This window comes from Citrus sinensis, chromosome 9 (genome assembly GCF_022201045.2).
Source record: "Citrus sinensis cultivar Valencia sweet orange chromosome 9, DVS_A1.0, whole genome shotgun sequence".
NCBI lineage: Eukaryota > Viridiplantae > Streptophyta > Magnoliopsida > Sapindales > Rutaceae > Citrus > Citrus sinensis.
Window position 1 is genome coordinate 16,431,231 of NC_068564.1, and position 71,658 is coordinate 16,502,888.

At 33.5% G+C, this 71,658-nt stretch overlaps 6 protein-coding genes and 1 non-coding gene across 9 annotated transcripts; 4 read left to right on the forward strand and 3 right to left on the reverse strand.

The window, feature by feature from the left end:
• Positions 1–1,703: 1,703 nt before the first annotated feature.
• Positions 1,704–5,418, forward strand: LOC102624654 (protein ECERIFERUM 26-like). The gene is made up of 2 exons (XM_006489789.3): positions 1,704–2,262; positions 4,381–5,418. Exons 1-2 carry the CDS (start codon positions 1,840–1,842, stop codon positions 5,236–5,238), a joined length of 1,281 nt encoding a protein of 426 aa, XP_006489852.2. The 5' UTR covers positions 1,704–1,839; the 3' UTR covers positions 5,239–5,418.
• Positions 5,419–6,746: 1,328 nt separating this feature from the next.
• LOC102624939 (chaperone protein dnaJ 20, chloroplastic) lies at positions 6,747–8,464 on the reverse strand. The gene is made up of 2 exons (XM_006489790.4): positions 7,911–8,464; positions 6,747–7,162 (listed from the first exon to the last, which is right to left on the reverse strand). The coding sequence occupies exons 1-2, from the start codon at positions 8,382–8,384 to the stop codon at positions 7,013–7,015; spliced, it is 624 nt and encodes a 207-aa protein (XP_006489853.1). The 5' UTR covers positions 8,385–8,464; the 3' UTR covers positions 6,747–7,012.
• Positions 8,465–22,046: 13,582 nt separating this feature from the next.
• LOC102625218 (uncharacterized) lies at positions 22,047–39,951 on the forward strand. 2 transcript variants are annotated; one of them, XM_052433121.1, is made up of 32 exons: positions 22,047–22,290; positions 22,389–22,511; positions 22,622–22,779; positions 23,035–23,079; positions 24,210–24,288; positions 24,410–24,483; positions 25,565–25,671; positions 26,394–26,576; positions 27,033–27,230; positions 27,356–27,572; positions 27,660–27,734; positions 27,818–28,170; positions 28,523–28,715; positions 28,833–29,091; positions 29,182–29,521; positions 29,697–29,877; positions 29,982–30,122; positions 30,215–30,476; positions 30,631–31,089; positions 31,644–32,101; positions 33,010–33,146; positions 33,223–33,404; positions 33,499–33,882; positions 34,085–34,210; positions 34,594–34,659; positions 34,745–36,558; positions 36,657–36,936; positions 37,637–37,867; positions 38,439–38,969; positions 39,142–39,274; positions 39,473–39,735; positions 39,810–39,951. In XM_052433121.1, the coding sequence occupies exons 1-31, from the start codon at positions 22,222–22,224 to the stop codon at positions 39,727–39,729; spliced, it is 8,115 nt and encodes a 2,704-aa protein (XP_052289081.1). In that variant the 5' UTR covers positions 22,047–22,221; the 3' UTR covers positions 39,730–39,735; positions 39,810–39,951. The 2 variants fall into 2 exon arrangements, with proteins under 2 accessions (XP_052289081.1, XP_006489855.2); XM_006489792.4 differs by having other exon boundaries at positions 39,473–39,951.
• A 641-nt stretch (positions 39,952–40,592) lies between these two features.
• On the forward strand, positions 40,593–45,136 carry LOC102625861 (probable magnesium transporter NIPA2). Of its 2 annotated transcripts, none has more exons than XM_015533776.3 (9): positions 40,593–40,991; positions 41,084–41,312; positions 41,425–41,481; positions 42,439–42,529; positions 42,751–42,911; positions 43,053–43,180; positions 43,264–43,401; positions 44,412–44,504; positions 44,647–45,136. In XM_015533776.3, the coding sequence occupies exons 2-9, from the start codon at positions 41,186–41,188 to the stop codon at positions 44,812–44,814; spliced, it is 963 nt and encodes a 320-aa protein (XP_015389262.2). In that variant the 5' UTR covers positions 40,593–40,991; positions 41,084–41,185; the 3' UTR covers positions 44,815–45,136. The 2 variants fall into 2 exon arrangements, with proteins under 2 accessions (XP_015389262.2, XP_006489857.2); XM_006489794.4 differs by having other exon boundaries at positions 41,092–41,312.
• A 1,922-nt stretch (positions 45,137–47,058) lies between these two features.
• On the forward strand, positions 47,059–49,021 carry LOC102626145 (uncharacterized). Its single transcript, XM_006489795.4, has 2 exons — positions 47,059–47,220; positions 47,413–49,021. Exon 2 carries the CDS (start codon positions 47,431–47,433, stop codon positions 48,766–48,768), a length of 1,338 nt encoding a protein of 445 aa, XP_006489858.2. The 5' UTR covers positions 47,059–47,220; positions 47,413–47,430; the 3' UTR covers positions 48,769–49,021.
• Positions 49,022–53,182: 4,161 nt separating this feature from the next.
• Positions 53,183–54,428, reverse strand: LOC102629342 (F-box protein CPR1-like). The gene has a single exon (XM_006489808.4). It carries the CDS (start codon positions 54,401–54,403, stop codon positions 53,381–53,383), a length of 1,023 nt encoding a protein of 340 aa, XP_006489871.2. The 5' UTR covers positions 54,404–54,428; the 3' UTR covers positions 53,183–53,380.
• Positions 54,429–69,528: 15,100 nt separating this feature from the next.
• Positions 69,529–69,635, reverse strand: LOC127900080 (small nucleolar RNA R71). The gene has a single exon (XR_008052110.1). It is a non-coding gene; the product is annotated as a small nucleolar RNA R71 (small nucleolar RNA).
• Between the last annotated feature and the right edge of the window lie 2,023 nt (positions 69,636–71,658).

Genomic DNA, 71,658 nt, shown 5'->3' on the forward strand with positions numbered 1-71,658 from the left:
AGCCTTCTTGATTCCCAAGCATACACATAACGGCCCAAAAATCATAAAAATGTAAAAAGACGTGAAAGGTCTAAAAAGGGATAGCCAATAGCCAAAAAGGATACACCCCATGGCAGCTGAGGTACTTCATATATAAAGGTGTCTAGGTTCTATTCTCCATCATGTTCTCATTCACTCACACTCCACAAAATAAGCTTTCTTCAACCTTAAACATTGATTTACAGAGGGCTAGCAAGCTCTCTTTACAATTAAAAAGCTTGAGTTTACTAACTTGAGCGTCGAAGTGTGAACGACGGGGTACCCCGGCTTCACCTCTAACCTCTATTTCACTATTTTGCAGGCGTGAAGCTCATTTTGAAGGCCATTTTTCTTGGTTCAAGCCTTTCACCATTGTTACACTTCCCTCTTCCCTTCTTACCTCCTCCGAATTCATAAGCACCGCACACAACAAATCAGTGAGGTACCTCGTTTCTCCTAAAAATAAAAATTCATTGTTCTAGATAGATTTATCTTTTCCTACCCCCAAAATCTATCGAAAACAATAATAAAACCCCAACCTTCATATTAGACAAATATGACAAATTCGAGATGAATTGAATTTATAGTTATGTAATATTTTGGAGGGAAAAAAAAGAAGAAAAAGAAAAGGCTTAAGGAGAGTTTAAAATATAAGAAGAGAACAAACTTTAAGAAGAGTAGTTTTTAGCATATACCTAAATTAGATTAGACATATATACACGCATCAAGTTTTCCAACTTTATATATACTATTGATAATTGATAGACAAATAAGTAGTTATGCATGTTGTAGAAGTTATTACATTCACATAACTTCATCAGTTGGAGCCCATAAAGTAGCCTGGACGAATTGCTAGAAAAAGAAACGTATGTTAAAAGCAGACTAGGTATGGACGTTGCATTTAATTTAAAGAGAAAGTTCATGTTTTGTTTATTGATACAGATAGCCCATCCAGCAATACTTCTGAAGTATCTCAAATCGTATTCATTGCTGCAATGGGTAGAAATAGAATTTATAACTAAAAGGATATTACTGGATAATGTCATTTCATTACACAAGCTTCATATTGATCAAAATCAGTTTGCTTGTGCAGTCACTAATGGCGAGTAATGGTGTGATAAATCACTTTAACTGTTTCGTCTCTAACCCACTCATGAGCAAGTTCAATAACCATGCAAATATATCGTAAAAGCAGCTTTCTTTTTCTTTTTCTAATTTTTTTTAAATTATTTGGTGAACATTAATTAATGAAAATACAGTAATTGTTCTGTAAATCTAGCTAATATCAGAGATACTATACCCAATTAATGCATGCATGATATTGTTAGTTTTAGTATAATTATTGTATACTTAATACGATATTAATTTATTATATTGGACAAAATCAGTTTGCTTGGCAATCACTAGCACAGTGATAAATCACTTCATTATTTTCATCTTTCTCTTGAAAGTATTAATTCATAACATGTTCCAGAACCAAGCACATGTGGTTAAAGAGATTTTTTTTTCTTTTTTATTAATCAGTTATTTAGAGACAAATATGGTGTCTCAATAAGACTGGTCGAAACAGTTGCATCCATGAAAGCTCAAGTTTGGTGAACATTAATGCAACGCCCTCAAAGCCCAGAACCCTAACTGATCCATAATTCTAGCCAATGAGAAGATTACACACAGCTGGTCTCTATTAATTCTTCCATCTGCTTGATTGCTCCATTTCTTAATATAAATGCATACAAGCGTCAGATCAATTTTTTTCCCATGCACACCCATCAACTCGATCAAATTCTTCGTCAATAATCTCTCTCTCTCAAAACCTCAGCCATGGTCAACGACTTACTAATTCACAGCATCCGGCTCTCATCGGTCGGGCCGGGGAAGGCGACCGGGTCCGACGTGGTTCATGAGCTGAGCGGCATGGACTTAGCCATGAAGCTTCATTATCTCAAAGGTTTCTACATTTTTAGAAGCCATGCCGTACAAGGGCTAAGCATCAAGCTCATCAAGGAATCAACTTTCTATTTGTTCAACAATTATTACTGGACTTGCGGCCGGCTTAGACGATCGGATTCCGGCAGGCCCTACTTGAAGTGCAACGATTGCGGCGCCAGGTTTGTTGAGGCTCAGTGTGACAAAACTGTTGACGAACTGCTGGAAATGGGAGACTATTCTTCTTTCCCGAATCTGCTTGTTTATCACCAACCTATTGGTCCTGATCTAGCGTTTTCCCCTCCAATTTACTTACAGGTAAGGCTAGCTGCGTCGTTTACTTTCTTGGGAAAAAAAAAAACTTATTGAAAAAGAATCACATGAGTTTGGTAAAATGGTCATGGAAATTTTTTATTTAAAAAAATAGGAGTATGTCTACGATTGAGACACATATTTTATTTAAAAAATACTTGTTGTAAAGAAAGATTGAGAAAAAAAAGAAAAAAAAAAGAATAAATGAGTAAAAGGAAAAGATAAATATATTTTATCTTTTCTCTCTTCTTTCTCTGTGCCTACCACTATTCATTTTATTCTGGTGTTCAAAAATAAATGTGGAAGCTATAGTGTAACAGAAGCGTGTCTCAAAAGTCGAAAGGGGTATCTATGACCATTGCGTCAAAAAATCACCGGGTGTTACTATCACTTTTCTCAATTACGATCATAACACTTTCCAATGCTATAATTATTTTAACGAAAATCATCAAAGCTTGTTTGTTAAAAGTAATAATTTCCTCCATATTTTAAAATCCTTTTCGCCATAAAAATAATTATGTTAACTTTCAACTCTTTTGTGTCTTATATACAATCTAGGCGCCATAAAAAATTTTATTGATCAACTTACTAAAATAACAGTGGGTTTTGAACATTTTATCATTTAATAATTATATAAACACAAGTAGAAGTATAAAAAAAAATAGCACGCAATCAACTAGAAGATAAAAAGATTAACTATAAAATTGGGGAAAAAAAAGTTCACAGCAGAAAAAGAATTTTTTTTTATCTTTTATGATTTTTGTACTAAATTTTATTCTATTTTCAGTGCATATATTATTTTTCTTTACTTATTTTTTAGCTTTGAAACAAATTGAATAGTTAGCTCCGAGGTTGGTTGTTTCCAGAACTGTAAAATCATAAATGCGTCGGTGAAATGCTCGTGCGATTGGTGTCTTCACATGTTTTTTTGTTGATTCAATCGATCTTTTTTTAAAAACAAAATAATAATAATAATCCTGGAACAAATTAAATACTTTATAAAAGAATAAACCTGCTGGACCACTATTCTATCTTGAATTTTCTAAGTGCACATTTTACTAATTGACATCAATTGAAAGATTGTGATTAATTTCAATAAAATTTACTAATTATCATTATTAATTATCTCATTAACTTGTGAAGTAGATTATTATTTTTTATTTTTTTATTTTCTTCAAATTAGAATTATTTATCTTTACAATTTTTTTATGATTATTTTTCATATACATTATAAACTACAACAAAATCAATTGATATGTCCGAATTTAGAATATTAAATGGTTGTATTCACTTTAAGATTATTATTTTATGATTAAATGCTACTTATTTGTATTCGTTGAGATATTTATTATTTATTTAGTATTTAAAATTTGTAAGGGTACAAATCCAAAAGTACTAATTTTTAAGCTTTTAAGTTCAAAAAAATAATTTAATATTTTATCAGAGATTAAGTAATATATATATCATTCAAATTCAGACGTTTAGCTCCCTTTAAAATTCAACCAATTTAAATTTATTCAGACTTCAGACCAAAAAAAAAAAAAAGTAGTCATCTCAACATTATTTATCTTATCATATTTCTTTCTCGCATGTACATAATTATATAAGAGTCATGTGTATACAATATTATACAATATTAACTAATTATCTTTTGATAGGTGACCCATGTTGAGCATGTAAATAGTTGGTAATACTAGTTAGTTCAACTCGTAATCTTTGTTGAAGTGGTATGGGCAACAAGGGATTCGTACCTTGTATGCATAACGGGGATAGGGATTTGGTTTCCATTCATAAAATGTTTTTTCAAAAATTGGTTTTTTTTTTTGTTGGGGGGGGGGGGGGGGGGGGCCGATGAGGGGATTTGGATAGAGATTAATAAGACAGTTAGTTTGGCCTTGTAAATACGCTCAGATTTACTGCGTTTTAATATTTGGGGTGTTGCTCCCTTACAACTTATGTAAAGTACATAAGTGACTGGAGATGGACAGATGAGCCAGTTACACCATTTTATTAGGGCTGTGCCTTACAGAATCCTTAAGCTAGCAAGCCCCGTTTGTTTGTGTTATATGCATGATCCCCTTTATCTTCTCTTTCTTATAATTCTCCCTCCATCTGACGCGACAGGTTACATGGTTCAAATGTGGAGGAATGTCACTTGGCATGAGCTGGGCCCATATTGTTGGAGATGCATTTTCAGCTTGTGAGTTCATAAATACGATGGGCCAAATTCTCACCGCGATTAAAGCCAATGGACCACCCACTTGTGCAAAGTCAATTTCACCCGGCAAGATAGTGAAATTAGAAATGTCATCATCATTTTTCAAACCCAAAGACCCAATTTCCATAACATGGGTCGACCCGGTTGGAGACCATTGGGTAACTGCCAATAACTGTAAGATGGACACATTCTCATTCCACTTAACAGACTCCCGAATTTCCCATTTACAATCAAATTTCAGGAATCATCATCAGATTCCAGTTTTTGAGTCTCTTTGTGCCATTATTTGGCAATACGTAGCCAAAATCAGAGATGGGTTTGGACCAAACAATGTGACAATTTGCAGAAAGGGTTCTCATATACGGGAAAATGGGAACTTAAGCAATGGTCAAATTATAAGTGCTTTCCAGGCAGATTTTTCTGTCATGGAAGCTGATTTGGAGAAGTTGGCAAGAGTGCTTTGCGATGCTGTTGAGGATGAGAGAAGCCTGATTGAAGAAACAATGGAGAAGGGCAATGGAGTGGCAGATTATATTTTTTATGGAGCAAATTTGACATTTGTGAATTGGGAAGATGCTGATGTTTATGGATTGGAATTGAATGGAGAAAAAGCAGATTTTGCTAGCTTCAGTATTCAAGGTGTTGGCGATGAAGGAGCCGTTTTGGTGCTTCCAGGTGGAAAAGGAAGAATTTTGATGATAATTCTGCCAGAAGATCAAATCCTGAAGCTAAAAACAGAGCTAAAAATGAACGGAGTGTTGTGAGTATTACTAAGTTCAGTTGATAAAAATAGACGGTGGAAACAAGAGATCTGATGTTCAAGCTGTAAAATTACTAGCTATATTATGTTTAATCTTTTAAAAATAATAGTTTGATTTATCTAGTGCTTGTAAAAAGTTTATTTTGGAGAAGTTCTTAATTAAAATATACATTGCTTTAGTACTTATAGGGTTGCAGGCGAGACTGAAATAATCTCAGTTATTCGAGAATTTACTCACCAATTATGTTTGAGTTGTCAAATTAATTTTATTAAATATATTGATTTGAGTTGTTCATTTTGACCCAATACACTATCAATCATCAAATAAGAGATTACCAAACATTATAATTTTGGAATAGATCCTCAAATAATAATCCCCAAATAAGTCTACCACACCCAAAACATAACTCTACTCGTGAAAGATACCAAGGATATATTTATTACTTTTTAAAACACCTTATGAAAGTTAATTTCTTTCAACCAACAGAGGTTTAATCTTTCTAGAGCTCGATTACGTACACCTTTTTCTTTTTTTTCTTTTTTTCTTTTTTTCCCATCATTCAAAGTAATTGTGGAGCACCAAAACTTCAAATCTAGGATTTTCTTCCTTGGAACCTCAAAAGAAGTCATCAAATCGAGTTGATTTTAAGGATTTCTTTGGGACCCAATACACTAGCAATCATCAAATAAGTAATTATTAAACGTAAATTGGGAAAAAAAATTCTCAAATAAGTGATTATTTATTGAGAATCCAAGTAATCTCAAACGTGTATATCCAAAATAAATAAATAAAAGGATAATCTCAAACGCGCACTAAGTCAACAGTGCCTCAGCCACCTTGTACTATTCATGGAAATTTTCATTATTTGTTGGATTAGCCATGCTTCTACATGACCACTCTTTTTCAAGCCTCACTTCTCACGTCACATCAAGCCAATGCTTGTTGGCCTGTCGATATGAGGGCTTAAAGGCTGAAGCCTTGCTCTCCGCAAAAATCTACGAACGATATAGCAGTTGAATTTTCTTTAATTTTTGTCATTTACTTTGAAACCAATCAAATAGGGACATCAACGTCGGTAGCCTCTTCTCCACAATTAAACCTTTTTTGGAAATTTTTCAAAAAACAAAAAACGTTTTTTAGGATAAGCTTGAAACCTACACAAACTTACAAATAGAGTAAAAAGAGATAATGAAAGCACGAATAATTTGAGTGAATACAACAAAACTTCCCACCACTTGCAGCCATAGAGAAAAGTATACATGGTAGCTCACAGAAACTCTTATTAGTGGGCAGAAATTAAAAATGTCCATTTCGAAAAAGGAAATTCTAATTTCACAAACAATTTGTGTTAAACGTAAAATATGCTCTGCATGTATTTCAGAAACAATTTCTCATTAGGCCTCCCTAGCCTTGCTAAACATACCGCTTCCATAATTACATGTTCCATAACCTGGTTGAGTTCAATTTTCTTGAACAACCACACAGTCATTGCAACTCATAAACACAAAATAGAACAAAACTAAACTTTGTTATATAGAATATGTCACTAAATTTATATGTACATATATTATCACAATTATGTTGACACAGCCAAAAAGAAAACTATACAATTTCGGTTTTGATAACTGCTAATTCCATTAGAAAATACTTTTATCATTCTTCCAAGCAATTCAAAAACCCCCATAGCACTTTCATTTCCTCTTCCTAAGAAAAACCGACAAAACCTATCTACAAGGTAGAAATAAAGATTTATATAAGCTATAAAATAAAAACATATCTATAGCTCCTGTGATAATCCATCCCTCTTCCTGCGCATTCGAGCTGCCCATGAAATGTTTCCTCCTGCATCCTTGTTCATGCTTCTTCTCTTCAGCTCAGACAGCTGAGATTGCCAACGATTCCTCCACTCGCTTCTTACTTGAAAGTCCTGATTGCAAAGAGAACTCAAATGAGTGAAAGGTCATTTATCGAACAAAACCAGATATGAGCAAAACCTAACATAAAATTAAAAAAAAAAAGGATGAAAGCATATCTATCACCAGTTGTCTCTTTGTCAAAGATTCAAAGCCTAACAATAAAAAGCAGTCTAATTCCTCTCTCCCCCCCCCCCCCCCCCCCCAAAAAAAAAATCTCAGAGAAAATGAAGCGAGTAATCATAAATACAAAAACTGTCTGACTTATATAGAGCAGAGAGATTCAATTTACATCAAGAAACAATCGGATATTTTTAGAGTGAAATGCCAAAAGTATAAGGGTGTAAACAACACAAAACACAGTAAAAGCTCGACAAATTAACACGCAAATCAATTTATGCCTTGATTAGATATTGTTTCTTGCTAGTCCTGACTTAATGGGTTGTAAGAAACACAAAACACAGTAAAAGCTCAACAAATTAATACTCAAAATGAATTTATGCCTCGATTAAATATTGTTTCTTGCTAATCCTGACTTAGGACCAACGTGCTTAATTATAATCCGATTAACTAATATTTTACTTCATTAATACAATTTTTCCTGAGCCAAAATACTACAGAAAGTCTAATGCCCTAATAATCCAAAAATTCTCGAAAACCCAAATCAATCAAATCCCGTAACCATTTGAGTTTAATATAATTCTAATTTTTGGAAAATTTTATTCAACAGAAACAAGAATGAAGCGAATAAATAAACAATACCACGTCGTTTTGCTGGCGTCTTCGGGCGGAGAAAGCTAGGTGAAGGCCCATGGACAAGTCGCGATCGTAGAGAGCACGCAATCCGGGATCCGACAGCGTTTCATAGGCCTCCTGGACCCGAATAAACCGCTGGGTGTATTCCTCGACTCGATCCGGCGGCGATACGTCAGGATGGTACTTGCGGGCCATCTGCTTATACGCCTGCTTTATCTCCACCAAGCTCACGGACTCCGGTATGCCCAAGAGATCGTAGAAGCTCAGCTCCTTCGATTCGTCGACTACAGCAGTAGCAGTAGCCGTACCGCCGGCGGCGTCGTTTAATTTCGCCTTCACTTTCAACGACCCGAATGATACGCTGGTCGGGTAAATCCGGGGAAACCGGTCAGGTTTTTTGTTGGTGGTTGGGGTAGTGGTGGTGGTCAGGAAGCGGGATTCGCTTCCGGGAATTATCAATCCATAGCTGCTGCAACGCATCTCTCTCTCTCTCTCTCTTTCTCACACTCAACTCCCTCTGTTTGCGGTGCTCTGATCTTATTCTGTTGCTGGTTTTATTTTCTTTTATTTTTGGCTTTAGTTTTAAAATAATAAAGTATAAGTCCCTAATCTAGTACTTTTTTCTCGTATAAGCATCAACTTTCTCCAATTGTATCTGATATGTCCCCACTCTTAAATAGGGTTAGCAAAATTCCTTGAATCCTCCCCGAAATTCGGGATTTCGGCCCATTTGAATGAGATTAGTATAAAATTTTATCTAGATTTATTTTTTAGGTCAAGATTTGAGACTCAAATCTATCTTAATTCACTGTTCATGACAAGATTTAGAATGTTTAAGAATCTCGATCAAGATTCTAAATGTCCCGAAATTTGATTTTTTAAAAATGTAAGATAAGTTGGCTTGATGAAACACATAGATCTTATATGTCGGTTATATATGTATGGTAATTCATCTTGATAAATAATATATATAATACATCAATTATAAACATACAACATGTTGGTCATACCATATGAAATTCATTTATGATAGAATCTGCAGTATATGAAAAAATTTCATGTCATTCTAGACAATTTAAATCTTATTGTGTCAAGATAAAAATTTATTTTTGTCTCAATTTACAATTAAGAATGGGACACATATCTGCAAATCCCAACCCTTCCCTTTCTGTTGCCTAACCTTGCCAATCTACTCTTCTCAAATGACCAACGAATCCTTATATTTTGCCTTCAAAAGTGCGTGTGGCAGGCCGGGGGGGAAGGGGGTATTACAGGCATTTCAAAAAGTGATTGACCTCTTGCCTATTGAGGAAAAATTGAGAAAATGTAAAACATTAAGGATTCACATGTTATTTACTATAATTTTTTTTATTATTATTTTAAACTTATGGTATCGGTTAACCTTCGCTTTCACCTTTGCAATTCTTTAATAAAGTTCAAAGATAAGAGTCATGTGAGATGGAGATGAGAAGGACGATATTTTTGCATTGCCCTTCTTGGGAATATAATTAAATACAAATTAACTTGAGAGTAATAATTATATTTTATTTTGGATGAATTTACACTCCTCTGTATTATTAATATTTATATTGTGTTGCACTTTACACAAATATAATATTTGTTACGTTAGGGAGCATTTTGTAGAACGTGTTATTTATTATTTATGTTAGGATGGGTTTTGCACGACGTATTATTTAATACAAAGTTATACATAAAACTAAATGTTTGACAATTTTATCGGTTAAAATTAGGAATGGCAATTTTTGGGAATATAATTAAATACAAATTTTTGAAAATATTATTTTATTTTGGATGCATTTACGCTGCTTCGTATTATTATTATTAATGTTATGATGCATTTTACATAAGGTATTGTTTATTATGTATTATGTTAGGTGCATTTTGTACGATGTGTTATTTAATACAAAGATATACATACTAGGGATGGTAATGCGGCAGATATGGGTTGGATCTACTCTGCTCCAGATCCAGATCCATAATAAAAATCAAGATCCGTATCTGCTCCAGATCCAGATCCATAATAAAAATCAAGATCCGTATCTGCTCCAGATCCGTTATAAATCCATATTTTTTGCTTCATATCCAGATCCAAAATATATATATATATATATCTACTCCAAATCTGAAAAAAAAAAATCCAAATATACTCTAGATCTGTCATGAATTCTAAAACTCAGCAATAAAAAAATAATAATTTTTTAGAATGAAAATTGAAGGCTAAAGTGTTTTGATAACAAATAAATTATATAATTTATCTCAAAATATAATAAATATTGTAGTTTATACTTTTATACCAAAACAACAAATAAGAAATATAATAAAATATCCTTCAAAAGTAATTGCAGGAGTAAGATCAATCTAATATTTTATTGTCTCCTTCACCATTCTAATATCCACACACACCCACCCTCATTCTTACAACATTAGATAATGACATATAAATTAAATATGATTTATATTCAATGTTTTATTATTTTTATTATGGTCATATTTGACTAAATATACGAATAACTATATTCCTTAAAAATTATTTGGCCAATATAGTAAAATAAATTGTCAAGTTGTATTACTTGGCTTGCAATTTGAATATTGCATGTACATGCTTTGGGGTTAGCTGACCTTTAAATTTACAAAACTAACCTTTAAGTTTTAAGAGTTTAAATGCATGGTAAATACCACTAATATGCTATGAATAAAATTTATTATCATTATAATTCTACAATTGTTAAGAGACTTTTAAAATAAATTAAATTAAAAGATGAGTAGATATGGATATGGATTTAGACATTATGATAGATCCAGACCTGCTCCAGATCCATGTTAAATCCGCACATCAATATCCAAATCCGATCCAATTGGATTTGGATCACGTGGATCTTGGATCAGATCCAATCCATTGCCATCCCTAATACATACAACTAAATGTTTGACAATTCAGTCAGTTCCCAAATAATAATTAAAAAAAAAAGAACCTAGAAGGGGATTAATTAATTAAAGTTGGACTATATTATCATCCCTTTAAAATTCTTTTGAAATCAATATTGGTTTAATAACAATATAAGCTCAATTATTTGTCTAGTATTAAGATTAATTACAGTTGAGCTTAATATGATAAAATTTATTTGTATAATTGAAAATAATATCATGAATTAGTTTATCTAAGGATGCATACAAAATTTTTAATTATTGTCACTCTATTACAAAACTTAGAATTTTATTATGGGAATATTTTAATATAATAAAATTCTAATGATTGAAATCAAGAAAACAAGAAAAAAAAGTTCGGATGTCTAGAGAAAAGAAAAATATCTTTAACATAACTAGGAAAATAGAAAAATAACTTAAGTTTGAAATTTATCAGATACTCTTGTACATTTGGTAATTTTTTAATACGATTATAGTTCTAGTAACAAAATAAAAAAAGTTGAAATATTAAATAGTAAAATATAGTTATTAAAAAAAATTAGTGGTGAAATAATATCTTAAAGAAACTTTTTTGCTAGATATTTAATAATATTCCAAAATAAAATCTTGGCTTTACACCTGCTCGAGAGCCACTTTGCGACTTTTTTGCCGGTTGACTACTCAGAACGTTCCTACTTTTGTATAGCCTGCTGACACTTAATCAAGGCGGGCATTCGCTTCCGCAAAAGTGCATCTTGCAAAAAGGGCCATCCTTCACATCAAGTAACAGAGAACAAAAGACATAAAAGAATTTTTTGGAAAATTTATCGGAGATAAATCAATTATTATAGCTGCTACAGGGTAAGTAAAATGACAAATCCTAAAGACTGGAGTTATTTACGATAATGGTGATGCTATCTGCACTCTAAATTTTATTTTGACACTTATAGTTTAATGAAATTTTATATTATTAAAATAATCTTAATGTAATTTACATTTTTTTTAAAAGACAAGATGATTTTAATTAATATAGTATTAACACTTTTTACACCTACTATCTTTATCTCTTTAACCCTAAAATTTCCTTTGAAATGCTAGGTCCAATCTGCCATTAAAATATCATTCACTTTTAATTAATATTCATTCATGGAAAATTAAAGCAAATGTTTCAATAAAAGTATTAATTAAGACTAATACAGAAAACATACTGTTTCAGCTTTTTTTTTTATTTAATAAAGAGAAAGCGTATTATTACTTCAAAATAGAAGAATAAGAAGAAGATCGAAGGCTCTGAACAAATCACACTTGCACCAATCAAAATTTGTTATAAGAATTTCATTTTTTTCTTGTTAATCGTCTTTCATTCGTGGATATGGTAAACAAAAATAATTATAGCACTATAGTCACCCATACAAGTAATGATAGATATCTTAATTTTTTTTATTTTAAAATTTTATCTTAAATGATGTATTATTTATTGATTAATTAGTAATCTTTTACCATATCCACTTGAATAAATTATATTATTTCACCTTAGCATTACTCCACCCATACATATGAGGAGAAGAACTAGACAAATTAAATAATAATTAATAATGAAGAAAACGATAATGGAAAAAGAAGGGAGCAAACACATTGCAGATTTATTGGATTAATTATGTGTGTGTAAAAAGAAACAAAGTAATTAATGGAATGAATTGATTAAAAGAGTTGATTTGGCAACTGAAATAGTGTTCCAAATAAATTTTGATTTTTAAATTTTGTTAGTGAGTGTTCAAAATGTTTTTTAGAGTTAAGGTTACAATAAATATTCAAAGGCAATTATTACGGTGAAACTGCTCTACCGTAGAACACTGATAATGACCGTCAGATTATAATACTTTATTGTAGAGTAATTCCAACGTAAACCCACCCACATGCAAATACAAATAGCAGTAAGATTATGCTAATAATCAATTTCTGGGCCACGCCGCACAATTTCTCAATAAGATTATTTCTGTTTTTCACTTGGTTACTCAAAGTTGGTATGTTCCCCGTGAACGACTGCTAGCCAACTGACAGACTAACAACAACTACTAGCCAACTGACAGACTAACAATGATAAATGAAATGTATTAAAATGTAAAGTTTCATAAAAATATATTAATTAAATTAAAAAATATTTACGCCCAATAGTTTCTGTCGCAATTTATTATTTCACAATTTTTTAAGTGGTCAAACGATAATAATTACGCCAATACAGAAAATTATATAATTGAAACAACAATGGGGATTACATATGCGAATAAAAAGCACGCGGGCACTTTCGTTAGCATCGCATTAAATTAAATTATCATGAAGATTAGCCATGATGTTTGAAGATTATATTTGATCTTATTGTAAATTGAATATTAATGAAAAATTTGAGATATTTTTTAGATATTACCATTTTACTAACTAATATTTTATGATATATTATTTTACTATTAAAATTTTCTGATAATTATTTTTTACTTAATATTTTTTTATCATTTTAGCATCAAATCATTAAATTTAACAAAAATTTTAACATAAATTATTGTAAAAATTTATTTTATCCTTAAATTGTGTAAGTACAATTTAATACTCTAAAATAAAAAAATACAAAATTAATTATATGCAAAAAATAATATTTTTATCAATTGATTAATTTCTATATCCAAAATAATTAATTTATAAAATTGTAAATATTATGCATGTGAAATTCTTAAAATACTCAATATATTGAAATTCTTCAAGTATCCCATGACATCAATAATTTATTAATGGAGTGAAAAAATAATTATTAGAAAACCTTAGGAATAATAAAGTAATAAGTCAAAAAACACTAGATGATATAATGATAATATCTTTTATTATTTTATTATTATTATTATTATTTATGCATAATGCACAAATTTCATGCGTAATCATAGGGCAAACAGGTTTGATCTATATCGAAAATTGTTCTTTAGGTGAATCCATAAGCCACCACAAACACAATATATAATTAAAGATATTGATAAACTATGTCATAGTGTCATTTCCTATGCGCCAATGAGACACTAACAACTTGAAATTAAAATAGACTTTGAAGTCATTTTTTTTTAATGAGAAAAATACTAGGCATATTTTGTCTTGTGATTGCGACCAATTCTACATAATTTTGTTGAATTTGATGTGGCTATAGCTCTTCCATGAATGAAAATTATATTTCTCTCTCTCTCGCTCTTTTTTTTTTTTTAATGTAAATTCTAAAAAAGAAAGAAGTTATAACAAAAACATTATTAAACTCTACTATGATCGAGTAAAGCCATTTAGTTGTGGTTCAACTTGTAACTCATAGTTAGAAGCATAATCGTAAGAAAATTTTGTAGGTAGTTCATGTGCTATTCAATTTTTGGCTTTAGGAGTTTTTATTGTTCAGCATCTTTCTTGTAAGTCAAATTGTATGGCTCATGAGTAAGCAAAGTATGCTTTGCAAATAGATCAATGATATTTGACTCTCTCAATTTATCTCTTCAGTCTTCATTTCTTAATGATTATCATTTATTAACAGAATTACCCTTACTTATTATTTTTTATGAGCTCTATTCAATTTTAAAATTAAATATGTGATTATTTTAGTTGATCTCTGTTGAAAAGAATTTCTAGGATACTTCTAATATATTGCAACCAATTGATGTATGCACGACATGTGCAATTAAATTTAATATAACATTGGGTTCAGCTACCTTGGAGCAGCTCCAAGGTAGTGCATCCCTCAGAACTGTTGGATGCACGTTATTATAATTATTTCAAGTTTTGGTACAATCATCAAACGGTTCTAAAGATTGCTCTAACTTGGAGGTGATCTAAGGTAGCAGATGTCTATAACATCACTTATATGATAACTTTTCAAAATAAATACACACATATCATAATATTATTTGCTTGTTATATAATTGACATGGTACATCTAATATATTCTAAAATTTCTCTTATTTAAAAATGATCGAAAAAATATGAACTCATATAATTAAGTCTATTAAAGGAAATCATCATTGTCTAATTAAATTACTTGGAAACAAAAACTGACACTTCAAAATGTTGAAGCTCCATTGGTAATTACGGTCACTACCACCACTAGTGGCAGTAGCAGGAGTACCTACTGCTACGGTGCACCACCAAATCCAACATTCAAGATCAATATTCAAGATCAATTAGCTTGGAGAACAAATTCAGCTAGTAAGAGTCAATATTCAAATTTGTACCTTGAGCCCTTGATCAGAGTTATAATTTTCTCAAGATTGATGATGATTCCGTTGTCATGGAGAATAGAGAGCCAACTCTTCAATATGACATTCTTTTCGTAAAAAATACTTAATAAATGTCAAAGATGAGAGTGAAAGCTATGACATTTGTACAAATTTTGATGTTAAGGGTAATTTAGGAAATAAATGTAAGACAAGTTTTTGTGTCCTTAAGTGGCCCATTTATAATTGTTATCGTTATTATATTTATTATATTTATTAAATTTCAAAATTTAATACATGAGTATTTTAAAGAAAAGTTATATAACTTCCACATCTCCTAATATCTCTCTATGTGTTACGGTGGTTAACTAAAATTAAGGGATTATGGCCCATCTGAAAAAATTTATTCACGAGAATAGTGGTGTTGGATAGACTGAAAAAATTCTAATGTAATTATAAAACACAGTTTGGTGTCTAAGAGAATGTGATGGCTATGGCGCCTAAGCTTCCGATTTTATTTTAATGAAACCAAAATATTCCATCATTTTGGTATTAGAGCATGTACCTTTAAGTCTGGCTTTCTATTCTTTGAATATGCTAGAAATGCTATTGTTAATATTAGTGGCATGCCTAATATTAGACAACAATATTACATTTAAATTCATCTATGTCTGTGATAGATATATATGGCAGTGTTGCTTGCATGTGATTGCATACACGATTATCTCAAACGTGTGGCTCATATAAGTGATTATTATGCCACTAGATAATTGAATAATCATGCTACAGTGATATGTTAACTTGCCATGTATATAATTTACATGAATTAGAATACCTAAATGCTATTATGTGACAAATTTCGATTTTATATGGAAACTGGAATACCATTCCTTTTCGTTTACTGTGCATTATTTATGCATTATTGTTAATTGATTTTTTATGTCAATTTTAATGTTGATTACATTTGAGTAAATGAGGGATAGCCACAACACCTTAAAATTATAAAAATGGAATAATTAGGACACATTACATTTAATGACATTAAAATTTATAATTAAACATTAGAATATCATAATATGTCGCCACATGGAAAATTATAATATTTGTGTTTAAGTAGAATGGGATAGTAATTATTTATTCTTTTACTTAAAAAGAAATGGATTGCCCATAGAGATGGCAAAAAAGCACAGGCCTGGCTGGCCTGTAAAAGGGCCATGCATGCCCACAAGCTTTAGGCCCGGCTCGCTGCGAATGGGTCTAGTCATGGGCTGAAAATTTAAATGCTCATAGTAGATGGGCCTGAATATAGGCTCATGGGAAAAACCCTTTATAATTTATAAATTATTTTATATTATGAGCTTTATATTTTATATTTTTTGTATTTGATTATTAGTCTATTATATATTGTATAATCAATTAATCATTTTTAATTAAAAGTTCCTTTATTTTTTCCTATTTTAAACTCTATTAAAAATTCATTTAAAAAAATTTATTAAAGCCCAGGCCAGGCCTAGTGGGCTTCAAGCTCAAGCCCGGCCTAGTCAAGCTCAAGCCCAAGCCCTTAAATTGCCATCCCTGGTTGTCCACATGCCTAATAAATTTTGGTAAAACAATAAGTAAGAAGTTAGTTCCATTATACAAAATTAATCTATGTGCGTTACAATTTTTGCCCACATGACACATAGATTTATTTGGAATCATTTACATGAGAAAATTTTCTATATTTTATGCTTCATTTATTTGTTTTGTAGTTCAATTTTTATCTGTTGCATCCCGCATCCCTTTTCTAAGTGGTGACAATTTTAAGGAATGGAAGGAGAAAAGTCTCCTTACATTAGAGTGCATAGACCTCAACTTAGTATTTCGTGTGTGGATGAACCACCAGTGCTTACGGAATTTAGTACCGAATAAGAGAAACCATTATGTGATCGTTGGGAGCGGTCCAACTGCTTAATCACGATGCTTATCAAGGCTCATGTTGAGAAAAGCATTCGCGGGTCTATTCTTGATTGTGCTAATGTGAAAAATTATCTCAATGCCATTGAGCAACAATTTTAGACATCTGACAAGGAATTAACAAGAACTTTAATGAGCAAATTGTCATCCATGAAGTTCAAAGGCACTAGAGCCATGTGTGAGCACATTATAGATATAATTGCTCAACTTAGGTCCTTGGAAATTGACATTTCTGAGTCTTTTTTGGTCTACTTTATCCTCAATTCACTCCCATTTGAATATGGACCTTTCAAAATCTTCTATAACACACATAAAGAAAAGTGGTCCATAATGAACTTTTGACTTTGTCTATACATTGACTCATGGAAAGAAAAATAACAAGAAGAGGAAGGAAAAAGAAAGGCATGTCTTAATCAAGTCAATAAGGATGTTGTTAAGTGCTTTTTCTGTAAGAAGAAAGGACATATGAAGAAGGTTTACCTCAAATACAAGACTTGGCTTGAAAAGAAAGGTAATACTATATCTCTAGTTTGTTACAAATCTAATATGGTTCAAGTTTCTCAAAACACTTGGTGGGTTGACTTTCGTTCTATAATCCATGTTGTCTATACCATGCTGGGCTTCTTAAACTAAAGGAAAACAATGAACAATGAATGTGCAATCTATTCAAGGGTGGGAGATGTGGGGACCTATAGACTTGTCCTTAATTCTGGCTTTGTCTTAGACCTTGATCAAACCTTTTATATTCCATCATTTTCTAGAAACCTTATTTCTATCTTAGGACTTTTACCTTTTGGTTTTAGTTTTAATTTCACTAGGACATCTTTTCATTTGTTTAAAGACTTTGTTATTATTGGTGATGGAATTTTAGATGATGATTTGTTTAAACTTTGTTTGAATCCTATTTTTGATTATAACCTTATGACTTTGTATGGTAATATTGGTAGAAAGAGTGGTATTTTAAATGAAAAATCCTCCACATTATGGCGTAGGAGATTAGGTCACATTTTTATTGAATGAATCAAAAGATTAGTAAAGGATGACATCCTTAAACTTTTGACTTTACTGAATTTGGTACTTATGTGGACTGCATTAAAGGAAAGCACACCAACAAGACCAAGAAAGGTGTTAGGAGGAGTTCTGACATATTAGAAATTATACATACTAATATTTGTGGCCCATTTCCAGAAGTGAGCTTAAATGGCCAGAAATACTTCATCTTGTTTGTTGATGATTATTTGCGTTATATGTATCTCTACCTTCTTTATGATAAAGGTGAAGCACTAGATGCTTTTAAAGTCTATAAAGTAGGAGTAGAGAAACAATTAAGAAAACAAATTAAAATTGTTAGATCAAATAAAAGTGGAGAATATTATGGTCGGTACATGAGATCGGGGTAAAGTCCAGGTCCATTTGCTAGGTTTCTAGAGGAACAAGGCATTGTTGCTCAATGGTGTAGCAAAAAGACGAAATTGAACATTAATGGACATGTAGAGCACATGAGACTCAGTTTTGTTATGTAATTTTATGTAATTGAGATACCATGTTTTATATATATCTATATTTACTTTTACGTTTTTATTATTTAAAATTGATGATTTGGGAGTTTTCAGAGTTGTTGATAAATTATAAATCTTGTCTTCAGATTAGATTGTGGTTGTTGAGTACTGGAGAATGCACATTTATAAAAGGTAAAATTTTCATTTTGCGCTTTAAGTCTCACTAACATTTCTACTTTTATATGTTTATGTCCTTTAAATTTGATTGTGTGTGTTTTTCTATAATTTGAATATTTTATGTATCGGGGTATTTTGATCATTCCATGATTAACGAGAAGTCGCATAAAATTATTTTTGAACTTAGAACATTTGAAAACCTTAAGAAGGACATAAAGGATAAAATTGTAATGTTAGAATTTTAGTGGACTCAACTAACGTGCCATTGCCCAGTTGATGTGGCATTGATTAATAACATGGCAGCATCTAATTGGACTCAACATAAAGGATAAAATTGTAATGTTAGAATTTTGGTGGACTCAACTAACGTGGTATTGCCCAGCTGATGTGGCATTGATTACTAACATGGCAGCATCCAATTGGACTAAAAAATGTGGATGTGGCATTGATCGATGATATGACATTGACCGGCAACATACCAGTATCATATTAGATTGAAATTACTGATGTAGTATTGACCAATGATGTAACATATTATTGGACCTGATGATGTGTTCCAGTCAATTAGATCTTGCCACGAGGTGTAATCTTGAGTGTTTGAATAGTTTTCATCTGATGACTATAATTTACGGCTATAATTTACTCATTGTATTTATAAATGGGGGCTCCCTCTAATTTGACAGCTCTAAATCTAAAATTGAGCTCCATTTTCTATAATTCTCACTCTATCTTGTTTTTCTACGTATTTAAATAAAATTATCATTTTACTTCTAGTTTAATTATGAGTGAGAAATTTAATTTCAAGTTTGGGGTTAAAGGTGAAACCTCAACATGATCCATTAGCTTAATTTGATAAGTTTATTTTTTTTCCTTTTTGATTTATGCAATTATTTTGACTCGTTGTTGACAGACAATATATCTTATTTAAATTTTGTGCAGTATAACAACTCTCTAGTGAAAGATTGTTATTGTCTGGCATAATGAGTATTTTACACCATATTTATTAGAAAGAGACTCCCCTAGTATTTTGTGGGTCGTCTTGACTTAGGGTACGTTTGGGATTGGGTGCTGTAACTTTTAACCTACAGCTGCTGTGGAAAAAGTTGTAACTATGAAATAAAAGTTAATAATATATAGTAAATATAAATTTTAAATAATAATTTTAATAAAATTATTAAAGATATAATAATTTCTCCATTATACAAGTGAAAAATCATTTCAACATAGCTTTCAAGGTACAGCAGCTGGTGTTTACCAAACACTTTACTGTTGTAACTTTTAAGTTACAGATGTCCAACCTCAATCCAAACACACTATTAGTGTTGAAAGAGAGTGCATATAAATTATTTAGTAGACGGTCCTGTCACCTTGTTGACAGAAAGATTATTATTGTCTAGCATAGCATGTACTTGACACCAAACTTAATGGAAAATCATTACCCTCTAGCACACTGGGTGCTTGATACTATATTTATTGGAGTGAAGCTTATGAAGGGTGAAAATACACCCTTATAAATTAATTGGAATTAAAAAGGAATGTTAAGCCCATAGTGAAATGTTGTGTGTGAATTTAGAGACTCAAGTGTTTTATTTGAATTATTTTCATCCTTAATTTGTTCCTGCCATTTTTATTTTAAATCTTAGTATTGCTAAAATATCATCTCTAACAAATTCACATACACACGTAGAAAATTAGCCCTATGCATAATTAAATATATCACTTTGTGGGATCGACACTTATCACCATAAATTTATACTACAACAATATTTTGAAGAAATATTGCAGTTTGAATATAAATATTAAATATCAGCCTCTTGTTATTTATTTGGGTTTTTTTATTATCTATATTTTAGATTTACAAATTTTATTTTTAAAGAAATCTATAGAATTTTGAAAAAATAATAATAAAATGAAAATGACAATAATATTTTCAATATTATTAATTGAAATAATACAATTTTCTAGCCAAAAGATTCAAAAAAATATTTTGAAAATTCAATTAAAATTAATTTTTTTACTAAATTGCTATGTGTCAGACTTGTGACCTATAAAAACTGTTACGAATTTCATGATAGGTTTTAAATTTATTATAAATGAGTAACAAGTATATAGATGATTAGTAAATTCTTTGTCGTCCACCCCTTTTATAACAGTTTTTTCTCGTAATTTATTATCAATTTTCTTATAATGAGAGCACAAAGAACAAAAACAATTTAGACAAGCAGTCATGGAACTTATAGTTCGTATCATGATGGTTCGTCTAAATGTTCATACAGTGATTCTTCAATTAGATACTCATGTAGGTGAGTAAGTTTAACATTTAGCAATTGCGTTCTTTTAGCTTTTAATCCAATATGAGTTTAATATGTTCATCTTGGCGAATTGTCTAGCCCCAGCTGACGATGGAGTGTACACTAATGTTGACAACCATAATGATTACACTCCCATATCATTGTACAATTTCTACGGGGGCTTAAGTTTGGACATCCTTATAGGCTCCGTATGTCTTTAACAGTTCTTAAAGAGCAAGGAATGTGAAGCCTCTACCCATGCTCGAAATAATGGACTGTGAGAACGACAAAAGAACGAGTGTGAACATAAATCCACTTAGAAGGTTGAAGGATCCAAGACTATTTGATGAGTTCGATCAGTGGTTTGTTAGCAAAATCACAATTGGTCATGCCATTCTCAACTCAAAGTAGAACTTTAAGAAATAATATAGTTTTATGAATGGAAAATGACAACATTTATAATGAAACCCACATCAATTTCAAACCTAAATCCTAAATACATTAAAAGTTTATATTGTGTAAGAACATACACTAACCTATTGATAATTATATTTTCAGTTATTTAATATTTGTTTGATAGAGTTTGGTAATTTTTTGAGAGTAATGAGATTTGATGATTTGTTGAGAGTATTGAGGTGTTAGGTTTTTTTTTTGGAATTTTATAAGAGTGACATTTGTTTATAAATTTGGTTGGTCCAAAAAATTAAAATTTAGCCATTTATTACAAGAAAAGTTAGAAGGGTCAAATTTAAAAACATAAAGTATTGTAGTTATTTTCGTAAGTTTCCCTAATTACTCTTTAAGGCAGCAAATTTGTTGTCAATATCGGTCATCTTTGGTTTTATAAGAATGAAAAGCGTTGCTCTCTTCCTCCTACACAATTATATCCCATTGGGACCCGGCCCATTTGCTAACCCCACTTGGTGAGGATGAATCCTGGGCCGGCCCCGTTTGTAGTAACATACTAAAAACGCTTTCTCGCGGATTCGGGATCTCTGAAACCCGGACAGGATCCGATTTTGCTATAGTCGGTTACTCGGTTAAGGAGCAAGAGGGACAGGGTGAGGAAACAGGGGTTTTGGGTTTAAAAGAGGGTTTTAAACAATGTTTCACTCCATTTTGCTAATAAGTTATTGTCGCATAAACCCAAACGAAACTTCAATTTTCTGATTTCATTCAAAAAGAATAGAAGCGGATACGAAAGTGATTCGGCTGCAAAAAAGAAAAATTAATTGAGATGGCGACGGCAGAACACGCTGCGGCCGTCAAGTCTCTCAACAAGTCCCCCGGCCGTCGCCGCTTCGTCGTAAGCTCCTCTATCTCTCTGGCCTTTATTTTATCGAACGCAAAAAAAAAAAGATTTTTATTTATTTAAATTGAGAAACTTTGGTGTGTGTGGTACAGTTTAAGAGTTTCTCTCAACAAATAGATGACATCGAAATCAATGTATTCAGAAGCCTTGATAAGGTTAAAGCCGAGCCATCGGAGGGCTCCTCATTTTTGCGCGATTGCCTCATTCAATGGAGAGTACGTTTTCATTACAATATTGTTGTTGTTGTTATTATTATTATTATTTTTTTCCGTACAAGCTTCTTTTTCCTTTTTTTTAATGTTTATTTTCCTGTTTCCTAATGCAGGAATTAAATACTGCAGAGGATTTTATTTCCTTTTACGAGGAAATTATGCCTTTTGTACAGACTCTGCCTTCAATAATATTGCACAAGGAATTAATATTCTCAAAACTTATTTCGAGATTACGTTTTGAAGCAAGACTATCACTTGAGCCTATTCTCAGGTATGTGATGTAAAAGTTGATAGTATGTGGTAAATATGGCTTTTGAATAATAATTTTATCGTTTTTTCATCTCATAGTGTGGGATGAAAGCAAATTAGTTTTCAAGCTACACTGGTAAGTGTTTACCCAAACACTTTAAGCTACAACTGACCAATGACAATACCAAACACACCCTTTAGTTTCTTTCTGTTTATCAAAAGTTTGTTCTGCATTAGGTCATTTTGTTTGGATCTTAAAATGGTTTTCCTTCGACAGGCTGATTGCAGCTTTATCAAGGGATCTCCTTAAGGATTTTTTACTGTGAGTTTTCTATTTCCTCAGATTTAATTGAACTTGTTGTTGTTGAGCATTTTATTTTGTCTGCTTTACCAATCTGTGCATTATCCTTATCTGGTTCTGGCTATTGATGATTTTTCGAATTTCGTATGTGTCCAAATTTCATGTGCTATTTGTTCCTTGCAGTAAATTCTCTGCCACCTTTGATAAGGATCCATTATCATATGCTAGGAATTAGGAATTGGTGTGTGAAACACAAACCATATTTGTTTGGTGTGCTTATAGATTTTGAGTTGATATTGCGACAGAATACCGCAAACTTTTACTGTATTATGCTGAACTTGAAAGGGTAAAATTCTAAAGGCTAAGATCATGAGGTTTTCAAGCAAAATCTTTTTAACTTGTATGTTTTAGTTTAGACATCTCTTTGGGTTGGTCCTTATGAAGCCATACAGTTGAATGCTGAACGATATCATGTCTAAATCTTTCTGAAGTCAGATACAAGCATCTGTTTGAATTGAGGATTTTCTGGATGTAGACCAGATTATTGTCCAAATATAATGTATTAGGCTATAAGTCATATTGAATAGATTTGGGTTTGAGAATATCTACAGTTTGTTGCATTCTTTGGTGGTGAATCCTCAGCTATATGCTCAGGGCCGTGTCATTTGAGGATGATGAAGTTAGAGATCTTTAAAGTTCCTATCCTTCTTTTTCTTTTGACGTATATTTAAAAGATACCTTTTGTACGGCAGCAATTTAGGGTGCGTTTGGGATTGAGGTGCTGTAACTACAGCTACTGTGGGAAAAAAACTGTAACTATAAAACAAAAGTTAGTAATACATAGTGAATGTAAATTTTAAATAATAATTTTGATAAAATTATTAAAGATATAATAGATTTTCCATTATACAAATGAAAAATCATATCAACATAGCTTCTAAGCTACAGCAGCTAGTGTTTATCAAACACTTTAGTGCTGTAACTTTTAAGCTACAGCTGCCCAACCTCAATTCCAAATGCACCCTTCGAGACCTTTAGATTTTGATATGCCTAGGCAACAAATTTAGATTGGCTTTAACCCATTCATTTAAATTTATTGTGGGTAAGTACGTGTTTATTTATTTCTGATTTGTATCATTCTTGTTTGGCAGTTTTTTGCCTAGGATTGCTGATTCTCTGGTTTCTCTCCTGGAAAGTGGTGCTGATAGGGAGCCAGATATTGTTGAGCAGGTGAAAGCTATGTTCTTTCCGGATTCTATATTTTAGTTGTTAAAATCAAATTTCATTTTTTTTTATTTGTCTGCATTTCTTCCTTGATATTGACTGTGTAAATTTGTGGTCTTCTTTGCAGATTTTTACTTCTTGGTCATTTATCATGATGTATTTGCAGAAATATCTTATTCAAGATATAATAAGTGTTCTCAAGTAAGTATCAGTTGATTTGCACCATAAGGATGTATAGGTACTATAGATTTTCATGGAGAGAACAACTTTCAGTTGTATCTTTTAGATAAATGAAGAATAGTGATATTCCATTCACCTGATGTAATAATTCATCAAATCTGCTAGCATCTAAAAGAGTCAGGTGCATCATGTGGATTGATTAAATAAAGCTTGACAACAATAGTTGTAGAGGGTGTAGGTCCCGCAGATTCTATTTCTAGGGCCAACATTGGGGAGAAATTGATGCCATGGCTATGTGATGGTTAGAGAAGATTGGTTCTTTTGTAAGCCTAGGGTTGTTACTATGAGCTCACACCTAAGAAACAAGGACTTGTGCAAAAGGGAAGTGCCTATGGTAGTTGAATAAGCCCTTTATGGTTCAATTGCAGTCTAGTTGTTATAGATGTATTATGTATCTACCTATTTATACTGGGAAACAAATGTCAAATTTTTATGGTTGGTACCAAAATGAGTCAGTATTCACAATTACTTGTTTATCATCGGTCCCTGATAATCAAAATATGTCCCATATTTGGAGGATTTGTGGTTTAAACTCTCTCCAGTAAAATGAGATTTTAGGATATGACTGACGGTTAGTCTTCACTACCAGAACAATGATATAATTTCAAAGTTATAAGATCTTCTATGTTTAATTAAATGTTTTGCTAAACCATGGTTTATGTAGTATCTGTGGAATCTCGACTGGAGGTTCAAGGTAAGTATTGAAATAAATTCTTAGCTTACAGGAAAGGATGAGAAGCTTAGGTTATGTGAAATATCCGTCTTCACACTACAGCAGTTAGTGGGCGACTTATGAGTTTCTTTGAAAATTCTATGAGTGAGGAAAAAGAGATGAAATCGATCATATGATTTCTTGAAGAAATACTAACACTGATCCACATATCAAAACCCAAAAGAAAAATAACCAAAATAAAGAAGCAAAAAGGAAAAGAATGGAAGATTGTTAAGAAACCCAGTCAGTAAATCCATCGTGCACACTATTCTTTCGTTGTTACGTACTCTTTATTTGTTTATAATTTTTCTGCATTTTTCCTTTTTGAAGGATCACGGTAAAACTAAGATATTACTCAAAGGATTATATCCAGGAATTTATGGCTGAGGCTACATCATTCTTGCTGAGGAATGCACCTTTTAAGAAGCTTAAAGCAGGTATCAAAATTCCGTATTGTTTTTAAGTTCTAAGCTTTCTTTTAGTTATGCATTTTAATGACTGAAAAAAGGTGGAAAAAGGCTAATCAATTTATTGAGAGTATAAAGCATGCTTTCAATGAAATTATTTTTTTCCATGCATGTTCAGAACATTATTTCAAGGTTCTGCATTTATTTTACTGGTAGTTGGTTGCATGTTAGTGTGCAATTGGAAATCCAAAAAGTTCCTTCAAATCAGTTAGGTTCATAAATAAGCCAGCCAATAAACTTTGGGGATATTTGGCAAAAGCTAATGTTGGAAGTTTTGTCTCTGAGGTTTGATCTTTATGAGTAAACTAACACATTTCTTGTCGTTATCTTTTCCTTTGGGAGCTATATTATATACTTATCGTCTATCATGCCTCTGCTGATTTTTTCTCATTAAACTTTGAACTATTTGCACAGAGGAAATTTGTTCCTTGGTTGAGATTTTCAAGGACTTCTAGATGCACAAATGGATTCATACTGAAGTTTGAGATGTTTTTTTGCGGTGTTAATAAGATCATTTTTCTTTGTTGCTCACATATTTTTGTCCTTTTAAGACCCTGGCAATAAAAGTTTTATTGTAGCAGCGGTTGGTTTAGGGCTGTGTGGTGTTGTGTTGAAAAGACTTTGTTAAGCTGGTGAAATTGACTTTGTGTTAAAGTGATTGATGTACACAGCTCATAACTGAATTGTAACAGGTATCCAAAAGATCATGTTAGAGGTTGTGAAGAAACAATCACCTGCCCGAAAATCTGGAGTCAGTGCTTTGCTTTATTATGTTATGAGAGGAACATCATCAGGGGTTCATTCAAGCGCAGAGCGAGTTTTGAAGTTATTGATTAGCCAGTCTGTATTTTCTATTGGTGATAAGTTCAATCAAGGCAAGCTCTTTTCTTCTGACAACATTTTGTATGAACAAATTAATGTGTGTTTACAATGCATTTCATTGTTAATTATAACTTAATCAAATCATTCCATTAGGATTCATTGAAACTAAACATGTGATTTTTTAATAATCATATTTTGATCGAATACCAGACTACTGTTTGCATTTAGAAAAGATTTGCTTACGATGAATGCATCAGCAATTTATTTTGGATCAGTGTCTCTTACTCTGAAACTAGAAACAAGAAAAGAAAAATTGGGTGTCTGGTGTAATCTGTACAAAGGGGCTTGTGCAATAGGGAATTTTTATAATCAAACTAATTGAATGAGTGATGTAGGACTTCCTGTGCTTCCCCTAGGTTAATGGCTGATCTTCCTGTTGAAAATATAATTTTGGATGTCTGGTAACTATGACCCTGACTTTGTTGTTGTTGTTGTTCTCTTTCTCACAGGTTCAGACACTATTGTTGAAGTTCTGATCACAGCTTTTCAGAGAATATGTTCTAATCTGGGATCAAAGGAGTTTATGTGGGAAAACTTATATCGAGAAATAATTGACTCTGTAGATAATAGATGCCTTTTTCATCTTGGTTGCCTTTTGTCACTGCTTATTGCTACGGTTGAAATTGATAATGGTCAAGGAGTTTCTGGTAAGCTAAAAACTAAATTTGATATTTTGATTTCTATCTTATCATGTTCATTGTTATTATACGGATATAATACACATATGTGTAACTCTTCTGCTTTCAATGGGAACTGCTTTTTGTGCGAACAGATTATCAACCAGTGCTTGAACTCGTGGATGTTCTTAAACGTGTGTTTATCACGCCTTCCAAGAATGTTAAGGATGTAGATCATTTATTTGAAGTTGTTGATAAGGTTCTGCAACTAATGCTGTGCATTCTCAATGGGCTTCATGGAGCAAATGATATGGACACTATCACAGACTGTTCTTCGCAATGGGCTCCTGCATTTGAGTTGAAGAATTCAAGGTAATGCCTTAAGTTGAGGAATTTGGATTTTGTGTCATCTCTTTTTAGCCTCAGTTTTTTTATAACTTATGCGTACATGGGTTTCAGTTCGTTGAAATTTATTGGAAAGCTACTACAATTGGACCCTTGCGTAGTCTATACATTTAGAGTGAATATATTAAGGTAATATCGACATGTCATATCGTTTAGCTTTTCTCTTTGTATCTGGTTACGTTCTTTTTTAACTCATGTTATTGTTTTTTCAGTGCAATAAATGATATGATAGAAAATTCACAGGACGAAGTTATTTGTCTACTGTTGTCCTTCTTTGACAAACTGCAAATGGAACCTGAGTGCTGTAACTTCTTAGATGGAGTATCAGAAGGACGAGTCTTGAGGATTCGCGGTTTCTTGCAGGAGGCTGTCTGCTCTTGGATCAGCGTGATAAATAATGTTGTTGCTCATGGAAATTCATCATCTATTGAAATTGATGAGGCTAAATTGGCTCTGCTTTGGGGAATTGTCAGATGCTGTCCTCGTATAATGGATGTGCAAGCAAACTCATCGTTGCTGATGGAGCTGATAGATGCACTTCATCGGCTTTCAATGGATGAAGCTGGTAAGACATCTTCTATTACTAAAAATTTGAGCATCACTTTGTCTGAGTTGGTGAACTTTATTTATAATCGGATTTATATTACACTTGCTTAACTGGAGTCATTCTTTGATGAAAATGCTAGAGAGAGCTTTCTAATTGAGGTTGATGGATTTATATGCATTGTAATTTCTGTGATCTCTTTTGTTGTGCTTGCTTTGCATATTTATTCTTTATCTGAATGTGCTTTTTAGTGTATCCTAATGGTTGGCACCAGTTTATTGAGTTGCTCTGTTGAGTGAAAGTGCATAATGGCACTTAGTTCTGGATTTCATTTTCTTTACATGTTCATTATTTATCACAGTTGTTCTTTCAGAACTTTTTGCAGGTGTTTCTAAGCACATATGGCAAAGCCTAATTGGAGCTTCTTTATCTTCCTATCATGAATTGCATTGTGCGAAGCAATCTGGACTTGAAGAAACAGGCAAAGTTCTTCATCTTGCTAAAACCTGCAAATCATCCTCACAAGTATTGTGTGCTGTTGCTGATTATTTAGATTATGTGCATAGGTAGGTCTTTGTGTCAATTGTTGATGTTTTCTGATCTGCATTTACAATGTTAGTATATTAAATCGTGCTGATCATTTTTTTTTTTTTTTTTACTGGAAATTTTGATACAAATATTAGAACTATATTGCCAGCAGACAATAGCCATGGAAAATACCACCCAGAGCTAGAAGCAGAAAAGGTTGAGGACGCAGTTGTCATATATGCAGATAATTTGTGCCACTCAGACAAGGCAATCCGTGTTTCAACTCTTAGAATCTTGTGTCACTACGAACCTTTAACTTATGAAGACTCTACGATGGATCAACCGCCTGAGAAGAAAATGAAAACTGAAACTGGTGTTCCTCATGCTTGCCCTGTGGATATTCATGGCTGTAATGTATGTATGGTTAGATTCTTGCCGTGGTTACAAAATTTGTAACTATTTTGTATTTAAGATACTATTCTCTGATTTCCCTCAAAATATCAGGTTATTCATCTGCTTCTCTCCATTGAGGCAACACCTCTTTCAATATCTACAAGCAGGAAGTTATCCCTACTCATCTCTAGAATACATATGGACCTAGGCGCTGGAAGGATATCTGAAACTTATATACCCCTTGTGTTGAATGGGGTTCTTGGTATCTTCCATAATCGTTTTAGCTATCTGTGGAATCCAGCATCTGAGTGCCTTGCAGTTCTGATTAGCAAGCATGTTGGATTTGTGTGGAATAAACTTGTTCGTTACTTTCAACATTGTCAATCCATTTTTCAGATATCTCAAGATGAACTTGACAAGCCGAGTTTTAAGTTGCCTGACAAGTCTGCTGGTATGTTAAAATTAATTTTTGCTATTATCTTGGTTTTATTTGAAGGATTCTTCTTATTCTTTATGCGGTACATGGGGATGTCAAATTTTTTAAAATTCAATTCAATCTAATTTTATCGAGGAATATAGAAATGTAACATTGGATGTTTAATGTTACTCTTGGTTTCATTGCTCAGATCTGGTCGAGTGTTTTAATTTGTTTGTTTCTCCGGCGTCTGATAGCACCCCACATGGAACAGTGTTGTCTCTGTTGCTTCAGTCCTTGCAAAAAGTTCCTTCTGTTGTTGAGGCTCAGTCTCGACAAGTTATACCTCTGTTCTTGGACTTTTTGGCCTACAATATTGACAATCTTGTAAGGTAGTTGTTCAATAAATTTTGTGCCTTTGATTGAATATCTGTTTTTGTGTGTTTTGCTACTTCTGAAAACCCAAATCATCATATTTAGATTTTTGACATTGCAGTGTGGGATCATTCAATTCAAGTATTTGCAAAGGCAAAGAGTGGAAGAGTGTCCTTAAAGAATGGCTGAACTTGTTGAAACTGATGCGAAACCCCAAGACTTTTTATAAAAGTCAATTTTTAAAGGATGTTCTACAAAATAGGTTGGTGCTAAGTTGGATGATGTTTGTAATTATTCATACTCTTCAATAACTTCCATGATTTTAGTTAATCGTTCATTGTTGTTCTCTAATAGGCTTCTGGATGAAAATGATGCTGAAATACAGATGAAGGTTCTTGATTGCCTTTTGGTGTGGAAAGATGATTTCTTAATCCCTTATCATCAGCATTTAAGAAACTTGATCAATTCAAAAAGTTTGAGAGAAGAACTGACAACATGGAGTTTATCTAGAGAATCACATCTAATTGAAGATGATCACAGATCTAATCTTCTGCCTTTGGTTATTCGTCTCTTGATGCCAAAAGTCAGAAAATTGAAGACGCTTGCCTCTCGAAAGGTAGGCCTTTGTCGAATATACTGTTTATTTTACTTCTGTCATATCAGCATTATGGGCTTTTGAACATGTATTGAATCATGTTTTTCCTTTAAACACTGCAGTAAATTTGCAATGCATTCTGTATTTCTCATTGTTATATTTTTTCCCATGTCAGCATGCAAGTATATATCATCGAAAGGCGGTTCTGTGTTTCGTAGCTCAACTAGATGTTGATGAACTCCCTCTCTTCTTTGCATTGTTAATAAAGTCCCTGGAAATTATTCCCAAGGGAGCTGATGATGGAGCATTTTGGGAAAAACCCTATTGCAATATGGAGGAATTTCAAGAATATAGTTTCTTGAAGTTTTTCACCATAGAAAACTTAGCATCTCTGTCGTGGAAAAAGAGTCATGGTTTTCTGCATGTAATTGAAGACGTTATTCGAGTTTTTGATGAATTACATGTTGGGCCTTTTCTTAATTTACTGATTGGATGTGTTGTTCGGGTATTGGCAAGCTGCACTTCAAGTCTTGAATTTTTAAAAGGTTGCGGATCTTCTGTAGTGGAAAATCATGCAAATACTGACTCAACTTTACTGGCGAAAGACAATCTTGCAGGAAAAAATCAGGGCCAGGTATTGTTCTTACTATATTGATAGCTTTGGAATGTCATTTGTTATTACACTCCTTCAAAGGTGTATTGAAATTGAGCCATTTTTGTATTAAGATTTGTGGCGTACATGAATGAATGCCAAGTAGTTGCTCATTATTTTATTTTTAATTTCAGTAATGCTGGTGAGCTAGAGGTTTTTTTTATTTGTTTTTTTTTTTTTTGTTTTCATTTTATCTTTTTCCTGGTTTTTTACTCACTTTTGATATATTTTCTCTTCGCCCTCTCTGTTTCTCTCTCTCTCTCCCTCTCTCTCTCTCTCTCTCTCTTGTTGATGTGTTGGCGCTTGTTTGCAGCCACTGATATTCTATGTTGGCTTTTTCCCTTTTGTTTTTGAAAACAATTCTTTTTTCTATTTTTTCCTCGTTCGCTTGCATGTGATGAAAGTCACAATGCTGTAGGAAGCAATCTGTGTTGTTTGTGAGGTTCCAGTAGTTCATTTTCATTTACATCATTGGAACTGAGTTGCATTTGATGAATGTGGTGGTTTTGAAATGAAATTGTATGATCTTTTTGCAGATCAGTTCAGCCATGAAGCAGCTCAAGGATATAAGATCTTTATGTCTGAGAATACTTTCCACTGTTCTTAATAAGTATGTGGATCATGATTATGATTGTGATTTCTGGGACCTGTTCTTTCAGTCGGTGAAACCTTTGATCGATGCTTTCAAGCAGGAGGGTTCTAGTAGTGAGAAACCAAGTTCACTGTTCTCTTGCTTTTTGGCCATGAGCAGAAGCCACAGGCTCATATCTCTATTAGAAAGGGAAGAAAATCTGATCCCTGATATATTTTCAATTTTAACTGTCATGACTGCCTCTGAAGCAATTGTATCAAGTGTTCTGAAGTTCATTGAGAACCTGTTGAATCTTGATAATGAGGTGGATGGTGAATACAGTGCTATTAAAAAAGTTCTACTGCCAAATGTTGCAACACTTATCAGCAGCTTGCATTTTCTCTTTCAGTGTGCAGCCAAGAGGTTTGAACAATGCTGGCTTGATAACTTTATCGATTATATTTTTCCGTGTTCTGAAAGGTGTCTTACAATTAATGAAACTTGATTGTGGGTTTACTGGAGGTTGATTCATGATCTGTGACTAAAGGTGCTTCGTTGTAGTTTAGTTTGATAACTTGTAGACTTATCCTGCCTCTGGAAAATTTAGACATGGCTTTGTTGATTTCCTAGGTAGTCAAATGATATAAATATCACAATTTTCAATTTTACTTACAGTATATTAGTCAGGTGTTCGGTTGCATTTATCTTCGATTCCAAATAAATTGATTCCTGGATCTCAGGCCACAAGTAGCATTTGAATTTTCAGAGGCTCAATATTTCTTGTCATATTAAGAAAGCATTTTAGGAAACTTATTTTGAAGCCCTTTTATGGCTTTACTGGAAAGTAATCAACTTCTGATGAAAGATCTCATTTCTTTTTTGTATCTGCCAAATTTGATCTCATAAAGAAAATATTCGAGGCTTCTCCTATCTGTCCTTACGTCTTTCCACTTGAAATTATTTGTTCATTTTCTTCTCTTCTTAAAAATTTTGTTTCATATGGAGTTCTCTTGGAGCCTTTCTTTATGCTGAGTGGCATCATATTTTAAGAAATTTCATGATTGGTAAATGTGTACACGTATGTGGATTCATGGTCATGTCTAATGATCTTGAGATCTTGATTATTCCGTATTATTGATATACTTCTTTTTGTTTCTGAGCAAAAAAAGGAAAATAGTAATTGTAAAATAAATAAATAAATAATGCTGCATGTTGTTTGCTTTTTTAATTTAAAATGTGAAGGGTTGAAACTGATTGTCAATTGATTGTTCATCTAAGTGACCTACTCTCCTTTATTTTTTTTTGGGGGGGGGGGGGGGGTGGTGTTCCAGGAAATTGGTCAAATACTCTGGGGAGACTGTGATTAGAATTTTGCAATTGTTATCCCAGTATATTAAAGATCCATTGGAAGCTGGGAAGTTTTTGGATATCTTGCTACCCTTCTTAGCAAAGGGAGTTAAAGATTCAGGTAAAAGTACCTCGTGATTTTTGAGATGTTATGCAACTTTTTCGTGGACTCTCTGAAAGTAATATTTGTCTTGCAGAAGTCGTAGTGAAAGTTCTGCATGTTCTTCGTGATATCATACCAGTAGCAGGGACTGGGAGTACTAAAAAAGTTCTCAATGCACTTTCTCCACTTCTTGCTTCTGTCGAGTTGGATATGCGGTCTTCTATCTGTGATCTTCTTGATTCTCTCGCAAAAGCTGACCCTTCTGTGTTCCCTGTGGTATACTATCTCTTTCTTTTCTCTATTTTCTCTGAAAGAAAATTCTTCATCCATGAAATTTGGCTAACATTTATCATAATTGATCTGAAATCAGGCAAAACTTGTCTCTGAGTTGAATGCAACCTCTGCTGTAGAAATGGGTGGCCTTGATTATGATTCTATAGTTACAGCATATGACAAGATTGGCATTGATTTATTCCATACTATAGAAGTTGACCACTCATTAGTCATTTTGTCACACTGTGTGCGCGATATGTCATCAGACGAAATGATCCTGAGGCATAGTGCATATCGATCACTTCTCTCATTTGTTGAATTTTCTTCTCTAATTCTCAATAGAGAAAGGTGCAATACACATGAAGTGATGCAAGCAGTTGATGACAGTTTGTGGACAATAGGATCCATTCAGCGCATAATAAACAAGTTTATCTTGAAGCGTATGGGTGAGGCAATGACCAGAGGAAGTAGCGTGAAAAAGGTATTGAGATTCTTCTATTTTTGCTATAAGAATTTATGATTCTACAGTGTTTTTAGCATCTCACAGGGTCCTTGCAAAGAGCTGTACAAATGGACTATTATAAAATGATTTAATAATTTAATCTTCTGAATTGAATTTTGTCATCATTCAATTTAGCGAGATTAACATGGTCTCTTTTTGGAATGGATGGTTATGATTTCAGGAATGGGTTGATTTACTGAGAGAGATGGTGTTGAAGCTCCCACAATTATCAAATCTTAATTCACTGAAAGACCTGTGCTCTGGGGATACTGAAGTAGATTTTTTCAATAATATTATTCACTTGCAGGTTATTATTCACTTTCATATAGATTTCAGATTCAATGTTGAGAATTGACTTCAATGTCTGTACATGATGTGTCCAAGGTCCCCACCATTTTTTTCTCCCGAAATACTTTGGACTCAATAAATTTTTATCTTTCCAAAAAAAAAAAAAAAAAAAAGGTTCTATCAAATAACAAATACAAAGCATTTCTTATATTTAATAAGAAATGTAGTGTTTTCATTTCTACTGTTCTTTATACTGATATTAACCTTTCTTTGTAGGCTAGCTGTAGCTATTTATAAAAAAAAATTTTCTTTACTTTTTTTCTTTTCTTTTCTTTTTTTTAATGCAGTTGGGCTCTTCCTATTAAACGGTTTTTGAGACTGATATTGTTTCTTTTCTTGTAGAAACATAGGAGAGCACGAGCACTGACGCGTTTTAGGAAAGTTGTTAGTACAAGCAACATATCAGAGGTAATTATTTTAGCAGTTTATACAAATCCATATCAGATTTTGTTTCCAATTCACTTAAACCTGCTATCTTGCTGTCAACTTCCAGGGACTTGTGAATAAAGTGTTTGTCCCACTATTTTTCAACATGTTGTTTGATGTACAAGACGAAAATGTTAGAAGTGCATGCTCTGAAGCTCTTGCTTCAATTTCCGCTCATATGAAATGGAAGTCATACTCTGCTTTGTTGATGAGATGCTTTCAGGAGATGGAAAAGAATCCACAGAAGCAAAAGATTTTGCTGAGGCTATTTTGCTCTATTTTTGATGAGTTCCATTTTTCTCAACTTTGTTCCAGCCAAGAAGCCAATGACCCTTCGACTAATGCTTTAGATGCTAACCTTGATAATAATAGTTCTTCAATTATATTGCAAAATTGTCATAATTCTATGACGATCACAGAGATAAAGACATGCCTTAATGACACTATGCTCCCAAAGTTGCAAAAGCTACTGTATGCTGATTCTGAGAAGGCCAATGTTGACATCAGTCGAGCTGTGTTGAAAGTACTGAAGTTGCTTCCAGGAGACATAATGGACTCACAACTTCCGAGTATCATTCATCGCATTTCAAACTTCTTAAAGAGTCGTTCGGATGGCATTCGCAATAGTGCTAGGATAGCTTTAGCTGATTGTTTGAAGGAGCTTGGGCTGGAATACTTGCAGTTTATCGTACGGGTTTTGCGATCTATCTTGAAGCGGGGCTATGAGCTGCATGTGATGGGATACACGCTCAACTTTATTTTGTCAAAATCTCTTTCAAGATCCACCAGCTGTAAGTTGGATTATTGTTTGGAAGAACTGCTATCTGTAGTGGGGAATGATATTCTTGGAGATGTTGCTGAACAGAAAGAGGTGGAAAAAATTGCTTCTAAAATGATTGAAACTAGGAAACAAAAATCTTTTGAGACTCTGGAATTGATTGCCCAGAACATAACATTTCGAAGTCATGCCTCAAAACTTCTCTCTGTTGTAACTGCTCATTTACAGAATCATCTGACACCAAAAGTGAAGTCAAAATTGGAAAGCATGCTAAATCACATTGCTGCTGGTATTGAACGCAACCCCTCAGTGGACCAAACTGACCTATTTGTCTTCATATATGACCTTGTTCAAAAAAGAATTGAGGAAGAAAATGATCTGCATGCAAATTCTTCTAGTAAAGGAGCCAACAATTATAAAAATGATGTGAGAGGGAAAACCATTTCTTCAGGGCGGGTAATCGTTGCTAAATCAACATGTTCACATCTTATAACAGTGTTTGCTCTTGGACTACTGCACAAACATTTAAAGAATTTGAAATTGAAGAAACATGATGAAGAACTGTTATCAAAGTTGGATTCCTTTATGACAATACTGGGCAATTGCTTGAGTTCCAAGTATGAAGATATTTTGTCAGCATCCCTTAGATGTCTTGCCCCATTAATAAGTCTGCCACTGCCGTCTCTCAAATCCCAAGCTGATAAGATGAAGGCTACTCTGTTGGATATCGCCCACAGTTCAGCAACTTCCAGCAGTCTGTTAATGCAGTCATGTCTAAATTTGTTGACTAAGCTTCTGCGCACCACTGATATTACCCTTTCTTCAGATCAACTGCATGAGTTAATTCAATTTCCTTTGTTTGTTGATCTTGAAAGGAATCCCTCTGATTTAGCTCTTTCACTTCTAAAGGCGATTGTTAATCGCAAGCTAGTCGTTCCTGAGATATATGATGTTGTAATTCAAGTTGCAGAGCTGATGGTAACAAGTCAAGAAGAATCAATTCGCAAGAAATGCAGCCATATTTTGTTGCAATTCTTGCTTGATTATCAACTTTCAGATAAACGGTTGCAACAACATTTGGATTTTCTGCTGGCAAATCTGAGGCATGTCTTTAATAGTGAAGATTTCTATTTGTTTATATTTTAACTTTTCCCCCCCCCCCCCCCCCCCCCCCCCTAAAACGGCTTCATTATTGTTGCAGTTATAAGCATCCAAGTGGAAGGGAAGCCGTGCTTGAAATGCTACATGTAATTATAAAGAAATTTCCACAAACTAAATTGGATGAGCAATCTAACACGTTATTTCTCCATTTGGTGTTCCGTTTGGTTAATGACCCTGATAATACAGTCCGGTTAATGATTGGTGTAGCTCTAAAACTGCTTGTCGGACGCATAAGTCCACATTCGCTATATTCCATACTGGAGTACAGTCTATCTTGGTATTTAGACGGAATGCAGCAACTCCAGAGTGCTGGTGCACAGGTAAAGGTTTCTCACTGTAAACTGTACTCTCAATTGTAAATTTTAATCTGATGTCCTTTCTTGTTTATTGAGGAGATATATCTATATGTAGAGTACAATGCGTTCTCTATAATAATTTTTTTTTTCACTCAAATGTTATAAGGCCTTGACTTGTCTTCCATTTCATTAAAAATTTAGAAGTATCTTTTATAAGTTGAAGATTTTATTCAAAATCTTAGTCGAATTAGGTGCTTCAATCTAGTTTACTCATGACCATCACCATTGTTAAAACCTCTGATATGATACATCTGTAACTTAGTTAGATGTATTAACTATTACAGAAACCAAATATCAATGCCAATGGTTATATGTAGGCTATGAAGACCTTTTGGTTCCAAGGAGAGTAATCTTTGGTTGCTTTAGCTTCTACAATGGTTGCTGTCTGCTAACCATTTGGCTGAATATTTATTAGTTTCCTACTTACCATGTGTTTATGTTGACTGATCGATATCCCAGCATCTCTGTTACCTGGATTATATTCCAGTCTTCCAAACTATGTTGTCATCAAGTGTATGGTTATCTGAGAAGTACTGTTAGTTTTGAGATCATAAGGTGTCACCGGAATTTAACAGAATTGGTGGTTAAATGGCTATCCTTGTCAGCTCTATGTATGTTGTTTGGGCATGTTCCTATTCTGATGGCCGTTTGATGCATTGTACAGGTCTTGGGATTGCTGGTTGAAGTTATGAAGAAAGACTTTCAGGAGCATATTGATATTGTATTGCAAGAGGCAATAAGCATTTTACAGTCCACTAAAAATATTGTGGAACAGCAACTGGATCTTCCTGATGAGACCACCATTCCCTTCTGGAAAGATGCGTACTATTCACTAGTTCTGTTGGAGAAGATCCTCTGTCACTTCCCTGATATTTTGCTGGATACGCGTCTGGAGGTAACCATTGTCTTCCTGTTAAGAAGATATTTTAAGAATTTCTTTTGTGCTCAATGTTAGATTTTGTAGAATGTTGATTGTGCAGTGGAAGTGTGGAATGGAAGCAAGATCATATGCCAGTAATTAGAATGACAGTGCTTGTGATAAATTGGTTTGGATTGTAGATTGCTTTTTGTGTGTAAAAATGTGAACAAAATTGCAAATCTCGAGCATGAACAGTGTTTTTTAAATAAATTTCTTTATAAATATAAATTATGGAAATTACTCAGCTGCAAACATATATAAACATCAATGTATAGAGCTGGAGAATACTGCTGAATTAGAAGTTCAATTGCTGAACATTCTGATGCACATGCATCTAAATTGTGCTGTTGAAATTTATCTTGCTCTTCTTCTGTCCACTTTGTCCATTTTAGTTGCGCTTTAGTGAGTTTCAAGTTTTGTTTGTCTTTTTCTGATGATGTGCAATTTTGCCATCCTAAGTGGCCCTGATTTACTGTTAATTACAGCTGTTGGCTTTTTGCTTCCCAATTTTTATTAATAGTTTTACTTTCTTTTGCCTCATTTTCAGAATTTATGGGAAGCAATTTGTGAGTTGTTGTTGCACCCCCATACATGGTTGCGTAATATATCAAATCGCCTTATAGCCATGTATTTTGCTGCTGTTACTGAAGCTCGCAGGGAAGACGGCGAGAAGTCATTTGGAGATTTCTTCCTGATTAAGCCAAGTAGAGTCTTTATGATAGCTGTTTCACTATGCTGTCAGCTAGAGACCCAAGATTCTTTTGAAGATGCTTTCAGCAACCATATTACCGAGAATCTTGTGTCTGCAATCTGTAATATGCATTCTTTCAGAGGATATATGGAATGTGCAGATTTTCAAAACTTCTGGTCTAACCTTGGACAACATGAGCAGGGTCTATTTCTTAGAGCTTTTCAGTTGCTTGACTTGAGAAAAGGAAGAGGATTGTTTCTATCTATTATCTCTGGAGCAGGTGACCAAAATGATTGTCTTGCCTCTGGTGATTTCCAGTATTTGCTCGTCTCCAATTTGCTCAAAAAGATGGGAAAGATTGCTCTTCAAAAGGATGCTACTATTCAGGTTGGTCTGCTGGAGTCTGTTGCATTTGAATTTTTTATATGTGGAGGATGGTAGAGAATTTTTCAGCCTGTTACAATTAATTTTTTATTTATTTATATGTATATTTTTATTCTTCGCTTCTTGTGTTGATTAAAATACTAACTGTTACTGTAATTTTAAATGTTTCATGTAGATGAAAATCATCTTCAACACTTTTAGGCTCATTTCATCAAAAATTAGTCAGGACTACTTGCAGCGCTACGTGGTTCATATGCTGCCATCATTGTATAAAGTTTGTGAAGGATTTGCGGGGAAGAATATCCCTGGTGAGTTTTGTCGTTCCCATCTGAGAGTACTAGTTCGTATGATATGCTCTTTGACCTATGTTGTCAATCATAGGAGGAAATTTTCATGAAATGCAGAACAAAACTGAATTTCTTATAAAATATGTACTAAATAGTATTTGTAATATCATGATCATTCAATGTTCCTTATCCACAAGCTGCTGTCGTTGCATTTTTCAGATGATCTAAAGCAATTAGCAAAAGAAGTAAGCGATAGCATACGGGATACATTAGGCGGCCAGATTTTTGTACAGGTCTATAATGAGATCAGAAAGAATCTCAAGGCAAAAAGGGATAAGAGGAAACAAGAGGACAAGCGTATGGCAGTAGTCAACCCAATGCGGAATGCCAAGAGGAAGTTGAGAGTTGCTGCCAAGCATCGTGCCAACAAGAAGAGGAAGATTATGACAATGGGAATGGGGAGATGGTTACGTTAGAACGTACAAGCGATCGTTCGTTATATTCTCATGATTGAGAATCAATTTTGTAGGGATAATTGTACGTTGTGTTGAAAATGCAAGTGTAACCTTTTATCTTAATGCTGTATAGACATGGCCACGTGGTCATGGAGATATGATGGAATCTGGTGTTGAGATTCTTCTTCAATACATTGTAAGTTAAGGCATTAATGAGATGGGAAAAAAGTATTTATTCTATAACGCATAAGTTTAAGCAGTCAAGTAAGCAATATGCCGTTTGCATTAATATAGGCCTGAATAACACTGCATTCAAAGATTGCTGTTGATTTTTTCCCCAAATTAGCCTAACTATAGTCTTCATATTTCTGTTGCTCTGAATTTGTAGCGTCTGGAGACACACCCCGTAGGCAAAAGTCCAAGCCTATTAAAACGTCTTTAATGGTCTCCCCATTTCTCAACAAAGTGTTCCGATGGGTGGAAGTTTATTTATTGGTATTTTATTTTATTTTAGTCTTCGGGTTGGACTTCAAACCCTTCAGATAAGTCCAGTTCAATATATTGATGGATAGGATTAATTTTGGATGATCTTTTCTGTGAATTGATTGTATTTAAATTGTTTCTAAAATTTTTGATTTATCCTTTATTTTTATTAAAAAAATTAAAAAAATTAAAGTTTTTAAAAGTTAAGAGAAAAATTTAAAAATAATTAATTGAGAGAATAATTTAAAAATAATCAATTGAGTGAACAATTTAAAAATATTCAATTTATGAGATTTATGTGAGGATAATTCAAAATTTACTTTCACATGCAAAAATATAAACGAGGACAAAATTGGAAAGAAAAAGCCCATTTAAGCAAAGCATGTTCATGTCATTACATAAGAGCCATGGGGTCACAGATTATAGAGAGCGCGGGACTCGGAGATTATATCATAAATTGTGGCTGTGTTTTATCGACGTTGAACGTAACGGTCTTCAGTTTCCCATTTCTCAAAACTTTAAACAAAACAACTGAAAAACATCTACGACAGCAGTAACAACAACACTTTCTCAGATAATTTTTCTTACCATTTTTAGGCTCAAACCCAAGAACCAAACCATCCATCACACAAATCAACATCTCAAAGACTCAAAAACATTCCTTCCAAAAATTTAAAAAAAGAAAAAGAAAAGAAAAACCATCATCAAAACTCCCTACATGATCATATTTTGACATGATATGACACACAATATGGGCTATTAATATTCCCAATTTTCCCCTTTGCAGTTTGCCAAGAAAGGTACAATTAATTCTTTGTCATGCATGAATGAATATTAATAATTATGAATGTGATGTGTGTATAGTGTTTTGAATTGAATTTGATGGATTCAGTGGAGCAGGGATTTGGGGTTGATCATCTTGGCATCTGCAGAGAAAAAAAAAAAAAACAAAAACAAAAAAGAGAATTTGATAATTGGTGAGTTTATTTGGTCAATGGGGATATCATCAGACAACGTTCATGGGTTTGTTTTGGCTGTATCATCAAGCATTTTTATTGGCTCCAGTTTTATTATTAAGAAGAAAGGCCTCAAAAAAGCTGGGACTACTGGAACAAGAGCAGGTGAATTTCATTTCATTTTATATCCCCATAATTTATTTGATCAATTAATTAATATTTGATTATTGAATTGGTGTTCTTAAGTATTTTGTTGCTTGTAATTTAATTTGATCAGGTTCTGGAGGATATTCATACTTGTATGAACCTTGGTGGTGGGCTGGGATGATAACTAGTAAGTTTAACATTCTTATAAGCTCTTTTGGTTTCAATGGAACTAAGAATAAATGAATTGTTTTGCTTTGCTTCCTGGTTAGTTTTTATCCTTTTCTTTTACTATGGGGAATTTATATGTGTGTTATGATTGACAAAGTTTGTGTATGCACTATTAGATACCAGTGAAAAGTTTTATCAAGTACCTGAATTCTATTACCTGATTAACTTCAAATAAAATTTGTTGTCGTTAGGAATTAACAAACTGCGAATATGAACACAACTGCATGCCGGTGAATGTAGAAGTACTATTAACATATGTTGGAACAGTGATTTACTCATACACATGTTCTAGTGTTCTACCACAGTTTTTTCAGTGACTCATTCGAACATGAAGTCACTATCCTGCGTCTTTGTGTTTGTTGGCAGTATGGTAAACATTTTTGTGAGTGCTTCCATTGATACCGATAGAATAAAAGAATGCTGGTTTGAGCATGGTTCATGGTGGACATAACACAATAGTTTATCTGAATGACTTGTGGAATGAACTTTGGTTTTTAGGAATAACAAACTGGAAGCCTGAAATATGCTGAGATTTGCAGAAATTATGAACATGAAGAGAATTTGTAATTTTATAATTTGATGACATTTCCAACTTCATTGAAGATGTTACTTCAGAAATGTTAAAATCTCATTAGAAGTGGATTGTGGTAAAATAGTTTTAATAATAAACCCATTTGGTAGTTTCAGTTGTCAGAGGATAAGAACATAACCCTTTTAAAATCATGAGGATATATTGTGGAAAGATTGATATACCCACGCACGTGCGCACACCTACACAAGTTTGCTTCCTCTTTTATGTTTTTTGTTTGCTAGAAAGGGTCTATTAACTAGCTATCATATCTCCTCTGTCATCTAAAATCTTCTGATGATTGCTTCTTTTCAATATCTTTTAATCTGAATTATTCTGTTTTTGTAGTGATTGTTGGGGAGATAGCTAATTTTGCTGCCTATGCATTTGCACCTGCAATTCTTGTAACTCCTTTGGGAGCGTTAAGTATCATATTCAGGTAATGATGATCTTATCAACACTGATTGCAGTAGCGAATTCAAGAGAAATTTTTGTTTCTTTTGCTTGTTCCTTTTAAATTTATTAGTCCACATACATGTATGTTTATTTCTACATACATATATAATAGGTAGACAGTAGACTAAAATGGATGGCTGTGTTTACATTATTAAGTGGACCTATTTTTTTGTATTAGTTTCTGATGAGATCATTATTATGCAGTGCAGTGCTAGCTCATTTTATTCTGCGGGAGAAACTGCATATATTTGGTATGCTAGGATGTGCTCTGTGTGTGGTGGGCTCCGTAAGTATAGTTTTACATGCTCCACATGAGAGAACTATTCATTCTGTTAAGGAACTGTGGCACCTAGCTACACAGCCAGGTATTTAAGAAGTAAAACAAAATTTGATCATTTTAGCAGCCTGATATATTCGTTTTATTATTAGTCAGGGCTAATTTCAATCGCTTAAGGGAAGGATTAGTTGCATGTCCAACAGTTTACACAAATGTTCATTTTTTTCAGGTTTCCTTGTCTATGGTGGCATAGTTTTGGTTGTGGTGGGTGTCCTAATTTTTAAGTTTGTGCCAACTTACGGGAACAGCCATTTGATAGTATATGTTGGAATTTGCTCAGCTATGGGCTCTATTACGGTCTGCGCATCATCTTTGAAACTTGTTTATGCTACAACGAAGTTTGATTCTCCAGTGAGTCTAATACCATTATTTAAATGCAGGTGATGAGTGTGAAAGCATTAGGTATAGCTTTGAAGCTAAGTTTTTCAGGACATAATCAATTTGTCTACTACCAGACATGGATTTTCACTGTGGTAGTGATCTTTACCTGTCTTTTGCAAATAAACTACTTGAACAAGGTAAATTTGTGAAAATTCTCTCCATCTCTTTTGACTTTTTTTTGCTAAAGCTCTTTTTCCAAAGACAACTGAACTTATACATTTTAAAGGTTGAAGTTAGCGGATTATATAGGACAATTGTAGTCACTGAATCAAGAATGTCGGTTCAGCCAAGTTAAAATTTAGTATATAACTCACAGAAATCCCTAAGCATAACTTGTGAGATGGAAGTTTCGTCTATGAATTAAAATTGCATTCTGGTGAATATTTATCTTGGAAATATAATCTCTTGCATTGAATTTTTATGGTAAATTCAGTGGCTTTTAGAGGTGACCTTATTCTTTCTCCTTAACTCATTTCTATACATAACTGTTTGCAAACTTTTATTTTCTTAGCCTTCAAATATCCGACAATATTACTGAAGAAGGTTGAATTTTCTTACAAATCTTCTAAAAGGAGATGATTTTTACGACATGACTGGAACCTGTAAATTTTCAAGCAGAGAGGGTATCTCAACACAAAACCAAAAGTACTTATTCACTGAAAATATATAGATGAAACAAGCTCACCACCTTGATTGATTAATCATCAGAATCTGCTTTTGGCCTGGTAACAATGAGCATAAAAAAATAAAACTGATATGATTCAGTTTTCACCTTTCCTCTAACCACGGATTATTCCTTTTTTTTTTTTAAACTTCTCTTTCGGTGGTAAATTTCCCTTTAAACGCCAAAATTCAACTATCCATCTTGCAGAATAATTATAAGTCCTTGCTCTTATTTGATTTTGGGGCAGAAACATGTTTAACCTTGTCGAGTTCTCATACATGGTGCAAACTGTAAGCCTTTAAATCATAGTTCTTTAGAGAACTTGTTTACAATTGCATTTGCATGATGAGTAAAAGATTACTGTAATATGATATGATTTTTGCCACATAATTACAATCTTTTTTTGATGATTTCTATTTTATAAATTCCTATTTGCAATGGAAAGGTTACATTTTCTTAACGAGTAGCGCCGTGTATTTGCAGGCTCTGGACACCTTCAATACGGCTGTTATATCTCCAGTCTACTATGTCATGTTCACAACTCTCACCATCGTTGCTAGCATAATCATGTTCAAGGTATTGAATTAAACCAAGTTTGTGACATGCTTGAAATGTTGCTTTTTCTTTACCATCATAATACTATAATTAAGTTTTTTCAGTTACTAATAGGTAAAATTTCTGCATTTTCTTAAAATTTTTTTCTTTCTAATTACAACAGGACTGGGACTCACAAAATACATCACAGATAGTGACAGAATTGTGTGGCTTTGTCACAATCCTATCTGGGACATTTCTTCTCCACAAAACAAAAGACATGGGGGACAGTCCAAGCAGCGATTCCCCGGTCTTTACAAACCAAAACACTAATCAAAACTCAAGTTGTTGATAGACATATCAAAGTGTATGGAAGAATGATAGAATTTTTGCATTTTCGTCCTCCCGGAGAATACCAGTTTCAAGATTCAAAGAAACCTTTGTGAGTGAAAGAATTCAGGAAAAGTTTATTAGTTAAAAGAGGAATGTTTCTTGATGAGAAAGCATGGGGCACAACTTATCAGAAGATACGTAGGAATTCTGACAGATTTAGATTCTTTTTTTTCCCTTCATCATCTTTTTCGCACGTTGATAGTATGTGTATACATATATATTATGGACAAAGATGGTTGTTTTCACAGGAAATTTTACACAAACTTGGTGTTTGTTGCAAACCTATTGTGTTTGCATGTACTTGCTTTTGTATAGGGGTGTTCACGGATCAGATTTTACGGATTATAAATTTTCAATTCAATATAATCTACGAATTGGTGAAATTCAATCTAAATCTAATTAATACATCTACGGATCAGATGCGGATTTAACTCGATTCATATCCAATCCACCATTTTGTAGATTGGTTTGCAGACCGAAAATTTTTAATTATTTCCAATCCACGAACTAACTAAATAAAAAATTTAATATAAAAATAATGTTATTACCGATCAAATTTAAATAAATTAATTTTTTAAATAAAGTTAGAAAATACATTTAAAATTTCAAAATATAACACACCAAAACAAAAAAAAAAACTCGTTCGTTTAGATTAGTACATGAAAATTAACTATTTAGGAAGATTTATTTGTTTATTTAATTATTTAATATTTTATATTATTATCGGATAAGATATAATTTAGGGTTAATATAATTATATTTTAACTTATTTATTTACTAGTAAGTACTAATGTCATATTTACAAATTTTATTTTTTTAATTAAATAAATACTTTTTTTTTTGGATTCACTGATTTTTGCGGATTTGCAGAAGTAAATTCATATTCAATCCACTGATTGCGGATAATCAAATTTTCAATCCAATCAATCCAACAATTAACAGATTGAATTTTTACGGATTAAACGAATTGAGTATATCGGATTGGATTCTGAACATCCCTATTTTTGTATCTAAATGGTCATCCAATTTTATTTTTAGAAAAATTAATAGGTGTGGATACAAGAATTCAATTCAGGTTTACATTTTAATTAAAAAAAAGAAAGATAATAAGTGGTAAGAGACAGTATAATTTTGTGTGTTTTTGTCTTTTTTTTTTCTTAATCAACCTGTGGTGCTTTAAATTGGTGAATTTTGGGGTGTGTGTGTGTGTAGAGGGTGTGATTAATGCGTAGTACTGTATTAGATTGTACAAGATTATTTTATTGCCGAGGATAACAATTATAAACATCTTCAATACATGTTAAAATATTCTTCTCAGGTAAAAATTTCTCTATTATTTTATTTTATTTGTTGAAGAAATCCATTAATAGGAGAAAACAAAATTGTTAATAACTAAATAATCCTTTAATTTGATTTATTTTTTTTATAATAATTCTTTACTTTCCAAGTGATATTTTAAGAGATTATTTTGACGAAGGTTTCGAAGCCTCTTTCTTACTAAATGTTCGTTGACTGTCTTAATCATTGAAGAGTTGTCACCAGCAAACTACATTTAACTTTTTCTTTGTTTATGAGCAATGATGATATTTTTATTTTAATGAAGTGAATATGTCATTAACATATATAAAAACACATATTCCAATATATTAATAGACAAAAAGATATAATTTTTAATATATTAAAATTTGTGTTTTTTATGTTTTTGTGTGCATCTTTAGTAAAAAAGTACTCCCTCTCTATATATAATCTATTCTCTATTTTTTTCTGATTTTGTTTTTACTTTTTTTTTCATATATTAAAAAATTATAGAAGCAGAAAATGCGAGATTGTGCCACGTACCTTTAGGGCTAGTGGTAATCTCCACTCTGATTTGAATTAAACCAAAAAAAAAAAAAAGAGAGAATGGGTGAAGACATTAATCTTGATGATGTCAAAAGTTAGAAAAAAGTCAAAGGAGCTCTATGTACACGCTTTTAACTTTTGCCTCCACTCGAACAAGTCCACGTGTACCGTGAGCAATGATCAATTTTATTCTCTGCGCTAACCACACAAGTCGCCAGATTACAAGGCAAAGAACCCCAACTGCCCGTTACCCAATTATTTTCTGCCACCTTTTTAGTTTCACCCACACGCTCTTTAACGGCGGAAAATAAAACGCTGCGTTTTAGCCTACTTTTGTAACAAAAAGAGGAAAACACTGTTCGAATTCACTTTAACTGAACTACCCGGGTATCATTTTCTCTTAGATTCTCTCACTTTCTCATCTAATTTCCCCCAGAAAATCTACCTCCAACAAGTGCTCAACAAACCAAAAATTCCATCGAAGCTTGAATTTTCATAACGGTCTGTAAATCTCAAGGTCAAGGTAAGGATTTTTACTTTCTTTTGTTTATCAATTTTGATGCTTTTCCGATCTGGGTTCGGTCTGTTTTCGGGTTCTGAGTTTCTCTTCGATGCCATATAACTTAGTATGTGATATTAATAATAATAATAGAAATAATAATATTGAAATTATTTTCAAAGAAGAAGTTGGTATTTGTTATTTTATTTGTGCAAGTATTGGGATTGTAAAACAATGGTGACTTCAAGAAGAAAGAAATGGACTGAGGCTGAAGAGAAAACCCTAATAAACAAGTATGGTGAGATGGTCGCTGATGGGACGCTCGCGAAGATGAAAACCCGCGAGAAGAAGTATAAACCAATTGCTCTGTATGTGAATTCCATGCACTATGTTCGCGATTCTATCGCGTTTCCTTGGCACTGGTCATGGAAGGATGTTTCCACCAAGGTGCAGAATATGAGGCACCAGTATTTGTTAGTTAAACAGAAGATCAAGAAACCTGAATTGTCTGTGGACAATTCAGTTGGTGGGGAGTGTAACGGGGATGAGTTCGATTGGGCTGAGGGCCTTACTCATTGGTCTAACTTTTTAAGGTATAAGGAGGTTTTTGGAGATGTACCGGCATCTTATAATAGTAATATTAGTAATGGCAGTGATTTAATGGCAGTTGTTAATGAGGATAGGGAAAATGGTGGTGGGTTTGTGGGGGTGGGTACGGGGATGGAGATTGCGGATTTTGGGCAAATGGGTCATTCAGGAGATGGGGATTTTACCACAATTGATGGTGGAGAGAATGGGATGATGGGTTTGGGTTTTGACTATGATGGTGATGAGGGGGAGGATAATTTTAATGGTCATCATGAAAGGGTTAGGGAGGATGGGGATAATGGGTTCACATATGATGAAGGAGAGCATAATGGGTCTAACTTGAAGAAGAAGAGGAAGTTGTTGAAGGGGTTGGAGAAGAAGACATTGGGATTTCTTGCAAATCAGTTGGGACAGTTGAAGGAAATGGAGGCTCGCTTTGAGCAACGTGAAGCGGAGAGAGAAAGGGAGAGGCAGAGGAGGGAAAATTTTCGGATAAAACTTGAGCAGGAATGGCAAAGGAAGTTGGAAGAGAGGGAGAAGGAGAGGGAAGAGAGGGATAAAGCTAAGGAGCATTTAAGGAGGCAGAGGATACAGGAATGGGAATCTATGGAGAAGGAGAGCGAAGAGAGGGAAAGAAGAAGAAGAGATGAAGAGTTGATTCAGGAGAGGGAGTGGGAGGAAAGGATTAATAGGCGGAGGTCAGAATGGAATAAGAGGATTGATGGAATATTGAGTCAGCACAGGACAGAAATGGGTCAGATGCAGGCCCGTATTCTTCATGAGCAGCAAAACCTTACCAGCCAGTTGCTTGGGATTGTTTCCCAGTGGACTGGTCATCCTACTGGGCTCTCTGACCATACTGGTGCTAGTACCCATTATCTTTCGCAAATGATGCAGAATTTACACCATGTGAATGGAATGGTTCATGGAGATACTAGGGTTGAGGGAGATAATCAAGATGATCAATTCATTGTTGATGGATGACCTTGTTCTTGTGATGCTTTCATCTGCTTGATCAGCTATAATAATGAACAGTTGTGCAGGAGTGTTAACAGTGGTTTGGAGAAGTGTAAAGGTCAGACAATTTTTCAACCTTCTTATTGTACTTTAAATTAGATATGTTTGTACATTGACATGTCTAGTTCAAATAGTGTCAATAAGGGATCTATAGATTTCTTTATTTCAAAATTTGTTGTAACTATATTTATTGAATATAAATTAAGCCCCATTTCAACAATGTTGTGGTACGATCTATGTATTTCTTTGTATTTTTATTCTCTTTTTTTATTTTATTTCTTTTCTCCACTACCTCGTCAATTTATGTCAGTTTGCCGAAAATGCAAGATAGTCTACGACCAACATTCATGAAGCAAGGAAACAAGTTAAAGAGAAATGAAGTTGAGAACCATAATCTAAGTAGCTTTCTGGATTCATCTAAATTTGCCTATTATCATTCATATAAAGCAATTATCTTCAGCATGGTCTTACTGTTCTGTAGATACTGACAAAATGAATAGGACTTACCCCATATCGTTGAAGGCTCACTTACACTTTAATAGGACAGCATTGGCATACTAGCCTCATATTCACCATTGCTTGCTCTTGTGTCTAGTGTAACAAAAATGTCCTGTGCTGCTCAGTTGGTTTCATAAGTTCAAATCATGGCTGGCAAAAGGGAGAACAGTAAAATGTTGATGGACCACATGATTTTAATTCTTTATTCAACTACTGAATTTCCGTTAGCTTTTAGCTTAGCTTATTGCATTTGATGTTTGCTGAGTTTGAGGTTAGCGCTGCTAACTTTTCCAAGTTAAACTTCAGCTACACAGTACCTTTTTATGAAGATGATATAAGTCTGTTTCCTTTTTCACCTATAAATAGTAAGAGATTACTTTAAAATCCATAGCAGTTTTATCTTTTTGGGGAAATTTAGGGTAGTGCATTGGAACACATCTCCTCTGAGTGCATACTTTTCGGCCATACTATCATCTCTCTTTTGTGTTTTTGATACATCTATAGTTTTCTTTTTCAATAGTAATTGCTAAGACATTATAAAATTTTCCCTCATTTTTGATCTTCTGATTTTTCTCCTTCAAATTGTTTGAACTTTCCTGCAACTTTACTCCAATGGGCTGAGATAACTACACTCCCCCCATATTGATTTCTGCCAGTTATGTATGATAATCATCTCCTTGGTTTTTGTAAGTGTTGTTTTTGATCTTTGTCATACTCTGTTGATGGTTGGGGACTTCTTAGCAAAATATTTGAGAACATAGTTGGCTTGACTTTTTGATTTTTGATTTTGATTTTCTTTAGAAAGAAGCCGAAACACAATTGGTTTGATTGGTATATTTACAAGAAGAAAACCAGTGGTTTAGTCTTATATTAAGCTTGGTAGCCTTTCAAAAAAAAAAGTTTGGTAGACTGGATGGCCTAAAGAATTATCTTTCCGGGGGTTTCAGGGTATGAATTAAGAGATTTGTGTCTATAGTTTGTTGTTCACAAGTGAATAAGTGTTAAGAAAGCACAACTGCTTCTGAAGCCTTAATCTGCAAGCAGAAGAGGACCCTCCATGTATTTCCTAATGAGAATGAAGGAAAGGAAGGGTTTGATTTTCATGAGTGTGATTTTGTGAAATGTTTTTAACTTATTGTACTACTATTTTTATAAACACATGCCTAAACATTGGTTACTCACAGATTTGGACCATCCGTTAGGGAAGTTTTCATCATCAAGAAAAATATTGAAAATGTAATTGAAGGCTTCAACTGATCTTTCCCAGTGATGACATTTAAGTTCGTGATTTTTTTTTTTAAATTGAGACTAATCTATATGGGACAAGAAAACTGTTACTGTAATTCATAAGAAACAAATTTGTGCAAAGCAATTCCTTATTTCCTGGAAATAAGGGAAGAAGAGTTATACCATGAGATATGGTGGCTTCATGGGGCTAGCAAGAAAAGTCAAATAAAAATTGGCCTTTCAGTCAAAGTGATGGTTCATGTCATGTGCTACACGACTTGGAATGACTTCTATGGGACAACCAAAGTCACCCTTGTTGGCAGGTAATTTATTTTATTATTCTGGCATTACAATTTTGTAGTTTTGCTGATTTTTGAATGGAGGATAATGTGTGTTAGCTGTACATCCAATGTAAAACCCTGATGGGAAAATGTGGAACCCAAAATTTATAGTATTGAAATCAGTTCTCTCTTTATCCTCCTCTTCCTGCCTTTCTATATTCTATTTTTCATTTTTAAGATTCTTGTTACTCACTTGGTTGCTACATTTGGTTGTTCAAGGTGTCTCTGACCTGTTGTTAAACTGTGACTAGGAAGGAGAATAAACTAAAGAGAGAGACATGAAGAAAAGTAATGAAAACTGAAACTTGGTCCTCTCTTTGCTAGTTCGGATTTTAAAGAGAGATAATAGAGAAATTATTGTGGTATTTTTACATTGTCAAAAGTAAGATTTTAAATTTCGTATGTTAAGGAGAAATTTGGGAAAGTGGGGAAGAGAGAAGGTCAATAATTAAAAGGTAAGCTTGGATAGAAATCCAATAGTCAAAAATGTCTCAAATAATAGGAATTCTAAAATGTCTCTTTTCGCTTCTCTTTCTTCTAACCCTATTAAGTCAAAGGGAGAAAAAAACTTAGTTGTAAAAATTGAGATTGATTGATACTGGATATTTCTGTGGATGAGGCTCTTTCATGGCAAGATATAGCAAAGAGAAAAGCAAGTTTAAGTACTCAACATGCAGGCATACACAGTGAATTCGAATTTGATGAAGGATTTGACACTGTGAAGAACAATTGATGTATTTTAATTTCCAGTGTCAGCTTGACTATCAGTTATTTTGATGTGAATGTTAAATTTGCAAATTTGCAAATTATAAACAGGAAAGCCCTGGTGCAGCAATATTACTTGATTAGAACCCAAGTTTGGTTCCTTTACTCTCTCTCTCTCTCTCTCTCTCTCTTTCTCTTTCTCTGTAAATATGTGTGTTTGCTTGTGTGTGTGCATAGATATTTGTACTCTTTTGCCCCATCAAAATGCATTGATGTTCTGTCCATCACCTTGTCAAGATGGTGTAATTCATCATCATGGTCCTAATTTCTACATTTTCGTTGACTTTTGCTTGAGGTGTCCTGTTTTCAGAATGTTGAGAAAAACTTTCAAGTGCAATGGCGGCATAAGAGAAGAAGGTTTTAGATTTTATCTAATTATCTTATTTTATTTATATTTTGTCTACTTCTTTCTGATAATAGCAGTACCTTCGTTTTGACGATATGGTGACCCATAACTAACTCATTTTTCAAGGTTTGAAATGTGAATAGGTGATCTTGCAGTTTGGATTGCCATCTTAAAGCAATTATAGGGGTTATAAGAGAGCAGGCTTGCCAATATTACTGGAAATTACATTCTAGTTGAGCACGAGGTCCGTTTAGTTGATTTACTGTATAGTTAAATGGAATTTGTGTTCCATGGATTTCAATCATTTATGCAACTTTCCTAGGTACAAACTAATGGCACAATTGTAGTTATGCAGCTACCTGTTGAAGTGCCATGGAACATGGTAGCGGTTCAAAGAAATGATGAAAAGATTAAACAAGCAGTATGGTTGGTATCTTGCACCTTATGAGCTCACACTTGCTCCAGATTTGATTTAAGAACGTTTAGTCTTACAGTGACGATGTATTTATGCTTACTTCACTCTTGGATAAAACAATGAACTTGCCTCTTTAACTTATTTGGTACATCTGCATGAACTACTTGTGAGCTGCATTATGCATATCTTTTAAAATCATTATCGACACAGGTTGTGCCCTTTTTTGCTAATTTGAGTTGGATTTTGGAAAAAAATGAGGATGGAAGATTAAGGAAAACCATGCCTTTTATACACACTTGAACTGAATTAGAGATTTGACTGGTAGCCTCGATAGTATATCAGTAACAATATGTTGTCGATGTTTAGCTCTGGCCTTTCAGCTTGATTCTTTATTATATCAGTAAAAATGTGTTGTGGAAGTTTGGTTCTGGCTTTACAGCTTGATTCTTTAAGCATTCATTGCTATTTCTGTGTGAAAATAGACACTGTGAGTCTGTGAAACCACTTTTCAAGAATTTTGGTTTATGAGATGGCATTGCTTTCTCTGATATTATAATGTTAAACCTACTAGTAATCTGTTTTTAGTTAATTAATTGGTCAGTGCATCGCCACGTAAACTGAGCTGGACTGAAGTTTTAAAAGTCAGCCATTAGAGGCAGTTCGCACATGCTGATTTATTTATTGAAACTGAGATGACTTGGCTCAGGGTAAAAAATTGGAAAGATGCCCATCACTGCGGCAGCGGTTATTTATATGCAATTGTGTAGTTAGTAGGTGTTGCAAGTTGAATGATTCAATGAATTTTAAAATCCACATTCAAATTCATTCACTTCTTAAACAAATAATTTTATCAGAAACAAGAAATTGATTATTGAAGCTGCAACATATTACATTAGAATCACATGAATCTGCTTATTTGAACTTGCTTGCTTCATCAACAATTGGTGAAACTAAGCTTTCTTCATATATGACACCTCCAAACCAAGGTCACTCATCATATATCTCAAAATATCTAAATGTGTCTTCTTTTGTGCTGTAAAAGACTAATTCCCTTCCATCACTACCCAGCAAAAATTTGCCATCTTTTGTGAAGCCTATTAGAGTTGGATAATATTCGTATTCTGGAAATTTGTCTCTTGAGATGCTAAACAATCTAGTCCATGATGATTCTTTCATCTCCCATGCCTCAAAAGAACCGTCCCTTTGATCATTAAATACAACAATGCGGTCTCCCCAATTCCGCAAATTTACAACCGAGGTAGTTTGGTCGATATGCTCTAGTAAGGAAGCAACCTCTGTGAATCTTTCTTCCGTCAGATCGAATGATACGATCGCATAATTCTTATTCGAACCATTTTCCAGTATTCCAAGCCAATGCAGCTTGCCATTTGACAGAACCCCTAATCCGTAAATATCAATCCTTGCATGAAAGTACTGAATTTCTTTCCAGGAATTGTTTTTCAGGGAAAAAACCTGAACTTTAGTTTCCCTGGAAACATTTCCATTTCCAATAGTTGAAATGAAACCTCTAATGACTTTGTAATCATCACCAGAGGTATCATAACCTAACCCATAAAAAAAAGTACCTTGTTCAGGAAAAGGAGCAGGCCTTGTCAATTCCCTGGAAACACGAGTACTCGGGTTCCACAGAACCATGTTGGTGGAATCAAAATCTATACAAACCAAGCCATTACAGGATCCTATAATATCAGCATCATCTTCAGGAACTTTCTCCCCAGGATAACCAAGCTGCGCTGTGATATTAGTGTCACTACCTTCACCAAATCCAAATGCTTCATAATCAATGGATTGAAGTGGAGACGTCGTGAGTAAGACTCTACGAATGTTACCACTGCAGTCGGATTTTGCTTGTTTGAGTTGGGTCTTGGCAAATTGAGAATCAGAGATTAATGAAAACCATGGCTTGGATACACACTTGAACCGTAAAAGAGACTTCACAGGTAGCCTTGATAGTATATCAGCAACTATGTCTTGGGGAAGTTTGGCCATGGCTTTTGGGCTTGATTTTGTGTAAATCTGGATAATGAAACCGCTTCTGACATTGATTTTTAAAGGCTCATGTCACTTGATTTTTTCAGCAAGCGTGCTTTACAAGCCTTGATTTTATATTACAATAATAAGCTAAGCAACCTGTACGTAGTTAATTGGATTGAATTGAATTGGTCATTGCATTGATACAAAGCTAATCTGAAAGATCTATTTATTTAAACCAAGATGATTTTGACTCCGGATAAATAAATTTAAAGATGATAATATCACCGTGACAACATTTGTTTATATATGCAATTAATTAATAATTAGGAGTTGTTGAAAGTTTTTGACTGATTCAATAATACAATATACATGCATAAAATAAGACCAAAATCCGCCCATTCATTTATTCTATTTGAGACGGTTAACACTTAATTAACATCTTAAATGGAAAAATAAACAAACTGATTTTCCTAGTTGAACTAATTACATAAACTAAATCTCATTATAAGCATGAAAAAACGATCAAAATCTCCCTGTTTTTCAATATCTTTATTACTTAATCTCTCTGTGTTTAGGTAATGTACTTTTATTACTTTCTTGTCTACAGTTTTTCTTTTTCTTTTTCTTTTTTTAATATTTTGTTGTTGTTGTTGTTGAATTTATATTATTCTTTTCTGCGGTGCCTACTTCAGTCTTTCTTCCGTTAGCATTGCTTGCTTACGCTCAGCCCTCCCTGTTTTCTGTCTTTCTTCTAATTTCCTTTTTCAAATCCAGTGTGGATTCTCCCTTTTTCTCCGAATTCGTTGACAAAACTGATTGAGATATCTTTAATGATTGAATTGAGTGGTCTCCGCGAGTGATTTGAATCTTTGGAAAGAATCACAAATGAGGTCAACCAAAATGGTAGCTCAGCTAAGCTCTAGAAGGACTTGTGGATTATAGTTGCATGCAAGCTTCTGATTGGTGGAATGCGGATGCAGCATATGAATTTCTTAACCAAGCTTATTCGATTGTACCTAATTCTGTGCAAAATTTGCTTGCCCTAGCCCAAGAGAAATTTTTAGACAGTTTGATCGCAAGAACACTTTGATGATGAGGCAAGAAAGATAATTGATTGAGATAGTACTAATTTACATAGGGCGCAGATGAAATTGCCTTTACTAATGTACATAAAGACGGAGCAATTGCCTTTATTCTTCAAAAGGTGGCGTGTGTTTGGCCAACTGAATTGTCCACATCGTACACCACTTTAGCTTTCTCTCACCAAAGTGCGAAGGTAGAAACTTTTTATTTTTCTCATACCATAAAATTTTTTAGAAGTTAATTTATTTCACTTGATGCAGATGGAGAGAATATAAACAAGAGAGTATAACAAGCTTGGCGAAAAACAGAAATTATTTGCAGTCATTTCATATACATGTTGCCCTAATAATTTATAGTTTTAGCATGCATGCATGCATCCCTATGTTATGCCTATTTGTAGAAGTTAATTTATCTCGCTTAAGTTGGATAGAAAAAGTACTAACAAGAAAGTATAGTGAGTGTAGTGAAAATATATATATATATATATATATTATAAATTAGGACTATGATAAATTACGATAAGCTACAATGGTGATATAATGTTAAAGAAAAGAGATGCTAGATGAATATTATTATAAGCTAAGTGCAAAGGTAGAAACTTCTTGTTTGTTATACTCTAATTTAAACAAAACCCTGGTTCAAACTCTACAAACAGGTTTAATATGGGCTTGCATGATGCTAAAATTATAAATTATGACTATGTTACAAGATAGCGGGTATATGAAAGGGCTACAAATGATTTCTTTCCTTAACCAAACTTGATAAACTCTCTTGTTTGTACTCTCTCTATCCAGTTCAAGTGAGATAAATTAACTTTTAAAAAACTGATATAAATTATTATAAGCTAAAAAAGTAACATAATGCGAAAGAAAAGAGATGCTAGATGAATATAATTACCATATGTTAGGTGCGAAAATAAAAGCTTCTTGTTTTTCTCATCCTCTAATTTAAACAAAACTCTTTGTTCAAATTCTACAAATAGGTATAATATACGCATGGAAGTATGCGAAAACATTAAATTATGACTAGGTTGCAGGGCAGCAGGAATATGGAAAAGGTTGTAAATGATTTCTGTTTTTTCACACACTTGCCATACTCCATTATTTGTACCCTTTCCATCCAGTTCAAGTGAGATAAATTAACTTCTAAAAAAGTGATATAACTTATTATGAGATAGAAAAGTGGTATAATGCCAAAGAAAAGAGATGTTAGATGAATTTTACCATAGGCTAAGTGCGAAGGTAGAAACTTGTTGTTTTTCTCGTATTCTAAGTTTAACAAAATCCTGGTTTAAACTCTAAATATAGGTATAATATAGGCATGCATGTATGTTAAAATTGTAAATTATAACTATGTTGCGGGGTAGCCGGTATATGGAAACGCAACAAATGATTTCTGTTTTTTCAGTACACTCTATATCTATTCTCTTGCTTGTACTCTCTCTATCCATTTTCAAGTGAGATAAATTAGCTTCTAAAAAGTGATCTAAATTACAATAAGCTAAAAATTGATATAATGCCAATGAAAAAAGACGTTAGATAAATATCACCATAAGCTAAGTGCGAAGGTAGAAACTCCTTGTTTTTCTCATACTCTAGTTTAAACAAAATTGTTGGAAGAATCTTAATGTGCTCGCAAGCACACGAGTTCATTGGAGTATAGATTAAGAATAATGAGGTCAAACTCGCAGGGACCATCAATTTTTAAGAAAGCCAAATATAATATTCTAAGGTAATTGTAACTCTACCTGTAATTAAAGGTAAGTAAATTAATACAAGAATTCAAGAGGTTGAGGCTGCCAAGATTTCATAATCCACCACAGTTCAACTTCCTTTTCTCGATCTTGATTTGCATAGAAAGCTTAACAATTATCTAGTTATGGATCGTTTCAATTTTGAAGTGACAACTCGAAATCAATCTATCACTATTTATGTCTATTTATAAATATAAAAATTAAGTCCAATTAAAATTTATCTTTTGTATGTTTCGGTTGCCTCTTCTCAAACTCGTGGTTGCTGCTCTTCCACAGCCTCTTTTCTCTCGGTTTCTCGTCCTTATATAATAACTAGGAAATAGAACTGCGTTTTGCATAGCTTTGAAAAAAGAATTTAGTATTATCCTTTTTTCCTTATTCTACTTTTAATGATTTATTCTATTCGATTAAGAGGCAAGACTTCCAAAAAAAACATGAAAAAAATAAAGTAAAGCTAAAACCAAAAAGACTTTTTTAATTATTTAAAATTGCATAAGCTAAATTAATACGACGGAAATAGAAGCGCCATAGATGCACCTTGTCTAAGCCAAAACCTTGGAAATCTGAGGCTGATATATCACCGCGAGGCCACCTGGAGAAGGAGTAGAAAATGCATCACAGTAACCTCTCAGTATGTTCCCTTCTTCGGCAATGAATCCGAGAGAGGTGAGCATTGCAGGCCAGCAATTACGGGAGATAATATCAATAGTGCGGCAACAGTCAGGGCCAATATCAGCCTAGCTATTAAGGAAGAATTTAACAATCTCATTTGAGCATGATTTCAGCTCCATTAACGTGTTCCAGCACTCCATTAGGCCTTCGCTAGCTTCAAGTCTTGTTGCAAGATCGTAGCATGGTTTCATATTGTTGTTGAGGCGATCATTCCTACTGGTTGCATTTGCAATATTTGCCATGATCAGGCAAGTGAGGGCCAAAATGAAAAACACATGTTTTAGAGCCATTGCTATTTTTTGTTCTTTTATGTTGTGTTTATGTTTACGTGGGATATCATATTTTTTGTTACTATTTATAAATTAAGGTGAGGCAGAGGAGAAGAGTGATTAAAAATATTTATAAATTATTGTTTAATTTATGATCAAGAAGGTTTCAATTAGAGAAGATAGTGAGTCTTTTGATAAACTGTTACATATTGATTGTGTAATAACAGTCAAATTAATTATGAGAAGATGAAAAGACAAATCTGAAAGAAAATTTCTCTATTTATTAGATAATAGAGAATATACAAAGATAAGAAATGGTGATGCCACATCACCTCTTATAGTCCCAGCTTTATATATATATATATATATAGATGCTTCTCCCTAAAATCCTTAACTCCAAAGGATTAAAACAAAGTCAAGCCGAGAACTTTAAGTAGATGACGCGATGCCTACCAAATTCAATCGATTTAATTCAAATAATATATTTCCTTTTGTCTTCCACTTGCTAGTTACATTAGTATCTCAAGATTTATTTTCCTAAGTCATTAATCTTGTGCCGATTTATTCCTTAAACTGCAATTGATTTTCTTTTTATTCTCAAAATATATCTACAATAATAAAAAAAAAGATAAATTAATAAAATAATAAAAGACATAAATTTAATTTAGGGAATTATTAAAATGATAAATAAATTATCAGCACATCAAAAATCTTAGTTCAAACTCTACAAATTATGACTATGTTACAGCGCAGCAGGTATATGGAAAGGCTACAAATGATTTCTTGTTTTCACCATACTTGCTACACTCTCCTGTTTGTACTCTCTCTACACAATTCAAGCCATAAATTAACTTTTAAAAAAGTGATGTAAATTACCCTAAACTAAAGTGGTGATATAATGCCAAATAAAAGAGATGCCAGATGAATATCATCATAAGCTAAGTGTGAATGTAGAAACTTCTTATTTTTCTCATACAAACTCTACAAATATGTATAATATAGGGAAGCATGTATGCTAAAACTATAACTTATGACTATGATGGATGGCTGCAAGTATATGGAAAAGTTGAAAATGATTTCTTTTTTTTTGTTTTTGTTTTTTTACCACACTTTCTATACTCTCTTGTTTGTGCTCTCTCTATCCAATTCAAACGAGACAAATTAACTTCTAAAGAAGTGATATAAATTACCATAAGGTAAAAAGGTGATATAATGCCAAAGAAAAGAGGTGATAGATGAATGTTACCATGAGTTGTCTGTGAAGGTGGAAACTTCTTGTTTTTATCATAATCTAGTTTAAACAAAATCCTACTTCAAACTCTACAAATATATGCCGCAGAGCAGCATGCATATGGAAAAGCTGCAAATGATTTTTGTTTTCTCACCACATTTACTATACTCTTTATGGTATGTTGCTGAAATGGCTTTCATACTATGTTGAATTTGATTAATTTCAAAAGTTTAAACTATGTATATTTAGAAGTGATACTATAAAATGAGAGTTATCAGGACACTTTTAGACTTAAATCGATATTATTTAGAGAGTAAATGATGTGTTTCTATTGCATTTTTGTTTCATTTTGCATAAGCATTCATTTAGTTTATTCGTAATAAATTTTGTTTGATTTAGAATAATTCGTGCTTAGATTGTGTGCATAATTGTAGGTGTTCGGAAGCTCTAAGTTTCAAGGAAGGAATATTGATGCAATATGCTTGCAAAAATGAGGAAAGAACATGGCTACAAAAGAATTGTAACAAATCTGGAACAATGTAGTGTTGTAGTTGTTGCTGTAGCAACCATTACTGTAGCAATCCTGGAACAACGACAAAGAAAATTTCACGCGGGATACTTGCAGAATCGCGATCTGCAGTTTTCTAATATGACTTATGCGCGCCTTAGGCCTATGTTTACCCTAATTTTCAATTATAAAAGGAGCACACATCATATGGAAAGGGAGGCGGTGAATTAACATCAAAGAAATCAAGAAAAAAAAGAAGGAAGAAGCATAATTCAAGAGAAAACAAGTCTGCACCATTGAAGAAATCTGCAGAACTATTTGGAGTCAATTTTCATCATTCTTGACTTATTTCCTTACTTATTCTCTGATTAAGACAATGTGTTAGAGTGCAATTTATGCACTAGTTTTGCATTGTTTACTTCCCTTAATATCGATATTTTGCACTTAGTAATAGTGATTTACTTGTGTTTTACTTTTGTAAGTGCAATTCTATTGATTGGTGATAAAATTGAGCTACAAGATGATGTTTAAGGATGATTGTTCTCTTGGAGAAATTATGAGCGTCAGAAGAACTTTGTTGATAAGGCGTGGGCGCGTGCTGTCAACTACGGACCTGCAGTTTTTAGTTTCACTTGTTTTGTATTTTTGGTTATTTTTGTAATTACGAATTTAATATTTCAGATATTAGTATTTTATTTTCAATAGAATTCTAGAGGAGAAGAGAGAGAGAGTATTTAAGGGAGGAATCTATTGTGAAAAAAGAGACTTTTGGGATAAGAGAGAAACCCTAGATCTAAATTTTTCTCTTCTCTCTATGAAGAACTAAACCTATTATTCTGGTTGAAGGTTAATGAAGCTTTGATTCATCACTACTGTGAGATCTTTCTTATCCTTTAATTGTTTTATTACTTTTTGGGTATTTATTTATTATCTGAATTATTATCATGATTATTTTTGTTAATTAGATAATTGGCCACTATTTAATTACCAACTTAATCTATTGTCAATTAAAGGATTCATCGTATGAAGATTTTAATGTTTGTGACAAATAACATAGCAGAGAGTTGTATTGTGAGAATAAACAATCTAATTTAAATGAACCATCGTATGTGTTTGTTGATTAGGATTTGAGTCTCTCTGGTGTTTCAGGCTGTCAATTGATTAAATCTTATGATCGTATCTAGGGTTGTTTATTGATTAGGGAAATAACCAACGATCGTACCTTGGTTATCGACTAGTTAAGGAGAGATTGGCTATTAGAGGGTCTCAGTAGCTATAACCGGTCTATTCATAAGTAGTAATAATATTTATTTGAATCAATGATCAGTAGTCGAATCAAGCTGAGTTAATTCCTTCAACCAGAGCTTTCTCCAATTTGGATTACAACTTTAATTTGCATTCTTGTTATTTTAATTTGATTTTTATTATTGTCAATAATTCCCCCATTTTACATTTTACATTTTAAAAGGATTTAAATAATTACCGATCTATGTGGACACGACCCTGCTCAATTACTATACACAATTTATTTAGAGTAGGTATTTATTTTTGCTGGCTTCGACAACCATCAAATTTTGGCGTCGTTGTCGGGGATTACTGTCATTTATTTAATCCTTTTTATGTTTTACTTGGTGTATGGTTTGTTCTTCTCGTACAGGTACAGTTTCGTTTGATCCTTAAATTGAGAAGACGGCTCACCGGCTGAGACAGCAATCGAAGCGAGCTAAGCAACGATCCTCGTCGCCTTTGCTTTCTGAAATAGATACGGTGCCTGATTTGGTTGAATCATCTAGTGATTCAGAAGAGCAAGTGATGGATAGAGCTGCACTTGTAGAAAGAACTCTTAGAGAGTTAGCTGAATTAGATTTGAATCAGCAACCACTCTGCATTCAATATGTAGACTTGGAGGTAAATTTTGAATTAAAGTCTGGTCTTATTCATTTATTACCCAAGTTTTATGGTTTTGCAGGTGAAGATCCTCATAAACATCTCAAGGAGTTTCATGTTGTATGTTCAAGTATGAGACCACAAGGCGTGACTGAAGAGCAGATTAAGCTGCATGCTTTTCCTTTCTCTTTAGATGGACTAGCTAAAGGCTGGTTGTACTACTTGCCTCCTGGATTGATTACAACGTGGAATGGTTTGAAGAAGCAGTTCCTGGAGAAGTACTTTCATGCTTCAAGAACTGCCAACATCAGAAAAGATATTTGTGGGATCAGACAACTTCCTGGGGAGACTTTGTATGAGTATTGGGAGCGATCTAAACAATTGTGTGCCAGCTGTCCTTAGCATCAGATTTCTGATCAACTTCTTATTCAATATTTTTACGAAGGACTATCATTAATGGATAGGAGTATGATAGATGCTGCTAGTGGAGGTGTGTTGGTGAACAAGACTCCTACTCAAGCAAGGGAGTTGATATCAAATATGGCTGTCAATGCACAACAATTTGGCAGCAGGCAAGATGCCACTTCAAGAACGGTGAATGAGGTAAATATTTCTTTTGTTGAACAACGTTTAGATAAACTTACTTCTCTTGTGGAAAAGTTTGTTGTAGGTAATGTGCAACAGGTAAAGACTTGTGGCATTTGTTCCAATATGGGTCATTCAACTGATATGTGTCCTACACTTCAAGAAGAACCCGTTGAACAAGCCAATGCAGTTGGAGGATTTTCAGACATACCTCAGAGGAGGTATGATCTTTATGCACAAACATACAATCCGGGATGGAAGGATCATCCCAACTTCAGCTATGGAGTTAGGCCGTTAGGATTCCCACAACAGTATCCACCAAGAAAACCAGCACCTCCACAGTCAAACTCCAAGTCAGGTATATCTCTTGAAGAAATTGTTAAATCACTTGCGACTAACACTCATCAATTTCAGCAGGCAACTATAGCAAGCACTTAGAATTTGGAGAACCAAATGAGTCAATTGGCGACTACAGTGAGCCGTCTGGAGTCTCAAGTATTAGGGAGGTTGCCTTCACAATCTGAGGTGAATCCAAAGCAAAACGTTAGTGCTGTCATCCTTAGAAGTGGGAGGGAGTTGCAAGAGCCTAGTAAGAAAGTGACAAAGCATGTAGAAGATGAGCTTGAGAAGAATGAATTGATGCCAAAATCTTAAGATGCACAACCCACAAGAGCAAAACCCCTACCTATTGTGATACCTCCTCCTTTTCCAAGCCGGTTTGCAAAATCCAAGAAGGAGGAACAAAAGAAAGATATCCTTAAGACATTTCGCAAGGTTGAGGTAAATATTCCTTTATTAGATGCTATAAAACAAATACCTCGATATGCTAAAGTCCTTAAGGAACTGTGCACCTTTAAGAGAAAATTAAGAGGAGATGAAAAAGTTCACATGGGGGAGAATGTTTCAGCAGTTCTCTAAAAAAAACTACCTCCTAAGTGCAAGGATCCAGGTATGTTTGTTATCCCTTGTAAAATTGGTAGTGTTAGAGTTGAAAAGGCTATGTTAGATCTAGGAGCTTCTATTAATGTCATGCCTCGTTCCATTTATTCATCTTTGAATGTTGGTCCATTAAAAGAAACTGGCGTGATAATTCAACTAGCTGATAGGTCTAATGCATATCCTAATGGGGTATTAGAAGATGTCTTAGTATAAGTTAATGAGTTGGTTTTTCCTGTTGATTTTTATGTACTTGATATGGAAGATGATATCTCCTCTAATTCTGTCCTAATTTTGCTAGGAAGACCTTTTCTTAAGACTGCTAGGACTAAAATGGATGTACATAAAGGGACTCTCACTATAGAGTTTGATGGAGAGGTTATAGAATTCAATATGAATGATGCCATTAAATATCCTAGTGAGGAACATTCGGTATTTTCTGTGGATGTTATTAACCCTATAGTGCAGGAAGTTTTTTACAAGGAAAAAACGAAGACATTTCATGATAGAATGATTTTGAGAAATGAGTTCTCTGTTGGTCAAAGAGTTCTTCTTTTTCATTCTAAGCTCAAACTTTTTCCGGGTAAATTAAGTTCTTGCTGGGTTGGACCTTTTTATTGTTACTATTGTTTTTCCTCATGGTGTAGTTGAGATTCGGAGTTCGACCTCTGACAAAGTTTTTAAGGTTAATGGTCATCGCTTAAAACCTTTTTATGAAGATTTTTCGGTGAATATTGTGGAGGATGTGGCTCTCGAGAGTCCCAATTATAGAGATTGATGCATAAATGTGTTTAGCCAAAGACATAAAACAAAGGCGCTTTTTGGGAAGCAACCTAAATGATTTATTTATTTTGGTTTTTGTTACATCTTCTTTTAATTTTGATTTAGATTTTTTTTTAAATAATGTGTTTGCTTATTTTGGCCAGAAGAAAATTTTTGATTAGGCATGCCCACGTTTTAACTAATAAGTACTTCTGTGATTTTTAAAGTAAAATGGTTTTAAGGCGTGCCCATGTGCTTATTCGAAAAGTAATTTTGAAATTTTTTTAGTGTCTCAAAGTGATTCATCACTAAAAAAAAATGAAAAAAAAAATTTATTTATTTATTTAAAAAAACGAAAAAAAAATTTCTTTTTTTCCTTTCTTTTTTTTCTTTTATATATACAATTTTTTTATTTGAAAAAAAATAAAAAAATAAAAAACGAAAAAAAAATTAATTTACTGTTCACAAAATCCCTAATTCATAGAATTGGTTTTCTTCTCCAGCCTTCACCGAGCAACCCGCGCATAATGCAACCAGCACCAACCCGCGCAGCACAACCATCCGTGAGCAACCTGAACCAGCAGTCGTGCACCTGCATGCTCCAGCCGAGCAGCAATCATCCGCAACCAGCCTACACCCTGCATTCCAGCCGCGTGAATCGAAATCCGTGAGTGAAATTATTGTAACAATGCCGAAGAGGAAAGCATCAACTTTCAAGTCATCTAAAAAGACACCCGTCGCAAAGAAATCCAAGATTGCCGCTCCCACTACGGTTCCATGGAACACATTTTCAGATTCACGCCAAGCCGTGAGACAAAGATCGAAACATGGAAAAGGCATGAGTGTTTTGCCACTTGCGGAATCCAATCTCAGAGGGTGCCTCGCATTCACGACTCAACAAGAGAAAGAAAGGTGTGGTCGAATTCAAGGAGGGGAGATTTCAGTTTACTGAACCAGGACCAACTCAACCTCCAAAGAAGCTTTATGCTAGGAGTGGTGCTACCTTTGATGACGAGCTTGACGACGACACTGCTGCCCCACCAACTATTCCTTTTACATCCGCACCACCTTTGAGCATTCAGTTAGAGAAAATGGAGCACAAGCTAAATAAGATGGAGCAGAATTTGGTTGCATACTTCGAGAGTGTGGGATTTATCCCACCATTTCTGCCAAGCCCATAGACGTTATGAGGATCAAAGCTCACAATTCAGGGAAGTTTTTGCCTTTAATCTTTTATCCTTACGCTTTAATTTTTATGTGAGCTTTGATTATCTTACATTGGGGACAATGTAAGTTCTTGGTGTGGGGGAGGGATTTTTGCATTATTGATGTCTTGAAGCATTATTTTCACTCTACTCATCTATTTTCACTCTACTCATCCTTAAATGATTTTGGAGTTAGTATGCTTCATATATTATTATTTTTCTTTTCTTTTCTTTCCCACTACTCTTTTCCCATCTATCTCAAATTATTTACATCTATTTTTATTCTATCATACTCTTTCATTACTCACATTTTATCTTTCACTTTTCATATTACTACATACATCTTTCTCACTTCTTATCATTTTTACCTTTCCTTTTATATATCACTCATACCTTCTTCTCATTCTACACCACTATTGATGGTTGATTCATTTGAAGAGTGTACATGATTTGATGGAAAATTTACCAACTTTGTGAGGATTTGAGCCTATGAGCAACCACTTTGCTCTAATATTTTTGTTATGTGAATATCAATCTTAGTTTGTTTATTCTAGAACTTGCTTTGTTATGCATGTTGAAGCCACATTATGGGATTTTATGCATTAAAATGATAAGGGCAAACCATTTTCTATTTTTCTATTGTCGCATTTTTCTTTTTTTTTTTTCTCTACCCGAAGACCTTTATTTGCTATCTTTGTTTGAGCCTTAACCATTACCCATCTAATTCTCTCCGTCTACTTAACCATTTTTCTTCTTTTTGAGCCTCAAGTTAAGGACATTTTTGGACTCATTGTGTGGATATATTTTGTATATATTTTGTTGCTTTTTCTACCTTGTATTAAAGTTTCTCAATTAGATCAACAAGCATTATGCTTGAATTAAATTGTGCAAGGTTCATTTCTTTTGTTTGATTCAAAAAAAAAAAAAAAGAAAAGAAAAGAAAAAAAAGAAAAAAAAATCGAAAAAAAAGAAAAAAAAAGAAGAAAAAAATGTTTACATTCTTGGTGACTTGAGTAGAAATAAACGTTTCGATATCATAAGGTTCATTCAATGAGTTCATTCTTCTCATTTTGATCTTTTTTGTCTTTCAGAAACCTTTCTTTTTCATTTAACCAATTTAACCCCGTTACAACCTTTTTAAGACCCTTAGATTTTTGCATTTAATTCATGTTTTGTGGATTGAGATGTGATATATAAGCAAGCTTATGGTAATAGCATTCTTTGATTTGATTTGAGTGCATAAATGACACCCTAAACACTTTGAGTGCATGGAGTGAAGTCAATGAGAGGGCTATTAAATCTTGTTGCACTTGAATTTTGAATGATCTTCTTGGTGGTTGAATGTTTTTATTTTAGCTTACGAGATTCTATGCTTTAAAATCCTTGTCTCTCGACTGTTGATCGACTTAAATTCTTGAGGTATGCTTGCTTAAGATTGTTTTTGGATGAGTTAAGATGAGAATTGAGTGGAGATCTGGGATTAGTCTTGAGTTATATGCTTGAGGACAAGCATCATCTTGCTGTGGGGGAATTTGTTAGAGTGCAATTTATGCACTAGTTTTACATTGTTTACTTCCCTTAATATCAATGTTTTGCACTTAATAATAGTGATTTACTTGTGTTTTACTTTTGTAGGTGCAATTCTATTGATTGGTGATAAAATTGAGCTACAAGATGATGTTTAAGGATGATTGTTCTCTTGGAGAAATTATGAGCGTCAGAAGAACTTTGTTGATAAGGCGTGGGTGCGTGCTGTCAGCTACGGATCTGCAGTTTTTAGTTTAACGTGTTTTGTATTTTTAGTTATTTTTGTAATTACGAATTTAACATTTCATATATTAGTATTTTATTTTAAATAGAATTCTAGAGGAGAAGAGAGAGAGAGTATTTAAGGGAGGAATCTATTGTGAAAAAAGAGACTTTTGGGAAAAGAGAGAAACCCTAGATCTAAATTTTTCTCTTTTCTCTCTGAAGAACTAAACCTATTATTCTAGTTGAAGGTTAATGAAGCTTTGATTCATCACTACTGTGAGATCTTTCTTATACTTTAATTGTTTTATTACTTTTTGGGTATTTGTTTATTCTCTGAATTATTATCATGATTATTTTTGTTAATTAGATAATTGGCCACTATTTAATTACCAACTTAATCTATTGTCAATTAAAGGATTCATCATATGAAGATTTTAATATTTGTGACAAATAACATAGCAGAGAGTTGTGTTGTGAGAATAAACAATTTAATTTAAATGAACCATCGTATGTGTTTGTTGATTAGGATTTGAGTCTCTCTGGTGTTTCAGGTTGTCATTTGATTAAATCTTATGATCGTATCTAGGGTTGTTTATTAATTAGGGAAATAACCAACGATCGTACCTTGATTATCGACTAGTTAAGGAGAGATTGACTATTAGAGGGTCTCAGTAGCTATAACCGGTCTATTCATAAGTAGTAATAATATTTATTTGAATCAATGATCAGTAGTCGAATCAAGTTGAGTTAATTCCTTCAACCAGAGCTTTCTCCAATTTGAATTACAAATTTAATTTGCATTTTTGTTATTTTAATTTGATTTTTATTATTGTCAACAATTTCCCCATTTTGCATTTTACATTTTAAAAGGATTTAAGTAATTACCGATCTTTGTGGACACGACCCTTCTCAATTACTATACACAATTTATTTAGAGTAGGTATTTATTTTTGCTGGCTTCGACAACCATCACAATGTATTTCATGGCTGATATTTTACTGTTAGTCTTTCTTTTACAAGTTATAAATTAAATTTGATTGTAGTCGAGTGACAAATAATCTAAATGAGTTCTTGACTATTCTTATGAGTTGCTGCAAAATTGCTGTAGCATTTTGCTTTAATAGCTTATATTACAATCATTATTTCGGTTGACCTCCCCTTTAATGGTTTAAGTTAAGAGAGAGCCATAAAAGGGCATGTCTTAGTGGAAATTATTAGAGCAATACTTGATCTTAATTGAAGTTTCCTGGATTGTGTTTAACTTGAGTCCCAAAAGGGCCACACTTAAGTTAAGATTTGTGATAAACTAGATATAAGGAATTACGTTGTAGGGTAGAGAGAGTGTATGTTCGTAATGCCATATCTTATGTGATATAACAACTGGTCATTGTTAGGTTGCGTAAGGGTATGAGAAGTCCAACAAGCGACAGCTGAGGATGTAAATTAATTCTGCCCGGTGCTATAGGAGTTGTTGCAGCAACTAATGTTAGTTTGAACAAAACAGTCAGCTCATGAAGAGAGTTTGATCATTCAACTACCTTATTCTTATTCTTATTGAATTCTTTTTGGCGTAAACCGACCAATTTACTTCATTAATGCAATTATTTTATTACGTTGTTAATTTCATTAGTCAATTAACTTCATTTATATTTTCTTTTAGTTAGAAGGAAGTTTGCACTATCGTGATTGCTATAGCATTTCTAATAACAACAGTCCCTGTGAATACAATCTTGAATATTCGTCACTTTATTACTTATTGTGTACACGTGCACATTGACATCAATAGCAATTGAGTTAAAATAACCAACAAATTTTTTGAATTGTAAAGCTAATCTTGACAATGCCAACTTGATTTAATTCATTCTATTTATTGATAGATCAAAACTTGCATGTGCAAAGACAGATTTGTTAAATTTCAATTTGATCTTGAAATTGAAAGGACTGTAAGGAGATTACGAAGAGAGCAAAGAAATTCAAAAACTGCTTCAGAAATGGATAATTTGCAAGATGTGGGAAACTTAGATCCTCACGGGCCACTACAACCTGTCAATCTTCAAGAAGGGAAAAATGGGCACATTAATCAGAGACAACTAGCAACAACAATATCATTTACATGGTAGATGATAAAGACAGGGCTATAAGAGATTATGTTGTGTTAACTTCTCAAGTTGTACATCCTGGAATAGTCAGACTTGAAGTGGAAGCTGCCAACTTTGAACTTAAACCAGTGATGTTTCAAATGCTGCAAACAGTAGGTCAATTTAGTGGACTGCCATATGAAGATCCTTATCTCCATCTTAAGTTGTTTTTGGAAGTGAGTGATGCTTTTAAAATTGCTGGAGCAACACAAGATGCTTTAAGACTGAGGCTTTTTTCTTATTCCTTAAGATATTGAGCAAGAGCATGGTTGAATTCTTTACCATCTGATTCCATCACTACATAAAATGACTTGGTTGACAAATTCTTAATGAAATATTTTCCACCAACTAAGAATGGAAAATTGTAGAATGAGATCACCTCTTTTCACCAACTTGAAGATGAGAGCTTGTATAAGGCTTGGGAAAGATTTAAAGAGTTGCTCAAAAGATGTCCTCATCATGGCATTCCCTGTTACATACAGCTAGAAACCTTTTACAACATGTTGAATCCAAGTGTGAGATTGATGGTCGATGCTTCAGCAACTAGAGCCCTATTATCCAAATCTTACACTAAAACCTATGAAAGTTTAGCGAGAATTGCTAACAATAACTATAAGTGGTCATCAACTAGACAAACTGTAGCAAGAGGAGCAGTAGGGGAACATAACATAGATGCAATTACAGCACTGTCAGCTGAAGTGACATCATTGACTAATATGGTGAAAGTCATGATTATTGCTCCTGCAGCAGTAAAGCAAGTTGCTGAACTATCTTATATGTATTGTGGAGAGAAGCATGTATTTGACAATTATCCAGGAAATCCAGCATCAGTAACCTATGTGGGTAACTTCAACTGACAGGCCCAGAACAACCTATATTCAAGTACTTACAACCCTGGATGGAAGCAACACCCAAATTTCTAATGGAGCAATCAAAATCAGCATGCTCCAGCACCCAGTGAATAGAACAGACATGCTCAGCCACCTGATTTTTATCAGCAGAACCAAGGACAAAAACACACTAGCCATGAACAATTTAGTTCATTGGAAACACTTATTAAGAAATATATCGTGAAGAACGAAGCAATTGTGCAAAGTCAAGCTGTATCTCTGAGAAACCTAGAAAACCAAATTGGATAGCTTGCCACGACAATGAGTGGCAGATCTCAAGAAAGTTTACCCAACAATATAGAAGATCCAAGAAGAGAGGGTCAAGAACATTGTAAAGTGATCAACTTAAGATCTGGAAAGAATGTTGATGTTCCTGTTGATGTGGCTAAAAAGAGGTTGGAACTTAATTCTTCACAAGAACAACCTGAAGTTGAAAGGATGTTACAGCAACCCAGTTGTCAAGATACTGGTGCTAGTAGTCAAACTATAACAACCTTGGAAGTAAATCACTCAATACATGTTGAAGAAGATGTTGCAACACCAGTGGTAACAACTCTTAATAAATCATAGGAGTAGAAATTTGTACCTCCTGAAACTGTATAGTAGTTTAGGCATCCACCTCCTTTCCCACAGAGATTCCAGAAACAAAAATAAGACAAACAGTTCAACAAAATTTTAGAAGTGCTGAAGCAGTTGCACATCAACATACCTTTTGTGCAAGCCTTGGAACAAATGCCTAATTATGTTAAATTTCTAAAAGATATCTTGGCAAGAAAAAGAAGGTTGGGAGAATTTGAAACTGTTGCTTTAACATAGCAATGCAGTCACATGCTTCAGAGTAAGATTCTACCAAAATTGAAGGATCCAGGAAGCTTCACAATACCATGTTCAATTGGGACTAGGTATAATGGTAGAGCACTCTGTGACTTGGGAGCCATAATTAATCTGATGCCATTATCTGTATTTAAGCAATTGGGAGTAGGAGAGTACAGACCAACAACAGTTACTCTGCAATTGGCTGACAGATCTCATGCATATCCTGAAGGAAAGATTGAAGATGTATTAGTGAAGGTAGATAAATTCATCTTCCAGTGGATTTCATTGTACTAGACTTTGAGGCTGATAAAGAGGTACTAATTATACTTGGAAGACTTTTCCTAGCAACAGGGAAGACTCCGCTAGATGTGCAGAAATGAGAGCTAACCATGAGGGCGAATGACCAACAAGTCACCTTCGATGTACTAAAAGCTATGAAGAATCCTGATGAGGCAGAAGATTGCAATTTTATGAGTATGGTGGATTTTGCTGTAACAAAAAGAATAAATAGATGCTGCAGTAAAGAAGTTATCAAAGCTATCACCTTTGAAAGCTTCGAAGAAGAGGATGTTATAGCAAACCAAATAAATTGGATAGGAGAAATGCAAGCTGACAGACATAACAGAGTTATTGAACCTCTAAACCTTTCAGACAGTGAAGTAAAGACAACTTTGCTATCTATTGAATCACCTCCTACTTTTGAATTAAAACGGTTACCTTCACATTTGAAATATACTTATCTTAGTTAGAAGAATACACTTCATGTAATCATTTCATCTTTTT

Coding starts and splice junctions, on each gene's coding strand:
- LOC102624654 (XM_006489789.3), top strand. CDS start 1,840: ATGGTCAACGACTTACTAATTCACAGCATCCGGCTCTCATCGGTCGGG. Junction 2,263..4,380: donor CCCCTCCAATTTACTTACAG/GTAAGGCTAGCT, acceptor CTGACGCGACAG/GTTACATGGTTCAAATGTGG.
- LOC102624939 (XM_006489790.4), bottom strand. CDS start 8,384: ATGCGTTGCAGCAGCTATGGATTGATAATTCCCGGAAGCGAATCCCGC. Junction 7,163..7,910: donor GACGCCAGCAAAACGACGTG/GTATTGTTTATT, acceptor CTTTGCAATCAG/GACTTTCAAGTAAGAAGCGA.
- LOC102625218 (XM_006489792.4), top strand. CDS start 22,222: ATGGCGACGGCAGAACACGCTGCGGCCGTCAAGTCTCTCAACAAGTCC. Junction 34,211..34,593: donor ATAATATTATTCACTTGCAG/GTTATTATTCAC, acceptor CTTTTCTTGTAG/AAACATAGGAGAGCACGAGC. Junction 36,559..36,656: donor TTTCTGCTGGCAAATCTGAG/GCATGTCTTTAA, acceptor TTATTGTTGCAG/TTATAAGCATCCAAGTGGAA.
- LOC102625861 (XM_015533776.3), top strand. CDS start 41,186: ATGGGGATATCATCAGACAACGTTCATGGGTTTGTTTTGGCTGTATCA. Junction 42,912..43,052: donor GCACCTAGCTACACAGCCAG/GTATTTAAGAAG, acceptor CATTTTTTTCAG/GTTTCCTTGTCTATGGTGGC. Junction 44,505..44,646: donor CTAGCATAATCATGTTCAAG/GTATTGAATTAA, acceptor TAATTACAACAG/GACTGGGACTCACAAAATAC.
- LOC102626145 (XM_006489795.4), top strand. CDS start 47,431: ATGGTGACTTCAAGAAGAAAGAAATGGACTGAGGCTGAAGAGAAAACC.
- LOC102629342 (XM_006489808.4), bottom strand. CDS start 54,403: ATGGCCAAACTTCCCCAAGACATAGTTGCTGATATACTATCAAGGCTA.